The 61,333-nt window shown below is 44.9% G+C and overlaps 1 protein-coding gene across 2 annotated transcripts; it reads left to right on the top strand.

Annotated features, from left to right (window-relative positions):
- Positions 1-20,813: 20,813 nt before the first annotated feature.
- Positions 20,814-59,867, top strand: RBPMS2 (RNA binding protein, mRNA processing factor 2). 2 transcript variants are annotated; one of them, XR_015695419.1, is made up of 9 exons: positions 20,814-20,973; positions 40,203-40,280; positions 42,029-42,067; positions 43,818-43,880; positions 46,949-47,099; positions 49,160-49,308; positions 52,452-52,607; positions 57,552-57,619; positions 58,420-59,867. XR_015695419.1 is itself a non-coding variant. In XM_087704144.1 (8 exons), the coding sequence occupies exons 1-7, from the start codon at positions 20,920-20,922 to the stop codon at positions 57,612-57,614; spliced, it is 597 nt and encodes a 198-aa protein (XP_087560270.1). In that variant the 5' UTR covers positions 20,821-20,919; the 3' UTR covers positions 57,615-57,619; positions 58,420-59,867. The 2 variants fall into 2 exon arrangements, 1 of the variants encoding a protein (XP_087560270.1); XM_087704144.1 differs by lacking the exon at positions 52,452-52,607 and having other exon boundaries at positions 20,821-20,973.
- Positions 59,868-61,333: the final 1,466 nt, after the last annotated feature.

Below are 61,333 nucleotides of genomic sequence, written 5' to 3' on the forward strand. Positions count from 1 at the left end.
CTTTGTGGCTGCCAGATGTTGATCGAATGTGACGGCTGCAGCCAGGCGTGCAGGTGGAGACTCCACTCAGCTGCTGCCTTGGGGATGGGGTCGGGTGGGGGAGAGGTGACCCTCCCAAACTGCAGAAGACGGGGGTCTCCGGCACCATCTTCCAGGCACCTGCTCCGCTTTCTCTTCCTTTGAGGATGGATGCGGCAGCCACCAGGGGTCTTGGGCTGTTCCCTGGACCCGTTCTAGGGTGGGATTCACACCACACCCCGAAGGCAGCGATTGGCACGTGGTGTGAAGCCAGCTTGGCAAGGACTGGGGATTGGAAGCTTAGACCTGGGGAGGAACCCAACGATGGCGGCTGAGGGTACCAATCATGGTTGGAGGGTTGTGGCTTGGGGTACCGACCATGGTTTGAAGGTTGCAGCTGAGGGAACCAACCGTGGTTGGAGGGTTGAGGTTGAGGGTGCCAACCATGTTTTGAAGGTTGCAGTTGAGGGACACAACCATGGTTAGAGGATTGAGATTGAGGGTACCAACCATGTTTTGATTGTTGCGGTTGAGGGAACCAACCATGGTTGGAGGGTTGAGTCTGAGGGTGCCAACCATGGTTTGAAAGTTGCGGTTGAGGGACACAACATGGTTGGAGGGTTGAGTCTGAGGGTGCCAACCATGTTTTGATTGTTGCAGTTGAGGGAACCAAACATGGTTGGAGGGGTGAGGGTGAGGGTGCCAACCATGTTTTGATTGTTGCGGTTGAGGGAACCAACCATGGTTGGAGGGTTGAGTCTGAGGGTGCCAACCATGTTTTGATTGTTGCGGTTGAGGGAACCAACCATGGTTGGAGGGTTGAGTCTGAGGGTGCCAACCATGGTCTGAAAGTTGCGGTTGAGGGACACAACATGGTTGGATGGTTGAGGTTGAGGGTGCCAATCATGGTTTGAAGGTTACGGTTGAGGGAACCAACCATGGTTGGAGGGTTGAGTCTGAGGGTACCAACTGTGTTATGAAGGTTGCTGTTGAGGGAACTAACCATGTTTGGAGGGTTGCAGCTCAAGATACCAAGCATGGTCTGAAGGTTGTGGCTCAGGGTACCAACCATGGTTAGAGGTATAAATGCAACCAAGATTGTTTTGGAGGATAGACGTCTGGCAGAGGACTCTAGGGCACGGTTCCCTTGGCAACTTTAAAGACTTTGTGGACTTCAACTTCCAGAATTCCTCCTCAACCAGATCCACCGGTTAAGGAATTCTGGGAGTTGAAGTCCACAGGACTTCAAGTTGCCACGGTTGAGAAACACTGGATTAGGCGGAGCTGGCGCCAGCCACCTTCACCCTCAACCCCCTGGCCGGGCTTGTTCCCTCCCTCCTCCCTCCCCTCTCAGAAGCCTGTGGGGAGGAAGTGAGGAAGGGCAAGAGATCCAGAGCCACCAGCACTCTTGAGAGGAGGGGGAGTTCCTCCCTCCCGCCCCCCCCCCGCCCCCCATACATCAGGGCGCTGAGACAACCCAGGCCTGGATGATGTGACAGGCCAAGCCTTTTATGGAAGCAGAGGCCCTGCCAATGTCTTTATCTCTCTCCCCCACCTTCCTCTAGGGAACACACAACCACAGAAAGCTCGGCCTTTGGGCGCCCCAAGGGGAAGGCTGGGGAGCTCGGCCCTTTCCTGGCTCCCTCCTTAGGCCAGGAGGACAAGCCAAGCTGGGGACACGGCTTGAGCAGGTGCCCCAAGGATGGAGCCCCAGGTCTGAGGAGGCCACAGATGGCCTCTTTATTTGAAAACTCACTTGAGGTCCTCTCCGTTGAATAGATCAGTACATTTGTATATTGATCTATTTCCCCTCCTCCTCTTTTTCCTCCTCCTCCTCCACCTTCACCTCATCAACATCCTTCCTCCTCCTTCTCTTCCTCATCCCTCCTCCTCTTCTCCTCCACCTCATCATCATCTCTCCTCCTTCTTTTCCTCATCATCATCTCTCCTCATCCCTCCTCCTCTTTCTCCTCCTCTTTCTCCTCCTCTTTCTCCTCCTCCTCCTCCTCCTCCTCTCCCTCTCCCTCTTTCTTCTCCTCCATCTCTTCATCCCTCCTCCACCTCCTTCTCTTCCTCCTCCTCCTCCTCCATCTCCTCATCAACCGTCTTCCTCCTCCTCCATCTCCCCCTCATCCCTCCTTCTCCTCTTATTTCTCTTCCTCCTCCTCATCCCTCATCCATCTTCCTTTCCTTTCCTTCCTCCTCCCTCTTTCTCTTCCTTCTCCCGCCTCTTCTTCTCCATCTCATCATCATCTCTCCTCCCCCTTTTCCTCATCATCTCCTCTCCTCATCCCTCCTCTTCTTTCTTCTGATCCATCTCCTCCTCTCCCTCATCCTCTCCTGTCTCTTCCTCCATCATCATCATCTCTCCTCCTCTTCCTCCTCCTTTCCTCCTCCTCCTCATCCGTCCTCCTCTTTCTCCTCCTCTTTCTCCTCCTCCTCCTCCTCCTCCTCTCCCTCTCCCTCTTTCTTCTCCTCCATCTCTTCATCCCTCCTCCTCCTCCTCCATCTCCTCCTCATCCCTCCTTCTCCTCTTATTTCTCTTCCTCCCCTCATCCCTCATCCTTCCTCCTCTTCCTTCTCCTCATCCCTCCTTCCTCTTCCTCTTCCTTTTCTTCCTCCTCCTCATCACTCATCCCTCCTCCGTCTTCCTTTTCTTCCTCCTCCCTCTTTCTCTTCCTTATCCCTCCTCCTCCTCCTCCATTCAATAAACAGCCCAAAACCATTAGTTCCTCTGATACATCACACTGAGTCACCCTTGGAAGCCAAAAGCAAAAACCACTTTCAACGGTACTTACTTCCTAAAATAAACCCCGCTTCGTTCACTAACCCTACTTGTACATTACACTAAGTCGCATCGGCCACAATTAAGTCCGTGAATGCATCATCTAGGCCCCTGGCTGGATGGGGAGGCCCTCCCTGCACCGAAGCTGCAGCCCAATTTGTTGCCGATTTCGTACAATTGTTGCCAAGCCACTAAACCTGGCTGACTAACCACAGTTCAGGGCAACGTGTGAACCCAACCTCTGGCTTGCCTGGGAAAATCTACTCAATTTGGGAGGCTTGAGTTTTTGGCTTCTTTTCAGGGAAAACAGCCCTCCCGATTTGGGCCGGTGAGGCCCCTTGTTTATTTCATAGGAGGGAACATCGGGAGGAAAATCCCTGAGTTTCACCAGGTCCCTGCAATGGAAAACCGAGGTCCTATAAAAAAGGAAATTGCCCTCCGGGCAACCTCAAAGGTACAGAAGCTCTCTGGAAAATCACCGCCTGCAGCCCCTGACCCGTTTTGACAATGACAGCTTCCTTACCTGGTTTCTTTCGCTGGTTTGGCACGCAAATAGAGTCTCGGGAATATTTTTTCAGACGGCGAACCCTAGGAGGAAATGCTGTCCAGGTAGATCCTGTATAAGGCTGTAACCCATGAAATAAATGGCTGGATTGTCCACTGAATATTTTTTTTACCCTGTTTCCCCCCCAAAAAATTAGGTCTAACTGCAAAAATAAGTCTTAGCATGATTTTTCAGGATGCACGTAATATAAGCCCTACGCCCCCCCAAAAAATAAGTCCCAGTTAAGATTGTCAGCCAGATGGGTGCATTTAGTACCGTATTTCCCTAAAAATAAGACCTAACCAGAAACTAAGCCCTAATGCATCTTTTGGAGCAAAACTTAATATAAGACCCTGTCTTATTTTGGGGGGAAACACGGAAGATTTTTCTGTTGGTGGGGGCAGAGGTTCGGCCCGGATCGGCCGAACCGGTAGTAGCGGTGACAGGAGGTTCCGGCCACCCGCCCGGATGCATAGAAGCTTCTGTGCATATACGAAAGTGTTGCATAATGGGGGAGCGCACACAGGAGTGCACCTGAACCAGTAGTAAAAAAAAATTAGCAATCCACCTCTGGGTGGGGAGTAAGGAGCGGAGAGAAGGACCGATGCAATGGGACAGAGCAACTGTTTTGTATGGCAAGAAGGGCCCAGAGGCATCCTTTAGCATCCCAGGAAGGAAGGAAGGAAGGAAGGAAGGAAGGAAGGAAGGAGGGAGGGAGGGAGGGAGGGAGGGAGGGAGGGAGGGAGGAAAGGAAGGGAGGGAGGGAAGGAGGGAGGGAGGGAAGAAAGGAAGGAAGGAGGGAGGGAAGGAAGAAAGGAAGGAGGGAAGGAAGAAGGAAGAGAGGAAGGAGGGAGGGAGGGAGGAAGGAAGGAAGGAAGGAAGGAAGGAAGGAAGGAAGGCAAAACCCAGGAGAATTTCTGCAAGTCCTGTGGGGACAAGATTGAGTTAAATTGCTTTATCTCAACTTTATAGCAACTTTAAGATGTGTGGGCTTCAATTCCCAGAATTCCAACCAGTGAACTGGCTGGGGAATTCTGGGAGTTGAAGTCCACACGTCTTAAAGTTGTTGAGAACGAAAAACACTTGACTTAAAGCAATCTGACATAGACCTAAGGATTAATTAATCAATTGATCAATGGAATAGCTTGCCTCCTGTGATTGGGGGGGTGCCCCATCACTAGAGGTTTTAAAAAAGATCCTGGACAATCATTTCACTGGGATGATATGAGATTCCTGCCTTGAGTCAGGGGTTGGATTAGAAGACCTCCAAGGTCCCTTCCCAGCACTATGATTCTGTGGATTAGTAACTTCCTCTGTTCTTATTCAAATCAGATCTTTATCCATGAGGACTAGAATCCTGCTTGAATTTAACATTCGGCCTTTCCTCAGTGGTCGTTCACTTATAGGAAAGCCAAATTCTATCCTGTTGGCTATCCATGTTGCCAATAACCACGTGAGAGGGAATCTCAGTTTTAGCTTGGGAGAGGAGATCCGTTGCAAGTGTTTGCAGGATGGTGGTATCTCACCACAAACCAGACATGGTTGGCTTGTTAATTTTGTGCTTTGTGTGTGACTCCAGGCATTGGGCTCATTCAGTAAAAGATGGCTAACCTGGCAGGTTGTGTGAATCGAACTGCCGAGGTCCAGGACAGCGTCTGGAGCAGGAATCGGTAAGTCCCTAAATTTGATCAATAAAATGATAAAATTATTACATTTTATCTGCATTGTACATTATTGTATTTTATTCTATTTTAATCTTAGATTGTATTTTATTCTATTTTTATCTTAGATTGTATTTTATTCTATTTTAATCTTAGATTGTATTTTATTCTATTTTTATCTTAGATTGTATTTTATTCTATTTTTATCTTAGATTGTATTTTATTCCAATTCCATTTGAAATTGTATTTTATTCAATGCCATTTCAAATTGCTTTTATCCAATTTCAGTAATAATTTGTTTCTGAAACTCTGCACTTTGATATGCCCCAAGGGCTAATCAATAGTAATCATCCATCATCATCATCATCATCATCATCATCATCATCATCACAGCGGTTGAGAAAAATAAGGTTACAATCATAGACATCGCAATACCAGGTGATAGCAGGGTCGATGAGAAGGAACGTGAAAAAATCAAAAAATACCAGGACTTAAAAATCGAAATTCAACGACTATGGCACAAACCAGCAGTGGTAATTCCAGTGGTAATTGGCACACTGGGTGCTATTCCAAAAGCACTGGAATTACATTTTAAAACTGTTAAAAATTGACAAAATCACCATCAGTCAAATGCAAAAAGCCGCACTGCTTGGATCTGCATGCATATTACGAAAATACGTTATGACGTCCTAGGCCCCTGGGTGGGGCCCGAGTAGTAACCAATGCCAAATCCGGCGAAACAACTGGCCGCTGTGATACAATTGTGATATAATTATAATAATACAATAATAATAATAATAATAATAATAATAATAATAATAATAATAAGCGAAACGGCCTGCAACCCTCCCAACCCTAATCCTAAAGGGTTAAACTGGATTAACTCTCTTCCCAACCTAGTAGGAAGCCAGTGTGGTCTGTGAGCCCCCTCGGCAGGCAGACCCCCCTCCTTCTTCTTCTCGGGCTGCTCCCTCTTGCCTTGACTATTTAAGGCAAATCTTGCTCCAAACACCAACCCATCCCTGCCCTGCTTTTTAAAATAACTTGCTGGGAACAAACAGGCAAGGCAGAAGTCTATAAATCAGGTGGTAGCCTGCCAGGCTCTTCCAGAACGTTGTGTGAAAAAGAGAAGATGATGACACAAGGAGGAATATAGATAGATAGATAGATAGATAGATAGATAGATAGATAGATAGATAGATAGATAGAGAGAGATTAGAGAGAGAGAGAGAGAGATGGATGGATGGATGATAGGTAGGTAGGTAGGTAGGTAGGTAGGTAGGTAGGTAGGTAGGTAGGTAGATAGATAGATAGATAGATAGATAGATAGATAGATAGATAGATAGATAGATAGATAGATAGATAGATTAGAGAGAGAGAGAGAGATATGGATGGATGGATGATAGGTAGGTAGGTAGGTACGTAGGTAGGTAGGTAGGTAGGTAGGTAGGTAGATAGATAGATAGATAGATAGATAGATAGATAGATAGATAGATAGATAGATAGATAGATAGATAGATAGATAGATAGATAGATAGATGATGGATGGATGGATGGATGATAGGTAGGTAGATAGATAGAGAGAGAGAGAGAGAGATGATAGATAGATAGATAAATAGAGATAGATTAGATAGATAGATAGATAGATAGATAGATAGATTAGATAGATAGATAGATAGATAGATAGATAGATAGATAGATAGATAGATAGATAGATAGATAGATAGATAGATAGATAGATAGATAGATGGGGAAGATAGGGGGAGAGAAAGAGAGACAGAGGGGGAAGAGGGAGAGAAAGAGACGGAGAGAAGGAAGGGAGGAGGGAGTGGAAGGAAGGGAGGGGGAGAGGTAAAGAGAGAGAGAAAAGGAAGGAAGGAAGAAAGAGAAAGAAAGAGAAAGAAAAGAGAGAGAGAAAGAAAGAAAGAAAAAGAAAGAAAGAAAGAAAGAAAGAAAGAAAGAAAGAAAGAAAGAAAGAAAGAAAGAAACAAACCTCTCCCCTAAGGCAGTTCTATATCTCAATGCTGGGAAAAGCACCACCTGTTGGATTCTGCCTGTGACCTTCAAGGTCCCTTCCAACTCTTGTTATCCTGTTACAGGTAGTCCTCAACTTACAACCATTCATTTAGCGACCGTTCAAACTTACAACAGGACTGGGGGGGGGAAAGTGACTTACGGCCATTTTTCACACTTACAACCTTTGCGCAATCCCCATGGGTCACGTGATCGAAATTCAGACGCTTGGCCACTGGTTCATATTTATGACCGTTGCTGTGTTGTCACATGGCCTCCATTTGCCACCTTATGACAAGCCAAAGTCAACGGGGAAACCAGGTTCACTTCAACAACTAAATCAGTGTTTCTCAACCTTGGCAACTTGAAGATGTCCGGACTTCAACTCCCAGAATTCCCCAGCCAGCGAATTCTGGGAGTTGAAGTCCAGACATCTTCAAGTTGCCAAGGTTGAGAAACACTGAACTAAATGATCAACTGCCATGATTCACTTCACAACTGGGGCCAAAAAGGTAGCAAAATGGGACAAATGTCTCACTTAACAACAGACAGGTTGGGCTCCGTTGTGGTCCTACATCAAGGACTCAATACAATGCAATGCAACAGCAGAGTTGGAAGGGACCTTGGAGGTCTTCTAGTCCAACCCCCTGCCTAGGCAGGAAAACTTATACCGTTTCAGACAAATGGCTATCCAACATCTTCTTAAAGACTTCCAGTGTTGGAGCATTCACAACTTCTGGAGGCAAGTTGTTCCACTGATTAATTGTTCTAACTGTCAGGAAATTCCTCCTCAGTTCTAAGTTGCTTCTCTCCTTGATTAGTTTCCACCCATTGCTTCTTGTTCTGCCCTCAGGTGCCTTGGAGAATAGTTTGACTCCCTCTTCTTTGGGGCAACCCCTGTATTCTGTTTAGTGGCCGGGTTGGTGGCGGGAGGGAAACCGCAGCATTAAATCTTGGAGCAGAGCACCTCGGACTGATGGAGGCTTTTGGAGGAAGAAGCTGCAGCACGATGTGTTTTCCCTGAGATGCTTCAATGCGCACATCGTGCTCAGCGGTGGATGATTTCACCAGCTGCAGTTGGCTGGGCTTTGCGCAGAACATGGCTGATGTGCCTGGTGCACAATTGACTTTCCCCCAGCGCTGATTTGTGGAGCCACTTTGTCGTGGTCCCCAGAACAGAACAGAAAATTTCAGAAATTCTCTGAAAGCCTCCTAAAGGCTCTGCATGGCCATTTTGGTGAAGGGGGCGTGGTTTCGGGAGGCAAAAAAATGCTTCTATTCAGTGTTTAAGACGCACCCAGATTTCCAGCCTCTTTTTTAAGGGGAAAAAGGTGTGTCTTATACTCTGAAAAATACGGCAATTCCTTGCTTTCCTACATATCCATCACATGTGGTGATAGGTTCCTGGGATCTGGTTGCATTTCCAACATTTCGTGGAGGGATTTTTATGCATTTTTATAAAATCCCCAAAGAAGGGATTTATTTCTTTTAATAACTTCCCATCGTTTTGCCCAAAATAAACCCCGTCTTGGGTGGTTCTCTTAAAGCCCAAATTAATAAAGATGTCACCTTCATCGAAGGTTGCAAAGCAAAGAGATGGATAACAACCATTAGCTGGAAACGGCGGCCTGACAGGAGGAGTCTAAGAGAGGCTGGATCTGGAGTACGTCAGCTTCACGCTGTCACAACAAAGTGCTTTGTGATGAAGTGGGTTTGCGTTATCAGAGGGCTGCCACAAATAAACAGAGGAGTTTCTGGGCAGGAAGGAATGCAACATAACAGCACCGGGACCAAGCGCAGCCCTCTGCCATTTATAGAGACTGCGAGAGTTTCCGAGGTGAAAAGCTTCTTTCCGGGATGCTTCGTCTCTTCTGGGAGAAGTTTTTAAAGGGCCTGAGAAAGCATCCCAGTTTGTGGAGTGGGATAGGGAAAGACTGGACTCTTGCAACCTTCACAGATTAAACAGAGTTGGAAGGGACCTTGGAGGTCATCTAGTCCAACCCCAACTCAAGCAGGAGACCCTACGCCGTTTCAGACAGATGGCAGCCCAGTCTCTTCTTGAAAACTTCCAGGGATGAAGTTCCCACAGCTTCCGAAGGCAACTTGGGTTGATTGTTCTCACGGTCAGAAAATTTCTCCTTATTTCCAGCTTCGGACAAACGAAGTGAATGGGGGGGGGAGGGGGAGAGCCAGATTTGCTTAACGACCATGTGATTCGCTTAACAACTGCAGTGATTCTCTTAATGACTACGGCAAAAATGGTTGTAAAAAAAAATGACTGCGGACTCATTGAACCCCTGCCTTGCCTTACAGTGGAAATTACTGGTAAAAACTTTGGTCGTAAATCAAGGACTTCCTGCATCTTGTGAAAGGCTAACACTCCAGATGTTCAGCATCCTTGCTTGGAGAGCCAGCAACATTTAGAACAGGGGTCCTCAAACTTTTTGAACAGGGGGCCAATTCACAGACCATCACACTGTTGGGGGACCCGATCGGCTGGGTGGGTGTGGCTAGGTGATCATGTGACTGGGTGGGCGTGGTCAATTTAGCTTCCATTTTGCCTTTGTCCTTGCTGTACTTGCTCAACCCAAGGAATCTACTTACTTAAGACCCCCCCCCCCAAGAGAGAAAAACAGTGCAAACTTTATTGGCACTTGCCTAACTCCTTTACAACAGCAGCTTCAGGGTCCTTAAAATAGGCCATTAAAAATAAATAAAACAAACAGGATTCCCTTCAAAATAACTCCCGATCATATCTTTCAGATGACCACACAATAAACCAGACTGAGAACTGCACCAATTAAGACTGCAACTAAAACGCCCAAGGTGAGCATTGAGAGACATTGGAAGCAGGCGGAAGAAGGCAAGAATCAACACACACACACACACACAACCTCCAATGGTGAATTAAGGGGGGGATAATGGTCCCTCAGATTATTGGGGGCTAGACTATAGTTTGAAAATAAACATGAACAAATTTCTATGAACACTGCACATATTTTCATTTGGCTAGAATAGAATAGAATAGAATAGAATAGAATAGAGAATTAGAATATAATAGAATAGAGAATTAGAATAGAATAGAATATAATAGAATAGAGAATTAGAATAGAATAAAATAGAATAGGAATAGGATAGAAATAGAAATAGAAATAGAAATAGAAACAATAGAATAGAATAGAGAATTAGAATAGAATAGAGAATTAGAATAGAATAGAATAGAGAATTAGAATAGAATAGAATAGAGAATTAGAATAGAATAAAATAGAATAGGAATAGGATAGGAATAGAAATAGAAATAGAAACAATAGAATAGAATAGAGAATTAGAATAGAATAGAATAGAGAATTAGAATAGAATAGGAATAGAAATAGAAATAGAATAGAGAATTAGAATAGAATAGGAATAGTATAGGAATAGAATAGAAATAGAAAGAAATAGAATAAGGAATAGAATAGAAATAGAAATTTAATACAATAGAATAGAGAATTAGAATAGAATAGAATAGGAATAGAATAGGAATAGAATAGAAATAGAAAGAAATAGAATAAAGAATAGAATAGAAATAGAATAGGAATAGGAATAGAATAGGAATAGAATAAGGAATAGAATAGAAATAGAATAGAATAGAGAATTAGAATAGAATAGAATAGGAATAGAAAAAAATAGAATAAGGAATAGAATAAAAATAGAATAGAATAGAATAGAATAGAAGAACAGAGTTGGAATGGAGTCACTGAAGCAGTAGGCGTGAGCTTAAATGGACTCCAGAGGATTGTAGAAAGCCTGGGGGAGCATTGTTCACGGGGTTGCAATGGGTCAACTTTGCAACTAACAACAACAACAACAACAACATGAAAACAGAATCTTACAAGTCTGCTTGAGTTTCCTCTTCTCTCTCTCTTACATTCTTACACCCTGGGAACTTCCTTCTTACAAGAAGAAACAATCTTTGAGATAACGGTTAGCTGTTTGTTTGATGTTCGTATAAGGGCATTATCTACTCCAAGTTCAGTTTCCAATATCTACATGGGCCTTTTCCGGTTGAGAAAAGAGAAAAAGTTGAAAAGAGTGTGGAAAAAAAAGAGAAGGAATAAGTCTTCCATTTCCTCCTCCCCCTCCTTCCCAGACACTGTGGTTGTGAGATTTCCTGTGAGAAAAGCAAAGTTTCCTGATGGGAAAAATGTAAAGGGAATTTCACCGTCACTACTCCCACTCAGAAACTTTTGGTGAGAACTTCCTTCTCCTTCTCCCCCCCAGAGAAGATGCCTTTTCCTCTTTCAAAGCTGGAGAGAATTAAAGCAGAAATTTCCCAGTCTCTCATAAGGTGAGGAGCTACAAATTGCTTTCTAGCTAATCAGCAGTAGGGAGGAATGAGAAGAGGCTGAAACTCGGGGAATCCTTATGGGATCATTTAAAATATGAAATGCATTTTGCATTTATATTATATAAAATGTAAATTGTATAGATTATAAAAGTAAAAGTTCCCCTCGACTATGTGCTAATCATTTCCAACTCTAGGGGATGGTGCTCATCTCTGTTTCAAAGCCGAAGAGCCAGCGCTGTCCGAAGACGTCTCCGTGGTCATGTGGCCGGCATGACTAAACACTGAAGGCGCATGGAACGCTGTTCCCTTCCCACCAAAGGTGGCTCCTATTTTTCTACTTGCATTTTTTTACGTGCTTTCAAACTGCTAGGTTGGCAGAAGCTGGAACAAGTAACGGGAGCTCCCTCCGTTATGTAGCGCTAGGGATTTGAACCGCCGAACTGCTGACCTTTCTGCTCGACAAGCTCAGTGCCTTAGCCACTGAGCCACCGTGTCCCTTCTAGATAGATTATATATCATGCTTATTGCCAAAGGATTCTTATAACCAAAGATTGTGGTTCCATCACAAAACCGCGGACGACAAAATCGCGGTCGACGAAAGCGCGTATGTGACGTCATCACAGCGCGATGAAAAAGATCGAAAAATGTAAAAATAAAGCGAAAACCTTACCCTAACCCCCCCAAACCTAACCCTAAACCTAACCCTTAACCTAACGCTAAACGTAACGCTAACGCTCTAAACCTAACCCTAACTCTTAACCTAACCCTAACCCTAACCCTTAACCTAACCCTTACCTTTATGTGAATCGGCTTGCTGTAATTTAATTTTTATTTCAATTTTTCAATCTTTTTCGTCGCGTTGTGATGACGTCACATACGCGATTTCGTCGACCGCGCTTTTGTGGAACGCGCTTTTGACGGGTCACGAAGGTTGTTTGCCAGGAATCTACATCTAAAGATACTTTACAATTCGTTTCTTAGCAAATAATCTAGAGTGTGAAAGAGTTACTGGTTGTTTTTATTAAGAACAGTCCTGGGTTAAACAGTCATTAGCTAATCCCGTTTGATTTTAGCCAAAGTGACAGCTGCTACTTGAACTGCAAGGGAAGTACCTGACTTTTTTCCCCAAAATTAAATGGAATGAATTAAATAAATCAGGGGACGTGTAATAGGGCAGCCTACCCCAATCTGGGGCCTCCTACCCCCTGATCCCCTTTAGGGAAGAGTTTTCTTTATTTTAATTTATTAGATTTAAAAAAAAATCCTGCCTTTATTACTTGATGGGTAACTCAAGGCAGCAAACACGCATAAAATTTATTATTCCTACTTTTTTTTTTTGGTTCTACCACAAAACCGCGGACGACAAAATCGCGGTCGACGAAAGCGCGTATGTGACGTCATCACAGCGCGACGAAAAAGATCAAAAAATGTAAAAATAAAGCTAAAACCTTCCCCTAACCCCCCCAAAACTAACCCTAAACCTAACCCTAAACCTAACCCTAAACCTAACCCTTAACCTAACGCTAAATGTAACGCTAACGCTCTAACCCTAACCCTAACCCTTAACCTAACCCTTACCTTTATGTGAATCGGCTTGCTGTAATTTAATTTTTATTTCAATTTTTCTATCTTTTTCATCGCGTTGTGATGACGTCACATACGCGATTTCGTCGACCGCGCTTTTGTGGAACGCGCTTTTGACGGGTCACGTTTTTTTTTTGCCATAACAACAACTTTGGGAGGTGAGTTGGCTGAGAAGGAGACCCACCCAGCTGACTTTCCTGCCTAAGGCAGGACTAGAACTCACAGTCTCCTGGTTTCTAGGCCAGCGCCGTAACACCTACACCCAATGAATCCCTTGCTTTTTGCAAATGGATCTATGAAATAGCAGTAGCAATAGCAGTTAGACTTATATACCGCTTCATAGGGCTTTCAGCCCTCTCTAAGCGGTTTACAGAGTCAGCATATCGCCCCCAACAACAATCCGGGTCCTCATTTCACCCACCTCGGAAGGATGGAAGGCTGAGTCAACCCTGAGCCAGTGAGATTTGAACAGCCGAGCTGCAGAACTAGCAGTCCGCTGAAGTAGCCTGCAGTGCTGCATTTAACCACTGCGCCACCTCGGCTCTTAGTAGAAATCAGATTTCCCCCCTTGACCCCTAAGGAACAAAGGTGCCTTTTTTGCTGGATTGTGGTCTCTAGAATTCCCAGCACCCTGAGAGTTGTAACGCCACACCTGAAGGGTGGCAGGTTGGAGGAAGATGTGATCAGGCATTTTGTTTTCTCCACAAAATAATCTTTTGTATCTGGAGAAAATGAAATTTAGCAACCAAGGAAGGAGGAGGAGGAGGAGGAGGAGGAGGAGGAGGAGGAAAGTTAAGTAAGTGTGTTCCTTGTGCTTGTTGTGTGTAGGAACACGAGCTAATCCTAACGATAGAAGCCCTGGCGATGCCCATAACTGCTGCCAATTTGGCTTGGAGAAGAGCCTCCTCTGCTATGCCAGTGGCCTTCAAAGGAAGCTCCTTACATGGGTCCTTAGGAGAGAAGGAGAAGGGGAACCTTCAAAACACAGACAGATGCACTGAGATTGATTGATTGATTGATTCCTTCCTTCCTTCCTTCCTTCCACCCTGCCTCCTTTTTCTCATCTCTATTCCTTCTTTCCATCCATCCATTTTCTTTCTTTCTTCCTTCCTTCCTCCCTCCCTCCTTCCCTCCCCCATTCCTCCCTCCCTCCCTCCATTCCTTCCTTCCTCCCTCCATCCATCCTTTCCTTCCCTCCCTCCTTCTGTCAATTCCTTCCTTCCTTCCTTCCTCCCTGCCTCCTTTTTCTCATCTATTCCTTCTTTCCACTCATCCATTTTATTTCTTTCTTCCTTCCTTCCTTCCTCCCTCCTTCCCTCCCCCATTCCTCCCTCCCTCCGTCCATTCCTTCCTTCTTTCCTCCCTCCCTCTATCCATACCTTCCTTCCTCCCTCCCTCGTCCATACCTTCCTTCCTGCCTCCCTCTATCCATACCTTCCTTCCTCCCTCCCTCGTCCATACCTTCCTTCCTCCCTCCCTCCCTGTGTCCATTCCTTCCTTCCTCCCTCCATCCATCCCTTCCTTCCCTCCCTCCTTCTGTCCATTCCTTCCTTCCTCCCTCCATTCCTCCCTGTCAATTCCTTCCTTCTGTCCTTCCTCCCTGCCTCCTTTTTCTCATCTATTCCTTCTTTCCATCCATCCATTTTCTTCCTTCCTTCCTCCCTCCTTCCCTCCCTCCCCCATTCCTCCCTCCCTCCATTCCATCCTTCCTCCCACCTTCCATTCCTCCCTCCCTCTGTCCATTCCTTCCTCCCTCTATTCCTCCCTGTCAATTCCTTCCTTCCTTCCTTTCTTCCTTCCTCCTTATCTCCTTGCCTCCTTTTTCTCATCTCTATTCCTTCTTTCCGTCTATTTCTCTCCTTCCTTCCTTCCTTTCTCCCTCCCTCTCTTCCGACGGTGGAGATACAGAGGGATTCCCTCGCCGGCCTCCGTGTCTGAAAAGAGAAGCGCCCGAAAGAGATTTTTTTTTCTCTTGCCGTTTCCTCCGCTCCGAGGAGCGACGGGAGCTTTTAACACCCCTCGGTCCTCCGCTTCGCTTTCGCCTGGTTGCCCTTCCGAGACGAAACGGTTTCTGATGGACGGGAAATGCGGGGCTGAAGAATGGAGCGGATACATTTGGTTTTCTTTTTCCTTTTAAAACACGTAAATAAGGAAGCCAGAGGTCTCCCCTTCACACACACACAGACACACACGCAAACACACCCAACGAAGACCTGGGCTCCCAGCGAACGTGCGAATGGGGACCGGGCTCGTCGCCCCCAAATTCTTTGCAGCGGGACCCAAACAAAGAAACCCAGATATAAAATAACAGCCCCCCCCCTTTCCAAGAAAATCGGGGTTCTTCCCTACAACACCCCCCTCGCCCCAATCCTGGCGCAGGCTTTGCAAAGGCACCGCTTATCTTCAGATTAGGTTTCTCCCCGCCATCTGCCAAGGCGAGCGTGCTCCTGAACATGTGCAGAGAGCCTTTTTTTCCTTCCCACAAGGACGCCCCCCCCCCACTTCGGAATTAACTATAAAGAAGAGAGGTTTGCCCGGGATGGCGTAAAGGCAGCGGCCCCCCCACTCCCTCCCGCCCACGGGGGTGGGAGACAGGGTTACAGACGTGTGGGTGGGTGGGGGGCAATGCCTGCCTCCCAACTGGCCGAGCTTGTAGGGGCAGGAGAGCCCTTTGGGTTTTCCTGCAACGGACGAACCCCGCGCCATCTCTCTGAGAACCAAAGCGGGTCGGCTTTCGCGTGGAGAAGCGTTCCGACGTGCAGACCCGCTGCCCGCTCGCAGTTTCAAAGGCTACAGTCCAACGAGAGCCGCCCTCTCGGCTCGTGGGCGAGTCGCCTAAACGGATTTGGCCGTTTGGGGAAATGCCAATGGAGATTCTCAGTCCTCCAAGTCGTGGTTTCAAGAGGCAACTGGATTTTCTGGGGTTCCCCCCCCCCCTTTGAAGACGTTTCGCTTCTCCTCCAAGAAGCTTCTTCAGCTCTGACTGGATGGTGGAGGGGAATGGAAGGATCTTACATTTGCCAGGAATCTACCTACAAAGGTACAACTCGATTCTTAGGCAATAATCCAGACGGGGGAAAGAGCTATTGGTTATCCTTCCGTTGACTGGACGATGAAAACCCTTCCATTCGGTCAGAGTTGAGGAAGCCTCTTGGATAAGAAGCGAAACGTCTTCGAAGAAAAACCAGAAAGTCTTGAAAAAAACAAACAAAAGAAAAGCACCTTTGGGACATTTGGGGAAACGATCCCTTCGTTGCTACTCCAAAGGAAGGCCAGCCTTCGATGCTTATTCCTGGTGCTCGGAATTCCTCCTCCGTCGCCCCATCTTTCTGGCGCCCCCTTCTCCAGCGCCCTCCCGATAAACCGGGTTTCTCTACGCGCTTGACTCCAAGAATCGAAATGAATTGAGTTGCCTATTTTATTTGGCCAACTGGGATTCGACCCACAAAGGAAATAGTCGCGCTAAGCTACTACGGTTTCAACCACGTCTTAAACCCCAAACCTGCAATTTTCAAACTAACTACAATCGGGTTAGTCTCGCCCATAACCTACGGTGCAAACCAAACACGCCTGGGTTGTGTGAACTCAGCCCTCAAAATCAACCGCCTTGCTAGGAGACGGGGTGATGGTTTTTCCGCTCCAACGGTGGTATCCGTATAGAAAAAGGAAACAATGATTAGAATAGAATAGTCTATTCTTTGTGGGGAAGAACAAAGGGAATGGAATGGAATAGAATAGAATAGAATTCTTTATTGGCCAAGTGTGGTTGGATACACAAGGAATTTGTCGTTGGTGCAGAAGCTCTCAGTATACATAGAAAAGACGAGATGCATTCATCAAGAATCATTAGGTACAACACAATTATAGTCATAGGATACAAATAAGCAATCAAGAAACAATCAATATCAATAGAATGTAGAATAGAATAGAAATCTAGAATAAAGTAGAGTAGAGTGGAATAGAATAGAATAGAATTCTCTATTGGCCAAGTGTGATTGGACACACAAGGAATTTGTCTGGTGCAGATGCTCTCAGTGTACATGAAGAAGAATAGAATAGAATAGAATAGAATAGAATAGAATAGAATAGAATTATTTATTAGCCAAGTGTGATTGGACACACAAGGAATTTGTCTTTGGTGCAGATGTTCTCAGGGTACATGAAGAAGAATAGAATAGAATAGAATAGAATAGAATAGAATTCTCTATTGGCCAAGTGGGATTGGACACACAAGGAATTTGTCTTTGGTGCAGATGCTTTCAGGGTACATAAAAAGACAAGATACATTCGTCGTGAATCATAAGGTCCAGCACTGAATGATAGTCATAGGGTACAAATAAGCAATCAAGAAACTATCAATATAAATCGTAAGGATATCAGCAACTGTTACAGTCACGCAGTCATACGTGGGAGGAGATCAGGGTGTATAATAAATAATACGTATACTTAAAAAGGACTTGATACAGTTAGTGCACTGTCCTTGCAAAACTGGAAATGTGATGTATAAGAAAGGAAATTGTATAATACAAATATTATTAAAAGGGAAAAAAAGGAAAAGGAAACGGAATAAAATCGACGAAGGCTGCAATCCTACCAGCAGATACTAGGAATTGAAAATTGAATAATTGAATTATCTGAAAAAGCGAAACAAAGCCAGAGTGGTTTACAGCCTGGATGGGACACCACGAGGAAAGCCCAGGCCCGTAGGATTTCACTAGGAAATCGAGAGAGAGAGAGAAAAGATTCAGAAAGAAGTCTACGGCGGAGGATTTTATCGCTCCCAGGGGAAAAAAAAAAGATGCGGAGCTTTCGGGAATCCAATTAGATCAGAGGAAGATTCCCCGAGGTGGGACGGGAGAAAGGAGCAAAGCCGAGTCCCGGGTCTCAAAAGGCCGCGGAGGGAACGTGATTTCGTCGCTTCCCGTAATGGAAAAACGGGGGGGTGACTTGGGCACCTTCAAATGAGACGCAGCGCAGGGAGGAATTTCGGCTAAACGAGCGAAATTCACAACGAAATATATTTCACATCGTCTCCCGATCGCAAGCTCGTTTTTTTTTAAAAAAATCCTTTAATAAAAATCAAATAAAACAGGAATAGAGATGAGAAAAAGGAGGCAGGGAGATAGGAGGGAAGGAAGGAAGGAAGGAAGGAAGGAAGGAAGGAAGGAAGGAAGGAAGGAAGGAAGGAAGGAAGGAAGGAAGGAATTTTTTAAAAAATTCATAACGTGCCAATCCAAACAACTCCAAACGATGATAAAAAACGCAGCAACGGGGCATCTTCCATCTCTCCGATGGCCGCGTTCCCACGACGCCTCCTCACCCCCCCCCCGCGCATTGCGTTTCTTTCCCCCCCGTTTCTCCGGGTTTGCCCCGCTCATTTGACCCAAACCACCGCTTCCCCTCCATCCACCCGTCCGCATTCGCACGCGGCCAACCGGGCTAAAAAAAAACACCCCAAAACCGTGGCCGCTGGTTCGGCGTGGTCGTGGAAACGCAGCGCCCGCGTTTCAAAAGCCCCAGCCTTAAATTTGCACCTGGGAGGGAAAAGATCCCACGGTTTCCCCCCCGTCCCCACCCCACCCCACGCCAGCATCCAAGCCGGGACTTTTCGGTCCCTTGGCTACCTGGCCACAAATGACCGCGATAGATAGATAGATAGATAGATAGATAGATAGATAGATAGATAGATAGATAGATAGATAGATAGATAGATAGATAGATAGATAGATAGATAGATAGATAGATAGATAGATAGATAGATAGATGATAGATAGAGAGATAGAGAGATAGAGAGATAGAGAGATAGAGATAGAGAGATAGAGAGATAGATGATAGAGATATGGAGAGATAGAGATAGATAGATAGATAGATAGATAGATAGATAGATAGATAGATAGATAGATATAGATAGATAGATAGATAGATAGATGATAGAGATATGGAGAGATAGATAGATAGATAGATAGATAGATAGATAGAGAGAGAGAGATATGGAGAGATAGATAGATATAGATATATAGATAAATAGAGAGAGAGAGAGAGAGAGAGAGAGAGAGAGAGATAGATCTATCTATCTATCTATCTATCTATCTATCTATCTATCTATCTAGATAGATAGATAGATAGATAGATGATAGATAGAGAGATAGAGAGATAGAGAGATAGAGAGATAGAGAGATAGAGATAGAGAGATAGATGATAGAGATATGGAGAGATAGATAGAGATAGATAGATAGATAGATAGATAGATATAGATAGATAGATAGATAGATAGATGATAGAGATATGGAGAGATAGATAGATAGATAGATAGATAGATATATGGAGAGATAGATAGATATAGATATATAGATAAATAGAGAGAGAGAGAGAGATAGAGATAGAGATCTATCTATCTATCTATCTATCTATCTATCTATCTATCTAGATAGATAGATAGATAGATAGATAGATAGATAGATAGATAGATAGATAGATAGATAGATAGATATAGATATAGATATATACAGGGCGGGGCATAACCTTTTCCTAGGGGGTCACAGCAACACTTGTAATAACAACACAAATAATTCATACACCATTCGAAAGTCCATCAAAAACTGAGTTTATTGACACGATTTAATAGTCAGTATGACCACCATTAGCCCTTCGAACAGCATTCAAACGAGGTGGATAAGAACACAACAAATCTTCAAACAGTTCCGTTCGATTTTCCAGATTTTTCAACACAGTTTCCAAATTCATTCTCAAAGTTTCAACCGAAACAAATTTAACATTTAATAGCTCATTCAATTCAGTTTTTTATGGGCTTTAAAATGAGGTGTCGCGGAAGTTGTAAACTGCTGTCGATCTTGCTGTGACCCCCTAGGAAAAGGTTATGCCCCGCCCTCTGGAAAATCTGGAAAATCGAACGGAACTGTTTGAAGATTTGTTGTGTTCTTATCCACCTCGTTTGAATGCTGTTCGAAGGGCTAATGGTGGTCATACTGACTATTAAATCGTGTCAATAAACTCAGTTTTTGATGGGCTTTCGAATGGTGTATGAATTATTTGTGTTGTTATTACAAGTGTTGCTGTGACCCCCTAGGAAAAGGTTATGCCCCGCCCTGTAGATATATAGATATATAGATATATAGATATATAATAAAATGTTTCTTTTTTAATTTTATTTCCACGCACAAAAACATTTTTTTAAAAAATTTATTCTTTTCTTTCCACGGCCACCCCACCCCGCCCGTCTCCCGGGAGCGCGTGGCCGTGGGGCGAGCGCGAGAGAAAAAAAGCCGCGCGAGCCCTTTAAGGAAGTTCATGAAAGTTTTAAAAGTTCCGCGGAGGGAGGGAGGGAGGGGCGGGAGAGGAGGGAGGGCGCGCGACGGGGACACGGCGAAAAGTTTTGGCAGGCGGAGGCGGGGATTGGCCGGCTCGGGTTCCCCTGGAGACGGCCAGAAGGGGCCCGCCCCCCCGCCGCCTCGGCTCCACCTCGCCGGCCGCGCGCACTGCTGCGGTGCTGGGTGAGTGAGTGTGTGTGTGTGAGAGTGTGTTTGCTAGCGGGGCCCCGGCAGCAGCAGCAGCTGGAGCTCGTTGGCCCCTCGGCCGCTCATTGGCCGGCGGCGTGGTCCAGCTGGCCGCGAGCCCGGGGCGCGTCCAATAAGGCGCGCTCGTGCCCCGCCCCACCTGCACCGCACGCGCGCACCTCGGGGCCCCCGCAGCAGCAGCAGCCCGGCCACCCCCCGCCCCGCCCGCCACCTGCCTCACCTCGCCTCGCCCCGCGGCGCCGGCAGCAGCAGCAGCAGCAGCCCCGGCAAGAGCAGCCCCGTCCAGGCAGGAGCCCCGCCGCCCCTCCGCTCGCCTCAACAAGCCCGGAGGGGAAGCAGCAGCAGCAGCAGCAGCCGCCGCCGCCGCCGGCCAGGCGAAGCAGCCACCTCGGAGCGGCGCCCGCGAGCCTCACCCCCCCCCCACGGCCGCCCGGCCGCCCTCCGCACCCACCATGAGCAACTTGGCCAAGGAGAGCGAGCACAGCAGCAGCAGCCTCGAGGAGGAGGTAAGCGCCGCCGCCGGACGCCCCCTCGGGGAAGGCTTGGCTTGAGGGGCTTCGCTGCGGGGCTGCAGGGCCCCCGGGAGCTGGGGGGGGGCAGCCTGGGCGCTTCTCCTGTCGGACCAGGGTTCCAGGAAGCCCCCGCTGCCGTCTAGGGGTCCTCCGTGTTGTCCGAAGGGGATGGTGGGGGTCTTTTGGTGGATGGGGGGGTTTGGGGCTCATCCTGGATGGAGACCTCTGGATTTACCCCCCCCCCTTGCTTGCCCCCCCCAGTTGCCCGTTTGAGCTCTTTTCCTCTGGATCCTCCTCCCCTCCCAGCCCTCCTTCCGCCCCCCCAACTCCAGGAGCCCCTTTGGGGTACCTTTTGCCTCCTCCCAGCCCTGCCTGCCCCCTCCCACCAGATGCCCCTTTGGGGCTGTTTTCCCACCACCTGATGAGGGGGGATTTGGGGAGGTACAATTGGTCAATATGGGGATTGGGATGTTTCCCCTCCCAGCCTTCCCTGCCCCCCTCCAGGTGCCCTTTTGAGCTCTTTTCCTTCAGACCCCCCCTCTCCTCCCGGTCCTCATTCCCCCCACCCAGCCTCTTTTGGGTACCTTCCCTCCAGACTGCCCTCCTCCGCCTGCCCCCCCCCCCGCTCCCTTTGGGGCTGTTTTCCTCCCACCACCCAGTGGGGGGGGGGCTAGGCAAAGTAGATCCAATTAGCCAATATGGAGGATGGGCTTTGCCCTCCAGATGTGTCCCCCCCCCCGCAGCCTCTGCATGCCACCCGACTTTGAGCTCCCCAAAGGGGAGGTTGCTTTCTTCAGATGTGCACACACACACCCTCTTTGCAGCAGCTTGAGTCCCCCGTCTTCTGCCATCTCTAAACCAGCATTGCCAGGCGAAAGCTTAGATTTTGATGGAGGGATGTTTTGGGGACTTAAGAGCTCCGTTTCTGGGTTGTTGGAGGAGGGGTAGAGTTGTTACTTCGCAGCTAACAACAACAAGAAGAGTTGTTGGGGAAACATAAAAGAGTTCCCCCTTTCCTACTTTTGGAAAAGCCTGGGTGTGTTTTTCTTATAAAGCCACGAAACGAAGCCCTGAAAAATGGCACAATCTGGCCAGCAACGCAGGCATCTTAACTAGAGAAGTTGACTAACCCTTATAGCTCCTAGAACAGCTTCGGAGTGATGGTGGATTGCTGATTTCTCCCCCCCCCCCAATTTTCCCAGCATCTCTCCTGCATGAAATATGTAATTTCAATTGTATCGGGTCGATGTAATTTCAATTGTATCGGGTCGTCTTCTACAAAGAGGGCTGGAGTATTTTGCTTCTGCTCCATAGATGCTGTGATGTTGCTAAACCTGGTCAAAACCTAGCTTATTATTACTAATTAGTTCTTAGATGGAAAACAGCTCCTGTTCTGAAGACTGAGCTGACCTCTGTTTAGGAAAAGCACAACCTTCAGTTTCTTCCCAACGTCTGAAAATCACTGGATTTGTTGGTTCCGAATGGCAACCAATTCTGATCCAATTCCTTCACGAATGGTGAATCCCTACCAAGCATATTACCGTCATGGAATTAACCTCTGGGGATGCTAGGCGGGGGCCTCGCGGTCTTTAAAATACCCTTAAAATACCATTTTCTGATGTAGCCGTATAGGTGGGATGCTTAGGGTTCAGTAGTATATAATATCACGCCTGAAACTTGCTTTTAACCGCAGTGACGATGGGATATACTAGATAGAAGGGGATATTTATTTGGGCTACTGTTTATGAAGAGAGAGTTCCCTGGCTGATACTCTTGGGGTAGGCTGCTGTGTGTCTTTCCATCAGACTATTTCTGATGCCTTCCGTTCGTGGGTTTTGTGTGTTTATGCTAGGAGGAAGAAACAGTTCCTCTCTCTGTCTGTCTGTCCGTCAACAGGCCAAAATCAATCTGTCCGTCAATGCGGCTTATTTAAATCCATATTAAATATCTTGCAATCATTTCATGAATCTTCCGTTTGGATGTACAGATGTTCTAAATAAAGTTTGTGCTTGACGGTGTTTTGTTTTTTTAAAAATGCTGGTAGGATGCTACCTGAACCTTAGTTTCTGGTCCATGTAATGTCAATATCTCATTTAGATAACTCATTGGCATGTAAGGGCAGGGCCTGGCTTAAATATTGGCGTATTTCTTTGTCCTGGCAGTCAGAGAAAAGCATTTGTGACCTTCATCTTATTTGGCGTAGACTATCTGAAGGTACACCCAGCTCATTTAGGTATGCTTTAATTTCTGGGAGATTTTGGGAACTCATAATTTCTATGGGATTCCATTTCCACAATTTGCAAGTTGAAAATTATAGCATTTTGGTCAATCTGATGTTAAAGGAACCTACTTCCAAGAGAGGTTACCCTGCGTGGTGTTGTTGTTTTTTTTGAAGAGAGGGTGAACATAAAACAAGCTTTCTTTGGAAGGGGAGAAAAAAACCTTATCTTTAAACAAATCCCTCCCCAGGAGGCACATTCGCAAATTGGTTACACACTAAAATGTTTAGCAACAATATGTTTCCATTTGAAGTAATCAAAGCAGACCTGGATTTCCCTTTGACTGCTAATCAATAATCTTTCTGTGGGCAGTTCTAATCCTTTTGATAAGTCGCTGTGAATAGTTAAGACATTTCCCTTAAAGAAATACCGAAAGGACGAATGCAAAGGGAACATAACTGATGTTACCTTTGCTTCTAGAAATGGCAATGGTTCTTCAAAATTTCAAGCTAGATTTTTATATAGTCTTACCTGGAGATCGCCAGGATTGAATTTGCAAGATTAAAACTACCCTAGAAGTACGTAATCCATGACATTCTGGTTAAAATAACCATCAGGGGGAAAAAAGCATCATCAGCAGGACTCGCCTAACCTTCTGGCTAGCTCAAAGGACTGGGAGAGACAGCCAGATCTTCACAGAAAGGCCAGCAGGGCTGAAGGTCATCTGGGAGATTCTTGCTAGCTCCTAGGAGTTCAAATTGGCTTCTGCCCTTGGCAATTTTATGACTTGTGACTTCCAACTCCCAGAATTCCTTAGCCAGCCATGCTGCAACTCCATTCTACAGTCTATCCATGCTAGCTGAGAAATTCTGGGAGTTGAAGTCCACAAGTTGTAAAATTGCCAAGGGCAGAAGCCAATTTGAACTTCTTCCTCCCTCCATAGCAATTCTAAGTTGAGTTCTAATCTGGGACTCCTTGGTCCAGATGCAACACACTAACCACACACATCACACATGCTTTCTCCAAATCTTGGTAACGGATGAATCGAATAACAGAGTTGGAAGGGACCTTGGAGATCTTCTAGTCCAACCCCCCGTCTAGGCAGGAAACCCTACACCATTTCAGACAAATGGTTCTCCAACATCTCCTTAAAAACTTCCAATGTTGGAGCATTCACAACTTCTGGAGGCCAGTTGTTCCCCTGATTAATTGTTCCAACTTATCAGGAATGAGAATGAATACGGTTGAGATGCTGTGTACTTTGAGTTCTAAGAGACCTTCGGTTGAAAACCCAGGTCTTGAGTTCTGATCTTTGTGCTAGTTCAAGCATCACATAAGATCAGACACAAGGTTGGCTGGAGGAGTTCAGAATGCTGTTATGATTTCTCCAAGTGGTCCCCTCCAGGTGTGCTCCATTTGCGTTGACATTGTAGTATATTGTATTGGCTGAGGGCTATGGGAACCGGAGTTCAACCTATCTAGAATGGCTATACTAAAGACTGGTTAAATCAGGGGTAGTCAACCTTTTTATGCCTACCCACTTTTGTATCTCTGTTAGTAGTAAAATTTTCTAACCGCCCACCAGTTCCACAGTAATGGTGATTTATAAAGTAGGGAAGTAAAGTTACTTCATAAAATTTATAAAACAGAGTTACAGCAAACCCCTACCGCCCTCCATGAAAGCTGGAACGCCCACTAATGGGCGGTAGGGACCACCACTGGGTTAAATGGGTCCTTCCAATGTAGCTATGTACAGCGTGTGAACCCAGTTGCTACCTTTTTAATCATGGCTTATTGAGGTTTCAGCACCCAATTAAAATACCCTATTAGTTTTGGGCATTTCTCAAGGGTAGGTGGTTGAACGACCTTATAAGTCATAGCTTGTTTAGTTTGAGTGAATTCACACAGCATCACGCTAAGTCAAACGTTGAGTGACAAACCACAATAGCAGGTTTTTAAAAAGTGACACTGTATCCGAAACAACCACGTACAATGCTTTAGCACTATGTGTGACACCCAATTGCTTTGTGGTTTAGCAAAAACTGTGAATCCAGCCAAGGTAGGAAGTTTCTTGTCTAAATAGACCAGCTCGCTTCTCTCTATATATGGCTGCAGCAAATGTGTTTACATCTCCCAGAGACAAAAGGCAGAGCCCTGAGTTACAAGAGGGGATAAAGACACGTTCCGTAGTCTTCCAGGGGCCCGAGAACGCTTGGCCTGTGTGATTAACTTCAAATCAAGTTGGGGCTTATCTGCTTTGGCACAGCCCCTCCCCTCCCCCAACATCTAACCAGCCCTTTTTTTCCAAGGGGTGCAGAGTACCAAACTTGGCCGTAAAAAGTTTATTGACCAAAGAGCACATTCTTGGTGTCCTGTAGTTGCCCCCGTGTGTTATTTATAGCTTTCCAAGTAACTTGGCCGATTAAATGTTTTTTTCCATTATCCCAGGAAGTCACAGAAATGGATAGCAGAACAATCTGGGGGAGGGTGGGAAGGAAGTGACCTCAACTGTAAGAAAGCATCTTCTCAAATGACTGTTGGGTTGTATTGTATCTATTTTTTTTGCTGAACAGGGGTCTCCAAGCTTGGCCCCTTTTAAGACTTGTGGACTTCAATTCCCAGGATTCAGTGTTGCTGGCTGGGGAATTCTGGGAGTTGAAGTCCACAAGTCTTAAAGGGGCCAAGGTTGGAGAACCCATGCTGTAGAATAAGATTCGTGGCGTAAGCTTCTACATGGCTGGTTTGGAATAGGTGAAATGTAAGGTAGGCTGCGTTGTGAAGATGCTAGTTTATCTAAGAATAGGTTTAATTGGGTATCCCGAAGCTGTCCTGGGGAAAGAAATTGAGGACTTCCTGGACCCTCACTACCACTATAATCTCTGTTGCAGCCTTCAGACCTACCCTAGTAGATCGGATCAGAACATTTTCCATATTTGGGTGAGTCAAATGGATACTTTAAGGTACATCCTTTGAAAACCTTGAAACTTTAAAATAGGGCAGTATATCCCCTTTTGGAATTTAGCCCCAGATAGGTTGTTTTAAGCCTGATACAGCCTAGTGGCACCCCTTGTTCGATACTTAAATCATTAACAGCCGCAAATTTGCTTGGCTCAGATGATTCCCTTGTCTCCCGCTGGAGAGTAAATACTATAGCTGAGTTCAAGATTTTAATAATATATATTTTATTGGGTTTTGGCTTGGTGCATTGTATGAGGGTATTTGTTCAATGAACCAGGATCAAACTATTGTAGAAATCTTGCCTCTGGGTTTATGTAAACTTGGTTTATTTCACCGCAGGCAAATTTTCCCAGTAGGGAAAATTGGTTTGCAATGGTTTTAAGATCAGTGCAATAAGTATCTCTCCATTGCTTATCTTAAAGCTTCTTGTGCTACTGACGGATGCCTTTTTCGTTGCCTGCTTTTGCACAAACAAATTGCATTGGGCCAATGTCTACGGAGATCCTCAGTTCATCCAAGTCATGCTTGTCACAAAGATGCTTTCTGAAGAGGCAGCTGGACTTCCTTGTTGTTGTTTTTTAATGACGTTTCACTTCTCTTCCTTCAAATGGTGCAGGGAGTATGGATGGATTTCCAGAAAAATTGCACACTGCAGGAACCATTTGAACTTCAGTTTGAGATACTCAGGTGACCCTGAGGAAACAGATAAACCTCCAAGTGACCCTTCTAAAAGCATGCAAATGGCGAGTTCTCTGCCAGGCGTATAAATCCTTCCGTTCCCCCACCATCCAGTCAGAGCTGAAGAAGCTCCTTGGGTGAGAATCGAAATGTCTTCAAAGAAAAGCCATAAAGTCCAGTTGCCCCCCTGAAATTTAAGCGCCTTTGGGACGTTAGGCCAATGTTTTCCAACCTCAGCAATTTTAAGATATGTGGACTTCAACTGCACACTGGCTGGAAAATTCTGGGAGTTGAAGTCCACACTTCTTAAATTTGCTGAGGTTGGAAAACTTCTCCTTAAGACCAGGTTCACGCAGCCAATATTGGGTAACAACAAATGCTATTCATTCAACATTCGTTCAAAAATTCAACATTGCGAGTCCCAGACAGTGTAATGTTAAAGGGAGGGTTGTAGTTCCAACATCTGGAAAACCACAGATTGGCTAGGTCGGCCATGAAGATACATGTTCAACATCTGCAGCCTTAGTGCATATCAACAACAGTTAATAGATTCCCTTTTCTTTTATAGCTCTTGAGCAGGTTTGGCCAAAATTCTTTTTGAGTGACTTAGGTAGCAATGGCTGTCTTGGTTATTTTGCATCCGGAGCTCCAGCAAATCAGCTTTTTAAGCACTTTGTCATGGATTAACTCAGTAAAAGTTTGTTTCGGACATTCCCCTCCAACAATCATGAAAATGATGCTTGTTACCACAGCAGTTCAGATCAATTGTTGGCCCGAAGCAGAGGTGGTATTCAGCATGTTCTGACCATTTAGAACGGGTCCCAGCTCCCTCCCCCCCGCCCATCCGCACATCATCAAGATGAAGAGCGAGAGGAGGAATTCTGGGAGTTGAAGTCCACAAGTCTTAAAGCTGTCAAGTTTGAACACCCCTGGGTTTTTTTTTTCTAAAGGGTTAGGGGTCCAAAGGGCTTGTAACTTGACAGCTTTAAGACTTGCGTGCTTCAAATGCCAGAGTTTCTGAGCCAACATTTTGGTTGCTAAGCAAGAGCGTTGTTAAGTGAGTTTCACCACATTTTACAAGTTGGTCATGCCCACCCAGTCACATGACTGCCAAGACACTCCCACTCAGTCACATGGCCAGCAAGCCACAAAGCAGGCCACACCTACAGAAGAGGTTCTAAAAAAATTTCGAAACCCACCACTGTACTAAGCCTATGTTCACGCTAAACCATGATTTATTGAATCAGTATCAAATGGCTGCTGCCAAGACATGCCATGCTAGTTAGCTAATCAACTAGTTAATTGAATCATGCCAACTATAAACCAGTAGGGTACAGTTTCCCTCAGCTTGGTCATCCTTTGAAGTGGTCAAGAGTAGGATTAGTGGTGGGATTCAAACTTTTTACTACCGATTCTGTGGGCGTGGCTTGGTGGGTGTGGCAGGGGAAGGATACTGTCAAATCTCCATTCCCTCCCCCCTCCCGGGGAAAGATACTGCAAAACCCCCATTTCCTCCCGATCAGCTGGGACTCGGGAGGCAGAGAATAGATGGGGGCGGGGCCAGCCAGAGGTGGTATTTGCCGGTTCTCCGAACTACTCAAAATTTCCGCTACCAGTTCTCCAGAACTAGTCAGAACCTGCTGAATGCCACCTCTGAGTAGGATTCATTTGAAGAAGAACTTCAGGCATTTTAAGGGATGAAGCAGGGATCCCATCTGCAAGGCATGGCATCCAATTTGCTCTTCAACCTCTCCCATGTCCAAAATGGGGCCTGACTGAGTACTTGTTCCCGGCTTATTCAGAGACTTCTAGGTTTGCGAAGAGAAAGTTGCTGGACCTTAGACCCTACTTTTGGCATCCTCATAAACCCGTAGTATGCTAAATGAAAACCCAGCCAACTGTATTATGGCTTGGCACAGTTATATATTCCACTTTTCTAGTGTAGGAGATTCCTTGGGCCTTTTCACAGCCAGCATAGGAAGAGATTTTACCTTTGATTTAAATGCAAATATTTCTATCCTCCTTGAGAAGAATAGAGGCCTTTATGTTTATCATGCCAGCTTGTTTAAAAACCTTGTATTGTTCCACTATTATTTCGATAGCAACTGCATCTGTTAACGGCTCTCTTGTAATGAAAAAAACGAGGACAGTAATCTTTGCAAGACAGGGTTCACTCCAATGGTTGCTCTGCCTTAGTGACAGTAACGGACGGGCAAGACTTAAGGGTGAAACATTAACCAGATTAACTGTTGCTCCTTCAGGTTGGTGAAGGAAGTATAACAAGAGGTGCCCTTGGACCTACTAGGAACTGTCAACTTGGAAGGTCAAACTTTGCAGCAAAAGGAACATCCCTCCAAGGGTTGAAATTCAGCTTTATAATAGGGCCATCTGGGTTAAGAATGGTTGAAAAGACTGGAGGGAAAAATAGGAGGAATAGAACTGTCTTAAATTGAAAGTCTCAGCAGATGCACCATTGGGCTAATCTTAGCTAAACTTTGAAGCTAATTGTGGCTAATACTAGGATAAGAGTCGGGACCCTGGTCTCATTGGTTCAGATATTTGAACTTCAGGTCCCAATATGGCTATTTTTGAGAACTCAAGCTCACGTATTTGAATGATGCAGAGGTTGGAGAGATTTGCTTTAGTGACCTGGTGTAATGGGTACTCTCGGCTCCAGATGTGCTCACTTTGTATTTTCTCAAATACCCAAAGAATATGGCCACCAGATCACAGAAGTTAGCATTTGGCTAGGCTGTCGCATTATAAACCTGTCTGTTAGTATCTTATTGCTGATGCATATATTTTTTTTCTGTAAAAGTTTTGGTTCTCTGTATACAATTATAGGTATACATTCACATAGTTGTTATTCTTTTTTACATTTGTCATTCCATTTTCAGGGTTATAACATACCATTTGGGTTGCTTTGTTTATCATCCCTCGCTTGTTTTGACACCACCTTCTTTTCCCTTTCTTTTCTCCCTCCCTCCCTTCTCTACTTTCTTCCTTCCTCTCTCCTTTCCCTTCCTTCTTCCCTTACCTCTCCCCTCTTCCCCTTCCTGCCCTCTCTCCTTTTCCCTTCCATCTTCTTCTCCTCACCTCTATCTTCCTTCTCTCCTCTCCTTCCCTCCCTCCCTTCCTTCCTTCCTTCCTTCCTTCCTTCCTTCCTTCCTTCCTTCCTTCCTTCCTTCTATTGTTGTAGAATATTGTTGTCTCTTCCAGCTCTTGATTTTTATTTTCTTGGGGTGCATAAATTAAAGGGAGCTATATGCATATGTTATTCTCTAGCTTTTAATGTAAGCTTGCTTATATACTAAAGTTCATTGATAATATTCTTCCCCAAATTAGGTGGCTGCAAACTGCAAAGTTTGGGGTCCTTCTCTGTAGGGTTTAGCCTGGTGTCATGCTCTATAGGTGACAAAACAGCAATAAAAGTCACATTTGCTAGGTTGAGATATCCTTCTGAACAGAGGTGTAAGTTTAATCTGTGCTAAAAATGGCATCCGACAGTTGGAGTGGCAGCCAGATATCCCAAAGAACTGAGTACCGTACCTTGCCTAGCTGGAGCGTGATTTGGGGCGAAGGAAAAACAAGCAGATATTTAATCTTTGCTTTGGTTCCCTCTCGGCTGGTCTACTGAGGATGATGACCATGTATGGAGAAAGCAGCAGCTAAAACGGGCACCGTGCTCTCCCCACTGCCTCAATTGGCAAGCTGTCTGGTGCAATTCCAGCATTTCTGAAGTGGTCCTTTTAAGTTACTTGGTACATTAAGGGCATCCTGAGGACGGGTAGGCAGGGAACCTTCTGAATGCAGCTACTAGAAAGGAGGAGACGCCATTCTGCTCTTTGGCTCTTCTCTAACGGACTCCATTGTGTAATTAGCACCTTTACTGCTGTGATTGTCAACGTGGTGCCCATGAAGATCTGCGTCTCCCCCCAATACATCCTTTAGCGCTTGCAAATTTCCTAGCCTTACCTGACACCAAAAGAATCTCTAGCAAAGAAGACATTCAATAACAAATGTACTTAAATGATGATCCTGATGTAGAACAAGACTCTGTTAGTCACTGGCCATTTTTTAACGTATTCTTTCTAAGGACAAAGTTGCATGTAATCAGGATAGGAGGCCACACCTGAAATTGTGGAAAAGGAAGGTCGTATGTAGAATAAGGGACTTCTTACAGAGATACAGTAGCATACCAAAAGAGGAGATAAAGTGACACAATTGGACTGTGAAATAATGTGACCTTTTTTTTATCTCCGGTAAACTAATTTTTGAGAGTCAGTTTGCTGCAAGATTTAAAGGCAACAGATGAGAAATTGCAGACTGAGGGTTCTAGTCCCACCTTAGGCACAAAAACCAGCTGGGGGCAACTTGGACCACTTCCTTTCTCTACACTCTAGGAAGAAGATCAAACCACTTCCAAAAATATTGACCAGAAAATGGCAGAAACCTGTCCAGGCTGTTCCCAGGAGTCCACACTGACTTAAAAGGCACAAAAACACACAAAAGTCATTTTTTACAAAGAGGGTAATGTGACTTGTCAGCTTCCTGTGGCCCAATTTTTAGGAGTTAATTATTATTTTGCACAACCCAAAGAATATTGCACAGACATTTTACTCCTGTTTGTCTGAAATCACTCTAGGTTTCTCTGCATTAAAGCATGAAATACACATTATGTTGCAAGAACCAATCAGGATCGGTCCTTGGGACCAGAGGTTTAATCTTCCAAGCTTTCGGTCTCGTGCTGGAGCCCATCCTTAGGGAACTTCTCTCTAGAAGATTGTGTGTTGTTGTGTGTGTCGGACTCCAGCATAAGTCCGAAAGCTCAGAAGACAAAACCTCTGCTGACCGACCCAGATTGGATTCTAAGCATGAAACATTTTTGGGGGACGAAATTTAGACAAGCAATTGGGTGATGCAATTTGGCAACCCCTGTAAGGACCTGGGAAGTTGCTCTCCCCTTCAATGCAGGAATGAGATCTGAAGAGCTTATAGGCATTTAAGAACTGTGAGGGTCTCTCCTATATTGCATCATTCTTCTACAAGGTGCAGAAGAGAAGTAATAAAAAAAGGATTGTTTTCATATTTGGAGAGTGTGGTGGTGCAGTGGTTAGAGTGGAGTACTGCAGGCTACTTCTGCCGATCACCGGCTGCCAGCAGTTTGGCAGATCAAATCTCATCAGGATCAAGGTTGACTCAGTCTTCTGTCCTTCCGAGGTCAGTAAATTGAGGACCAAGATTGTTGGGGGCATTAGGCTCACTGTAAACTGCTTAGAGAGAGCTGTAAAACACTTTAAAGCAATATATGTCTGCTATTGATAGTGCCCTTCCTTCCTTCCTTCCTTCCTTCCTTCCTTCCTTCCTTCCTTCCTTCCTTCCTTCCTTCCGGTTAGAATGCAGTATTGCGGGCTAACTCTGCCCACAGTCCTTCCGAGGTCAGTAAAATGAGGACCAAGATTGTTGGGGGCAATAGGCTCACTGTAAACTGCTTAGAGAGAGCTGTAAAACACTTTAAAGCAATATATGTCTGCTATTGATAGTGCCCTTCCTTCCTTCCTTCCTTCCTTCCTTCCTTCCTTCCTTCCTTCCTTCCTTCCTTCCTTCCTTCCTTCCTTCCGGTTAGAATGCAGTATTGCGGGCTAACTCGGCCCACAGTCAGGAGTTCGAACCTCACCGGCTCAAGGTTGACTCAGCCTTCCATCCTTCCAAGGTTGGTAAAATGAGGACCCAGATTGTTGGGATGGTAGGCTGACTCTGTAACCCCTTCGAGAGGGCTGAAAAAGCACTGTGAAATGGTATATAAGTCTTAAGTGCTATTGCTATCATAAAGCCTCAACATTTCGAGGGAGGTCTTTAACAAAGTGATACCATAGTCAAAAGAGTGAATTCTTCCCAACTTTGGCTCACTTATTGCATATGTTCCATTGAAAGACTACAGAGTTAATGGAACAAGAAGCTTATTGGTGATCTGCTCTTAACAGCTAAGTCAATCACTACTCACCAGTGGGAAACATCTGGGTCATTTTTTTTTGCTTGAAAAATGATATGGCAAAATTTGTTTGCCCTGCTTGACAAGGTCTCTGATAAAATCCACATGCTTAAAAAAAAAAACAGTAGGAAACAGTTACACTAGTACTGGCAGGTTTCTATGAGTTTTATAGAGGAGCCGAGGTGGCGCAGTGGTTAGGGTGCAGTACTGCAGGCCACTTCAGCTGACTGTTATCTGCAGTTCAGCGGTTCTAATCTCACCGGCTCAAGGTTGACTCAGCCTTCCATCCTTCCGAGGTGGGTGAAATGAGGACCCAGACTGTGGGGGCGATATGCTGACTCTGTAAACTGCTTAGAGAGGGCTGAAAGCCCTATGAAGCGGTATATAAGTCTTAACTGCTATTGCTATTGCTATTATAAAGGACAACACGAATATATGCTTGGACATATGGGGATTTTCAACTGATACAGGGTTGTTTAACATAGCAGTGACTGAAATGTATTATCATATAAAGAAATAAGCAAAGAAAGTTGGTGTTAACCTGTAGCTCGTTCCATTTTGATTTTGGAGTATTTCAATAATGCTGCAGGTATGCTATATTAAGATCTCCTTTTAGTTGAACTCACAGCCTAGTTACCAGTTGTTTCAGAGGAAGGGGGCTACTTCAAGACAATTCCCTAATGTTGGGTGGGCTCCTGACATATCTTCTACTTGTCCAGGTTGAGCAGGTAGAAATTCTCAAGGATGAGAGATCCCTAAGACACCCAAAGCCGCATATGGCTGTAGGAGCAAGCCTGCCTCTTGAATTGTGCTCATAAATCTGGCATTAAGAGGGGCAAAGGGAAAGGTCCCCCTTGCACATATGTGCTAGTCATTCCTGACTCTAGGAGGGGGTGCTCATCTCTGTTTCAAAGCCGAAGAGCCAGCGCTGTGTGAAGACGTTCTCCGTGGTCATGTGGCCAGCATGACTTAGACCCCGAAGGCGCATGGAATGCTGTTACCTTCCCACCAAAGGTGGTTCCTATTTTTTTCCACTTGCATTTTTTACATACTTTCGAACTGCTAGGTTGGCAGAAGCTGGGACAAGTCACGGGAGCTCACTCCGTTACGCGGCGCTAGGGTTTCGAACCGCCGAACTGCCGACCTTTCTGATCGACAAGTTCAGCTTCTTGGCCACTGAGCTACTGCATTCCCCATTCAGGGGGGTAACATGGCCTTATTGTAATTGAGCACTTATCATAGATGCTGATATTTCCTTATTAAGCAGAAAGTTGCAGGTAGTCTTCAAGGAAAGCACCATATAGAACAAGTAGATGATTACGACCATCAAGTCAGTGTAAACTTTGCTTTATAGTTTATAATATGACCTGAATTCAGAGTTAATTTTCGAAATGCCTGAGGTATAAGGAGAAATAAGGAGGGATTTTCTGATAGTGAGAACAATCCACCAATGAAACAGAAGTTGCCTTCGGAAGTTGTGGAATCTTCATCACTGGAAGCTTTCAAGAAGAGACTGGGCTGCCATCTGTCAGAAACGGTGTAGGGTCCCCTGCTTGAGCAGGGGGTTGGACTAGATGACCTACAAGGTCCCTTCCAACTCTGTTAATCTATCTATCTATCTATCTATCTATCTATCTATCTATCTATCTATCTATCTATCTATCTATCTATCTATCTATCTATAATATGCTAAATGTTGATGTTAAAATTGTCCTGTTTCTTGTAGGAGAAGGAAGTTTTAGCAGGTTGAAAAATTTGAAGCCATTACTCTTGTCTTTAGCTATCATGCCTGTCAAGGATGGTGAGTGATGGTTCTACTCTCACAACTGCAATCCTTCCAGGCTTGGGGTTCTAAGATGGAAAATATACCCATTTTGTGAAAGGTTCTCAGCTCTGCTAGAGGTGTGGCTCTATTCACAATGGCTTTCTGAATGTTCCCAGTTCAACCTCTGTTGCTTTGCTGAAACGAGTATAATTTGTGCTTGGCTGCTCAGAAAGGTTGAGGTGTTGTAAGCCAGAAAGCAGAGCTTGCTTGTTTTCCCCACCCTGAAAATAGGAGAGGAAATAATCCAGCACAAAAGCACTGAATTGCATCAACCCTTATCAATATTATTAATAACTGTTATCAGTTATTGGGAATTTAAGAGCCACGGTGGCGCAGTGGTTAGAGGGAAGTACTGCAGGCTACTTCTGCTGGCTGCCTGCAATTTAGCAGTTCAGATCCCACCAGGCTCAAGGTTGAGTAAATGAGGTGGGTCAAATGAGGACCCAGATTGTTGGGGGCAAGAGGCTGACTCTGTAAACCGCTTAGAGAGGGGCTGCAAAGCACTGTAAAGTGGTATATAAGTCTTAAGCGCTTTTGCTATTGCTAACTGCTCAGTTTCGAGAGAAAGCAAGTCTCAGTATTGAAACCTACCAGGATAAACCCAACTTTCTTCTGGATTGAAATCTGCAAGAAACAGATCAGGATTCCTTAATTATAATTCAACTTGTTTGTTCAGGTTTAAGCGTCTCCCTTATCTCTGTTCTTCAACCTTCAGAGAAGACAGTTAGGGGTTCATCACATGTAATGCCTCTCATGTCATATTCGATGGGCTACATTGAAACCTTGTTTAGATAACACTAGAAAACCATGGCAAGCCTTTGGCTGCTTAAGAGAGTAACAGAGTTGGAAGGGACCTTGGAGGTCTTCTAGTCCAGCCCCTTGCTCGGGCAAGGATCCCTATACCATTTTAGACAAATGGTTGTCCAATCTCTTCTTTAAAACCTTCAGTGTTGGAGCACCCACAACCTCTGGGGAGGCAGTTCGCTCCACAGAACCTCAACCAGTTCTGAAACAAGATCTTTAGTATGTGAAATAGGTGCTTTATTATTCAGCTATGGCCCTTTTAAAACCGGTTCACACGCTTTTGGGAAAGACACAGCAGCCACCAACTCTCTGCTAAATGGCATAGAAACGGTTTAGCTTGTTAGCAGACAACTCTAATAGAATCAGAAAGTTGGGAAGCTTAAGTGTCTTCAGTGTGCAGGAAAACCAGTTAAATTATCTTCGGGAGTTGGCAGTCCAGCGCTTCCTAAAAGTTTAGAAGTTATCTAATCAACACATTCCGAATCTTTCAACCTTTCTCAAATTACAAGACAACTTATGTTGATTTCCCCCACCCCCCCAAATCCCCCAGCTTAGATGAACCCTCCGTAAAGATGGGGCTTCATTAAGCTGTCGGTCTCTAGGGAGAATTGTTTTAAAACATGGCGTTAAACAGCTAACCTCTTTTTTAAGGTCCCAAGTGTTTTCCTTCCCACAACTTTTGTTTTGCAAGCCCTGGGTATGTTTTGATACTGCGCAGGGCCTTATAAGTCTAGATATTTAAAGTTGACGGGTGCAGTTCAGCATTCCATCTGGCTCGCGTCAAGTGCCTCCAGCTGCATTGTGTCTCAAAGACATGAGACAAAGCTTGGGAGAACATCAACAGCAGGTTCTTATCTGCATCCAGAGCAGGCATTTTTCAGGAACACTCGTGTTCTACCCCAATCAAGGCCCAAAAGGAGGGCTAAATTTACTTCTTTCCCAGTTCTGAGGATGCCCTTGTTAAGCAGCTGCAAATCCTAAACTATCCGTAACTGAGACATCCCGTTGTGTGAATTGAGGCCAGGAGTAAACCGAGCAAGCCACGTTTTAGAGAACTGTGGCTTGTGTGTTAGGTGAATGCATAGTAATTGTAATTTGTAATTTTAATAGATTTGTATGCCGCCCAATCCCGGAGGACTCCGGGCGGCTTACATAAAAGCAATTTAAAAAAGATTTAAAAAGATTAAAACAGAGAACAGTACAACTTAAAAACAGAAAAACACAACATGCACTCAGTTATATCGGGGCTGTAGTTCAGTCAAGCTCAACAGCCCCAGGCCTGCCGGAACAGCCAGGTCTTAACGGACTTACAGAAGGCCAGGAGAGTGGGGAGGGTCCGGATCTCAGGGGGTAGATCGTTCCAAAGGACTGGGGCAGCAACAGAAAAGGCTCTCCCCCGAGGAGCCGCCAGACGGCATTGTGTGGCCGACGGTACCCGGAGAAGGCCCGCCCTGTGCGATCTTATTGGACGCTGGGAGGTATGTTGCAGGAGGCAGTCACGGAGATATCCAGGTCCTAAGCCATGTAGGGGTTTATAGGTGATAACCAGCACCTTGAAGCATGTCCGGAGACCGATGGGAAGCCAGTGCAGCTCACGGAGGATAGGTGTAACGCTCGCGTGGCTGCATTCTGGACCAGTTGTAGTCTCCAAACACTCTTCAGGGGCAGCCCCATGTAGAGCGCCATAGTCAAAATGGTCACCCTATGAAGAGCATGTCATTAGATGTTTCTTGCAATTTGTTTTTGCCCCCCCCCCTCCCGGCTCCAAATATTCTGCTTCAATCTTCTTCTTTCTTCTTATCCTGAAATAATCGCATTGGCTCTCCCATCCTCAAACCAAACTCCCTGTGTTTTAAAACTGAGACCTTTTTTTAAGGTCCACCTCCTTGCTTTCTTTTGTCCCTTCCATCTAATTTCCACTGGATTCTGGTCCGGTTCTGATCAATTATTATTTCCTCAACATCCGAATTTAATTCTGTTGTCATCCAGGCCATATCAATTCTAGACCGCGATTGGTGTCTACCCAAGAAGTATGTGTACTGATTCCTTCCCCTATTCCTTTCTCCCCAACTATCCTTAACACCCAACTCTTCTGCCATTTTGAAAAAGGTGGTAGGTAGTGCTCTTCTAGTCCCTTTCCTTGTTTTGACGCTTCTATAATCTAAATTCTTATCCACTATTGCATTTAAAAACCCCACAATGCAAATACTCTCACTTTCTATCTCCCTGATGATATTGCTTCAATGTTCTTTTGGAGTCCACATCTGTGTGTATGGGCTTACTTAGTCCAGAAAAAACGCTATCCCTAGACTGTAGCTGAATTGGCAAGTTGTTTGGAGGGTTAAAAGATGGTGACTCTTTTCTCAATGCAGCAAAAGCGATCAACTGATTGCATTCCTAGAAGCAAAGATTTCGTCAGATTGTCCAGCAGGCCAAGAGATTGTCATCTCCCCTGAGTAAAGCCATGTGAACAATGTGTGGTCCAAGTGTTGCTGTTTAGATTTCAAGGGCTGGGTAGAAACAAAGCTTGTCCTTAGCCCAACGCACAACAGGGGATGGCGTCAAAAACCTTGGCCTGTGAGAGAGAAGAGAGAATATTGCTATGAGGATTAGGCTCACGCTTGTCAGAAATTGCAGTTGGGCATCAAATAATGCTCCTAAAAACAGTCTTTTTTTAAAAAAATTGTGCAGCAGTTAAAAAGGATGATGCATGTAGAAGCATGGCCAGAACCTACACTGGTATTTGTGGAGTTACTAGATTCTCGGAAGCATTTCAAAAAGCGTCAGCATTTGCGAAACCTTGCATAAAATCTAAACAAGAAGTCTTCGCAATTTCCAAACAAGTTTGACGTATAATATAATCTTAATCAAGAAATAGATGCTGTGGTCTTCAACAAATGTTCTTCAACAAAGAATAACATTAGCAGTGTATGGGGTTTTTTTTTTAAAGGGCTCAGGTTTAATTTCAAGATAACTGTTGGTTGCGTTCAGCTGAAGGTAGGTGAGGAGAAGCAAAATAGCCGAGGTGGCCATTAGGAATATCTCTGGCTAAACATCCTTACTGTGAAGAATCTGATGAGAGGGCATTTCATCTGGAAAACGAGGTGTAGCAGCAAGAAATGTCCCTTTGTGCTGAATTGTTCATTCTTAAAACTGGAAATATGGGACCAGAACATCTCTTTTTACAGAAGCAAATGCAATGTCTAGATCAATGGTTCCAGTGGTGGGTTTCAAAAATTGTTCGAACCTACTCTGTGGGTGTGGCCTCCTTTGTGGGAGTGGCTTGCCACCCATGTGACCGGATATGAAGATGCCGACGACACTTGTCAGGACCACCTTAAATTACCTCATACACAGCACTGGCATGCATAAGAATATGGTGTAAACTTGTTTTTTAAAAGGCATCTTTGGTTTGCGTTAAAACAACTTCAACACACGCAATGTTCTGATTGCACCACAAACGCAGTAGTCATCCTTACCTTGCACAGAGGCACTGAGTTTTATAAATAGGAGCATGATAGTGTAGAATAATCATATCCAAGGACCAGTGGTGGGTTTCAAAAAAATTTGGAACCTCTTCTGTAGGTGTGGCCTGCTTTTGCGGGTCCACTGGTGGAACCTCTTCTAACCGGTTCGGTAGATTTGATGAACCGGTTCTACCGAATAGGTGTGAACTGGTAGGAACCCACCTCTGAATGGTTCCCAACCTTTTTTTTGGCCATGCCCCACCTAAACATCTTTAAAATCCTGATCCCCCCCCCCTGGTGACATATAATTCATACTTTAATCAAAAAGTGTACTCTACTCACTCACAGGAAGCCTAAAAAAGCCGTTAACTTGGTTTAAACAAGGTTCAAATTGCCCCCATTCGAAATCAACCCCCCCCCCCCCATGAGGCGTAGGCAACTCCTGGTCTAGATTCTGCAGCAAATGTTGAGTCTGTGCTATGTTTTCCAAGCTAAAATTTCAGAATCCCTCCATCCATAATTTGGTGTAAGACTGTCATGGTGTTTCTCAACCTTGGCAACTCGAAAATATATGGACCTCAACTCCCAGAATTCCCCAAGGAGTAACGAACGAGTCCCATCTACTTCTTGCAAACTTTACATTCCCAGTAGGCAAGGAGACCAAATTTCTCTGCCTCCGTTCAGTGGACTCCTTGATTCTGCAGATCCTTTTAAACACGGGAGGATGTTGGTTTTTAAAATCCCCCACTTGGGCACAGGAGAAAAACTTTTTGCCCAGATTGCAGTGGGATTCTTTCTGCAGGTGTGGTTTTTTTTTATTAAGAAGCTATCCACGTTGCAAGTAAGAAAAGCTTTTATTGGTACGGGTGGGAGACTTTAGACCTCTTAAAAGTTACCCGTGGGAGTTGGGAGATCATTTTTGGTTAGTGGGTGGTGGGTTGGTGGGCTCGGATGAAAATGGCCTCCTCAGCTTGCTCTTGTCTAGATGAAAATGAGTCATTTTGGTGCGTAATTTTTTTTTAAAGACATTGGTTACCTATCTAACATTGTGTAAGGTTGGCCCTGAGTCAGAGGGGATTCAATTTCATGTGACTCAGACGAGAACGTTCGTTTCCACGTGGATGGAGAATACCCTTCCCTGAATTCGTCCTCTTCCTGGGATTCATCACATCATGTGATCTCACACCTGAAGGACCTCAATCTCGTAAATCCCCTACGGTAACTATGAGGTCCAATTGTCTCGAACTGTGTTGAGATACGTGGTTTTCTGTCTCCCTTAGGTACGGACACTTTTCGTGAGTGGCCTTCCGGTGGACATCAAGCCCCGAGAACTCTACCTCCTTTTCCGACCATTTAAGGTGAGCAGGAAGGGTATAATGGGAAGAAGGAAGGGGAAGGAGAGGAGGAAGGAAGGAAGTAGAGAAGGGAGGGAGGGAGAAAAGAAAGGGAAAATAAGGTGGTGTTACAACAGGCGGAAAGGATGATAAATAAAGCAACCCAAACTGTATATTATAACCTATTAATTGGAATAACAAATGTATAAGAATGACAAATGTAAAGAAGAATAACGATTATGTGAATGCATACTAAAAATGGTATGTAAGAGAATAAAAAATAAAACAAATTTGATGGAAAAATGTGAGCAGGAACAAAGAAACGGATGCCTCTTGTTCAATGATAGAGCACCTTCTTCAACATACAGGAAGTCTGTGATTTAGGAATATAATCGAGCTCAAATTTACTGCTGCAAAGCAAGATAGTTGTTAAGTGAGGTTTGCCCCATTTTAGGACCTATTCTTGTCACCATTGTTAAGTGAACTACTGCAGTTGTTAAGTTAGTAACGTAGTCCTTAAGTGAATTTGGCTTCCCCATTGACTTTGCTTGTTGGAAGGCCACGAAAGGAGATCATCTAACCCCAAGACCCTGCGACGGTCATAACTATGAGTCGGTTGCCAACCATCTGAATTTTGGTCACTTGACCATGGGGATGCTTCAACAGTTGTGTGTAAAATAGTCCCGACTCATTTTTTTTCAATCCTGTTGTAGCTTCAGTCACAAAATATTCCTCGTTTGTCCAATCACACTTGGCCAATAAAGTAATCTATTCTAGTCTATTCTGTTTTCTATTCTATTCTATTCCATTCCTTATTCTATGTTATTTTTTATTCTATGCTTTATTCTATTTCTTATTCTATTCTTTATTCTATTTCTTATTCTATTCTTTATTCTATTTCTTATTCTATTCTTTATTCTATTCTATTCTTTATTCTATTCTATTCTTTATTCTATTCTATTCCTTATTCTATTCTATTCCTTATTCTATTCTGTTCTATTCTATTCTATTCTATTCCTTATTCTATTCTATTCCTTCTCTGTGGCTGCTCCGACCCTCTGGAACAAACTCCCCGTGGAGATTCGCACCCTCACCACCCTCCAGGCCTTCCGCATAGCCCTTAAAACCTGGCTGTTCCGACAGGCCTGGGGCTAAAGAATCGTTGCCCCTATCTCGAATGGTATGATTGTTGCGTTTTTAAAAAAAAATTACGTATTGTTTTTGTGTTGTTGTTAACTGTCTGTATCTCCCTTCCCTTGTTTGAGTTGTGAGCCGCCCTGAGTCCCTTCAGAGAAAAGGGCGGCATACAAATGAAATAAAACTCTAAACTCTAAACTCTAAACTCTATTCTATTCCTTGTTCTATTCTATTCCTTATTCTATTCTATTATTCTATTCCTTATTCTATTCTTTATTCTATTCCTTATTCTATTCTTTATTCTATTCTATTCCTTATTCTGTTCTATTCTATTCCTTATTCTATTCTATTCCTTATTCTATTCCTTATTCTATTTCTTATTCTATTTCTTATTCTATTCTTAATTCTATTCCTTATTCTATTCTTTATTCTATTCTATTCCTTATTCTATTTTATTCTATTCAAACTACTCAACATTTCTGCTACCGGTTCTCCAGAACCTGTCAGAACCGGTTGAATACCACCTCTGGTGCCTGGGGGAAATATGGTCAGAGTAGTAACTGCATCTTAGTTTAACTTTTGTTTTTCCTTTTCCCAGCAATGGATATTACAAATGTACTGTTTTCTTTCTCTAGGGTTATGAAGGATCACTGATCAAGCTAACATCCAAACAGGTAATGCCTCTCCTTAACCCCTATCCTGGCATCCACTCAGTGCAGCTTAAATCAAGGACCGGTTCACCTCCTAAGACCTAAGGGAAAGGGACCTTGCAGGAGGATAGCTGATGCTTCAATTAAGCAACCTGTCCAAATGCCTTGGGAACCTCCAGGTGTGAAGACTTCAACTCCCAGAATTCTCATCAATGGTTCTGCTGGCTGTGGAATTTGGGGAGTTGAAGTCTCCACTTCTGGAGACTGCTGAGTTTGGGAAACAGGGTCCTAGAACATCCCCTCGGCAGTGAGAGATCCAGCTGTGTTTGGGTCCTAGAAGAAACGTTCTACTTGCTAGCAAAGTAGCCCATCTTACCTGGGCTTCTGTTTTGGCATGCGGTCTGGTGAAGGTTACTTTGTGTTGTTCTAGAACAGGCCTGGCCAACAGTGGCTAGAGTGCAGTCTTGCAGGCTAACTCTGCCCATTGCCAGGAGTTCGATCCTCACCAGTTCAGGGTTGACTCAGCCTTCCATCCTTCTGAGGTTGGTAAAATGAGGATCCAGATTGTTGGGAGCAATAGGCTGACCCTGGAAACCATAGAGAAGGCTGTAAAACACTATAGAGTGGTATATAAGTCTAAGTGCTATTGCTATTAGTGCTGCCCAGATGTATAGTTGCATTTCAGTAATGCTCCTCCTCCTCCTCCTCCTCCTCCTCCTCCTCCTCCTCCATACCTCTACTTCTTCCTCTCCTTCCTCTTCCTCCATTCCTCCTCCTCTTCTTCCTCCATACCTCTACTTCTTCCTCTCCTTCCCCCTCCTCTATTCTTCCTCCTCCATACTTCTACTTCTTCCTCTACTACTACTTCTTCCTCTTCTATTCCTCCGCCTCCTCCATATCTCTACTTCTTCCCCCCTCCTCCTCCTCCATACCTCTACTACTTCCTCTCCTCCTCCTCCTCCTTCTTCTTCTTTTCTTCTTCTTCTTCTTCTTCCTCCTCCTCCTCCTCCTCCATACCTCTACTTCTTCCTCTATTTCTTCTTCTTCCTCTCCTTCCTTCCTTCCTTGCTCCTCCTTCATACCTCTACTTCTTCCTCTATTTCTTCTTCTTCCTTCCTTCCTCCTTCTCCTCCTCCCCCTCCATACCTCTACTTCTTCCTCTATTTCTTCTCCTTCCTTCCTTCTTTCCTACCTTCCTTCCTTCCTTCCTACCTTCCTTCCTACCTTCCTCCCTCCTCCTCCTCCATACCTCTACTTCTTCCTCTATTTCTTCTTCTTCCTCTCCTTCCTTCCTTCCTTCCTTCCTTCCTTCCTTCCTCCTCCTCCTCTTCCATACCTCTACTTCTTCCTCTATTTCTTCTTCCTTCCTTCCTCCCTTCCTTCCTCCCTCCCTCCCTCCCTTCCTTCCTTCCTTCCTTCCTCCCTCCTCCTCCTCCTCCTGAGGAAGGCCACCTATACAAATGAGGCTGCCACAGCTTAAAGGTCTGTTTCTCCTGCCTGGAGAGAGATAACAATGCACGGGGTGGTTGCTGTAAGAAACAGCACTTGGCTGAAAGGGAAACAAGGTGGAAATGGGCAATTGTCTCTGGGGCTCCAGAGCTTTTGGGGGGCTGCTTGCTTGATGGCTTCTCCACAGGTGAGTGAAGTCCCTGCAGACAGAGCTACTCTTGGTGGGCTTCCTAGGAGACCTTCCTTCACGACCCTTTGAGTTCTGTTTTTGCAATCTGGTCAGGATTATGTACATGCATGTAGCTCAAAGTATTTGTCTTTCCAGCCAGTAGGCTTTGTTACCTTCGACAGCCGCTCTGGTGCAGAAGCTGCAAAGAATGCTTTGAATGTGAGTATTAACACTCTTGTGGCATCGGTTCTCACTAAACTTCAGAGCTTTATTTATTTATTTATAAAATTTGTATGCCGCCCAATCCCGAAGGACTCCAAGCGGCTTACAAAAAAGAGAGAGAAAAAAGACATGTAACGAACACATAACGGGGGGAAAAAACAGTTTAAAACAGCAACACCCTCATACATTCATTCTAATCGGGGCTGGACCTCAACAGTGAGGTCAACAGCCCCAGGACTGCCGGAACAGCCAGGTTTTTACAGCTTTCCTGAAGGCCATGAGAGTGGGTATGGTCCGGATCTCTGGGGGTAGCTGATTCCAAAGAGTCAGAGCAGCCACAGAGAAGGCTCTCCTCCGGGGAGCCGCCAGCCGACACTGTCTGGCTGACGGCATCTGAAGGAGGCCCAATCTGTGGGATCTTACTGGCCGCTGGGAGGTATGTGGCAGTAGGCGGTCTCGAAGGTACACTGGCCCTAAGCCATGTAGGGCTTTAAAGGTAATTACCAACACCTTGAATTGCGTCCTGAGACCAATTGGTAGCCAGTGCAGCTCGCGGAGGACAGGTGTAACGTGGGTGTACCTCGGTGCACCCAATATCGCTCGCGCGGCCGCATTCTGGACTAACTGCAGTCTCCGAACGCTTTTCAAGGGTAGCCCCATGTAGAGCGTGTTGCAATAATCCAGCCTTGAGGTGACAAGGGCGTGAGTGACCATTTGAAGCGCCTCCCAATCCAAATAGGGCCGCAATTGGTGCACCAGACGAACCTGGGCAAAGGCCCCCCTGGTCTCAGCCGACAGATGATGTTCCAGTTTCAGCTGCGAATTCAGCTTTGTTAATTGCTTGGCCCCCAGTTCAACACAGAGGGCAAATTCTGCTCATATCTTGGTTACCCTGACTGATAAGAAGATTCCTCTTTCCTGCTACTTAATGGATTCATGTCATAAACACAAGACAATAGAACTGATAAAGACTAGCCACACGCATTGACCACCAGTGTCAGATAGGAGTAAATGGGAAGTGAGTACTACTTAGTATGGGACTTACAATATAATTGGCTAGAGGAAAGAGGGGAAAAAAACAGGATAGTAACAAAGAAGAAGAAGAAAGATCAAGAAACTAAAAAACAAATAGAAAACCGCAGAATCAATAAGGGGGGGAAATACAAGATAGATTGTAGATGAAATAAGAAATATGAGAGGTTCAAATGTACAGGGCGGGGCATAACCTTTTCCTAGGGGGTCACAGCAACACTTGTAATAACAACACAAATAATTCATACACCATTCGAAAGCCCATCAAAAACTGAGTTTATGGACACGATTTAATAGTCAGTATGACCACCATTAGCCCTTCGAACAGCATTCAAACGAGGTGGATAAGAACACAACAAATCTTCAAACAGTTCCGTTTGATTTTCCAGATTTTTCAACACAGTTTCCAAATTCATTCTCAAAGTTTCAACCGAAACAAATTTAACATTTAATAGCTCATTCAATTCAGTTTTTTATGGGCTTTAAAATGAGGTATCGCGGAAGTTGTAAACTGCTGTCGATCTTGCTGTGACCCCCTAGGAAAAGGTTATGCCCCACCCTGAAAATCGAACGGAACTGTTTGAAGATTTGTTGTGTTCTTATCCACCTCGTTTGAATGCTGTTCGAAGGGCTAATGGTGGTCATACTGACTATTAAATCGTGTCAATAAACTCAGTTTTTGATGGGCTTTCGAATGGTGTATGAATTATTTGTGTTGTTATTACAAGTGTTGCTGTGACCCCCTAGGAAAAGGTTATGCCCCGCCCTGTATATAGTATGTACGAAATAAGATGTATAAAATATGTATGTAGATATGGATATAGTCATATAAGATATATATGTGTTGATAAAGGAAACATGATATATAAAAGATATAAAATGTGCTGCAAAGACGATATGATTGTATAAATAAAATAAAAAACTTAATTTTAAAAAAAAGAGTAAATGGGAAGATTATATACTAAATATTTTCATTTACTCCTAAACTGAAAAGATGGAAAAGCAGCGTTCTAAAGCTTTCAGCCTGGCAGACTTCAAATCCCAGAATTCAAAGCTGGCTGGGGAATTCTGGGAGTTGAAGTCCGCCAGGCTTAAAGTTGCCAAAGTTGGAGACCCCTGTCCTAAATGATTTCAAGAAATCGGCATCGGTTACAGAAGGATTTCTCATCCTTGGTGTCAATTTTAATTGGGTTTGGGATATCCTGTTTAATTTCTTCTTAACTTTTGTATTATATGTTTCTTTTAATGTTGTACGCCGCCCTGAGTCCTTGGGAGAAGGGCGGCATATAAATCGAATAAACCTAAACCTAAGATCTATGGACCAGCTCCCGTAATTCTCTTAACACAGCCCTGTCATGCCATGCTCCAGGCTGCTGAAATCAACGCATCTTAAAGCCAACCAAGGTTGAGAAACCCAGGAAAATTAAGAGTAGCTTAAGATAAGAAGGGATTCCTTGCAGCAGTGATAATAAATAATCCCGGAGATTGTATATCCAGTCAACGTGAATATTATTAATTAAACAGATGATACAAGGGGAGGGGGGTGTAATGAGACGGGTGGCAGACAAATTTAATAAATAATCAATGCATCTTAATTGCGCTTTACCTGGAAGGCAAGGTTGCTTCTCCATAAGCATATTTATATCCCTAAATTGAAATTGGCAGACAATGTGGAAGGTGGAGGGTTAGCCCACCATATAATTTAAATATTTTAACCACAGCAGGCACATTCAAGTGATGTCCCTGAGTGGTTGGGTCTGGATTTGTGCTTTTTTTTGTGTGTGTGTGTGTAGAGAATAGGTGTATGTACACACACATGTGTACACACACACACACTTTTTAAGAGTTATATTAGGTGGAATTTGTTTCGAGGAAATATAACTTTAGCTTAGATCAAGTTTGGGTCTTCAATAAGTAGGGTATATGGTGCACATTTAGATGCGTCCTGATCTTCAGCCAATCAGTTTTCTGGATGAGCAAATGCTGTTTCTTCCTACTCTCGTAACCCTTCCCCTTCTCTCCTTTCCCTGCAGGGGATCCGCTTCGACCCAGAGAACCCCCAGACGCTGCGATTAGAGTTTGCCAAGGCCAACACCAAGATGGCAAAGAGCAAGCTAATGGCCACACCAAACCCCACCAACCTCCACCCTGCCCTCGGCGCACATTTCATTGCACGAGATCCTTGTGAGGAGCAAAGGGGGGAGAGAGTCAATAAGCAAGAAGGGGGGAGACGTTGGGGTTGGGGGGGGGTCTCTGGGAAGGCATGTGAAGGTGTCCGCGAGCACATTCCTAGTGTGTCTCCCACAATGGAGAGTCTCAAGTCATCCAGTTCATGGTTGTCCCCAAAGAGCCGAGGTGGCGCAGTGGTTAGGGTGCAGTACTGCAGGCCACTTCAGCTGACTGTTATCTGCAGTTCAGCGGTTCTAATCTCACCGGCTCAAGGTTGACTCAGCCTTCCATCCTTCCGAGGTGGGTGAAATGAGGACCCAGACTGTGGGGGTGATATGCTGACTCTGTAAACTGCTTAGAGAGGGCTAAAAGCCCTATGAAGCGGTAAATAAGTCTAACTGCTATTGCTATTGCTAGATGCTTTTTCAAAAGGCAACTAGAGTTTCTTGGGGTTTCACACACACACACCCGCTTTGAAAATATTTCGCTTCTCCTCCAAGAAGCTTCTACATTTCTGACTGCATTCTGACCATTCAGTAAGAACTGGAGAAGCTTCTCGGATGAGAAACGAAATGTTTGCAAGGGAAAAAAAAACCCCAAGGAAGTCCAGTGGCCTTTTAAAAAGCACCTTTGGATCCCTCTGTGATGTTTTTGCATTATTATTATTTTTTTGATGCATGAGACACTCCTAAATTAGAGTTTCTGTAGTTGGTGCAAGTGGGAGGAATCTAAAGTCCTTGGGTGGCGCGCATTCTCCCCTATCCCAGAGGTCGGCAACCACATGTGGCTCTTTCATCCCACTGCTGTGGCTCCCTGTTGCCGGTTGGTGCCACAATTTTGAGAGGTGCTTCCAGTTACGGGGGGAAGACAGCACGGTGCGCTAGGAGGAGACTCTATGGTAAGGGGTGGGTTTTCCAGTTGGCTCTGCGATTGACAGGGCTTTCAGTTAGGACAGGTAGAGGAAAAAGCATGCTGCACTAGGAGGAGGCTCTATGGTGGGGGAATCGGAATTCCGGTTGGCAGAGGAAAAAAGATGCCACTCTAGGAGGAGACTCTATGGTGGTGGGGGGGGGAACCAGACTTCCGGTTGGCAGAGGAAAAAAGATGCCATGCTAGGAGGAGGCTCTATGGTGTTGGGGGAACCAGACTTCCGGTTGGCAGAGGAAAAAAGACGCCATGCTAGGAGAAAACTCTATGGTGGGGGGACTGGAGTTCTGGTCAGCTCCAGAAATGAATGGGGAGGCTTCCGGTTTGGACCTTTGGGGCTCTTTTGAGTGCTTAAGGATGCCGACCTCTTTCCTATCCCTAGGATGTGGTTACGGGTTATTCTCCAATCCTTTGTATGTGGCTACTGGGCTACTAGAGTTTTCCTAGAACACAATTGCTGGAAATCAGTGACCGAGTAGTGTTAATTCAAGCACAAATTAAGCCCTGGAAACCTGACCCTTGGTCTATCCTCACGCTGTTCAGGAGGACAACCCCTTAAAGAAACATTAAGAGTGGCCTCCAGACAACAAAGAAATGGGCTGTTTCCTGATATTGTGAGATCTCAAAAGTCTACATTGGGGGAGGTTTATGAACAGGTTAGGATAGCTCTTAGGTGAGCCCCTCCCCGAACAGCATCTTCTTGACCTGGGCTAGTCTTACAGGGTGGTGCTGAGCAGAACGTGGCGGGGAGACCCTTCCTGCAGAATTGGGGGTGAGGACGTTTGTGTCCGGGATGGACCTTTCGAAGAGGTTTGCGTGAATCGCTTGACCTTTCGTTTCTTCCCCACCCAAGCACAGACCATATGTAGCACTCCACCGCATTTCCAGATGTCGCCATATGCAGACGTTCTGCCCATTAGAAAAGAGTTAATGCTTTTGGGTTCACCATCCGTCTCGTGACATCACAAGCTAAACTCTTCCTGTAGCTCTCCAAAGACCCAGGTGGCCTGTCCAAAAAACGGGGCTCAAAAACTTTCTCGCCCAAGTATTCAGGTTGTCTTTCCTGTGTGCCGTAAGATACTCCATGCCTTCCTTCTTCCCGATGGGCGAATTTTGTTGACCTGCTGCTGCTCCTTCTCCTCTTCTAGATGATCTGACTGGAGCTGCCCTGATTCCGGCATCTCCAGAGGCATGGGCTCCCTACCCCCTGTACACCACGGAGCTTACCCCTGCCATCCCACATGCAGCTTTCACCTATCCAGCTGCTGCAGCTGCTGCCGCTGCTCTTCACGCTCAGGTGAGTTCACAATGGAACGTTGTTGTTGTTTCCCCCCCCCCCTTTGGGTGTGACGCCCCCTCTTGCAAGGGACAACAGAACATCTCTGCTTCAAAACATTTATTTCGTGCTGAGGGTTCTTCCCAGGACGGAGAACTTCAGCGAGTGGGTGGAGAGTTGATGTCCCGAGAGATTTTTCCCCTCTTAACCAAAATAGCCAGCATCCTCAGGGAGAAAGCTTCTATCCTCCCCAAATCTGCCTTAAATTTAGAGAAAAACAGTGGGCTGCCATTCCCTTCTACTTCTCAAGCAGGTTTGTTAGAGGAAATAAATTAAGCAGACCTCCAAAGGCAGGAATGTCCAACCTTGGCAACTTTTAAGACTTGCGGACTTCAACTCCCAGAATTCACCAGCCAGCTGTGCTAACCTGGCTAGGGAATTCTGGGAGTCGAAGTCCCAATAGGTTTTACAAAGTTACCGAGGTTGGACATCCCTGCTCCAAGGGATCCAAGCACTCAAAGAACACTAGCTCAAAAATGAACTGCGCTATTCCAGCAAGCACTTGGAGGACTTGGGTCAACCGCTCGAGAAACAAAAGAGAACTTCTTTCCAACTTCTCAGATTGTCCCAGGATGGGTATTTTGATCCCGTTTCAAAAAGCCGTTGTTGGGAAGGCCCACGCCTATTTTACCTCTTGTGGGGGCAGCCAAAGGAATTGGCCATCTCAAGTTCAAAGGATGAGTAAAGTCAGGAAGGGTGACCCCCACAGTTGGAGAGATGGATAAGAAGGAGATGGTCATGTTCCATTTCTGGACAGTGTCCGAGCTGAGAAGCTTCCCTGTTGAGAACAAGGCCTCTTTCAATCTGGCAAAGAACGGTATGAAGTCAGCTTGAACTTCTTCCCTTCAAAAGCCATTACACGACTGTTAATTTTGGTCCATACAAGTCTGTTCTTGTATGGTCTTGACCCTTTTCCCCTCCGTCAAAGGGACTAAGGATAGCTTGCTCTGCAGATGTTTGAAGGAAGGAAGAACATAGTTTAGCATGGTGACCAAGCCATAAGAATGTATACAAACAGAGGTAAAATAGATAAAATGCACAAGATCCAGAGTGGGGGAATAAATAACTGTTTTTACAGATTATAATCCGTCTCTCTCTCTCTCTCTCTGATTCCATGGAGTCAAGAGTTATCCCTTAAGGGGAATTTTAGTAAATCCACATTCATTTCCTGATTGCAAAAACATTTTTTATTAGAAGCTTCACCTCAAAGAGACTCCCTAAGCTACGTGTGGGTGTACGTACAAGCATTTGGATGCCATTACCAACAACCCTTGTTTTAGGATTAGAATCTAAAAAAAACAAAGATAAAAAGATGGGAAAGGAGCTTTTTTTTTAAAAAAACAAAACCCAACCACGTTCCGCTTTTTCAAAAGAGTTTGGAGAATGATCTCGCCTCCATTCCCTTAATAAAGGAACGCTGGACAGAAACGTCATTTCTGACCAGTCTCTCTCTCTGTGCTCACTTTTATGTGCTTACGTGTCCCTGGCCCACTGTTTAGAGAATGCAGAACAGAAATGGTGCAGAGTTTATAGTAACTCTTGGCTAAACAATATGGGTTGCAAAGGACGAGCTTTGCAGACCAAGGGTGCAAAACTTAAAAGATTTTGGCCTCAGGAAAGTGCCTTCAGACCATCAAAGACCATCAGCTTGTGTTCTTATAATTTTGAAAATTTGGGAACGGGGGCCTGCTGTTACGTCTCCTCTTTCCTTAGAAAGACAGTTTCCCCGGGCTGATGTCTGCAGGTTTGTCCTTTAAAAGCAAAACGAATGTGTTACTCATAAAAGCCCTTTGAGTTAAACATTACTTCACTCTCCTTACTAAGCAACGGGAAGCTCAGAGTTCCACCCACCACTCGGGACGAAATCCTGGTGCTGAATTTTGAAATTCTTCATGAAATAATGGGAGAATTGTTTCCTCAATTTTTTCGACAGGAGTAGAATGGGGATGTTTGCCTAACCCCTTGGCCTACGTGTTTAATCAATTGAAGTGTCCTATTTCATTACTGCTTGATGATGGGGAGGTTATTTATGGGTCAAAATCCAAGGAAATGAAATGGACAATTCTGGGTGCAAATTCTTGGTCATCCATTTCCTTGAAGACTCTAGATCAGGGGTGTCCAAACCTGGGAACTTTTAAGACTTGTCGACTTCAACTCCCAAAATTCTGGAAGTTGAAGTCCACAAGTCTTAAAAGTTCCCAAGTTTTAGGTGATGCTTTATGGAGATCAAACTCCTAATGATTTGGAGAATTCCCCAAATTCCCAGCATGGCTGGCTGGGGAATTCTGGGAATTGAAGTCCACAAGTCTTAAAGTTCCCAAGTTTGGACCTCCTGCTCTAGGTAATGCTTTATGGGGATCAAACTCCTAATGATATGACTCAGCCGTCATATCTATAGACGCGTTGACACCCTGATCTTCCAGTTGTTGTGTATTTTTTAAAAATTGCTCCATAGTCAACTTTAACCAACCCGTGGCTAACCTCACTAAGCCATGATTTGTTTTACCTAGCCTGAAAAAGCTTGGTGATTATGTTCACAAATACTATCGGCTCAGAACAAGCCATGCTACGACTCAGTATAATGTATGAATCGCCCGGTGGGTGGGTTGTGCACACACAATCTATCATCTTCCTTAGTCCCTGGTGGCCTCCAGATGTTTAGACTGGGGAGAGACTGGCTAAGGATGGTGAGACTTTTGAAGGGTGAATAACAGGTTGGTGAAGAACAAGCACCTTCAAAGGAAGTTCAGCTAGTTAGACCATCTACAGTACTTGATGCTTTTCCTCTTATGGGAAATAAATGCCCCAGTTTCAATGACCCGAGAAGTCCTTTGGGCAAGGAAGGTCCATGGGTCCCTAAGGAAGAGAAGCTCCAGTGGATGGAGAGATTCCATGAACCTTCTTCTAATGAACTTGATGGACACTGAAAACTCATAACCTCTGTTGCCTCTCAGGGCCAGTTCCCCCACCCCTGACCTCACCCAAGAAATGTCCTCTACCCATTGGCCTCTGCTACCCATCAAACAAGCCTCTTGCCCCCACCCAAGGGGCTCCCACAATGGCCCAGCTCTTGGTTGAAATGACCCCTCCTTTGATGTCTTCAGTGAACCTGCAGCCCAGGATGCCTACACAGGCTTAGCTCTGAAGCTCAGAACTGGCCTTGGACAGGTGGGACCTCACAGTCCTGACTAAACCCTGCTAGAGTTGGAGTAGTTCATTCCCAGAGGCCTTTCAGGATGGGGCCCGTCTGGAACAGGCTGGTAAGACGACAACATTTGCCATTTGGGGCACAGTGGGTTGTTTTGTTCTTTTCTTTTTCTATTTTTTTCCCCCCCAAAACTTTTCCGCAAGCTTTTATTTTGTTTTTGCCCCTTCTGTTCCTTAGCAACCCAATGCATGGGCCTCCACGCTATTCACCCACCGAAAGCCCAAGCGACATGAAAAACAAAAACAAAACAACAACAGGCATTTCTCTAACCCACCTCTGGCCAACTTGGCGCATATGATACGGGCACCACAGCATGGCACTTCTTGGGCTCCCCTTGGAGCACCGATGGGTTTATCCCACCCGGGAGGGGTGGGGTGGGGAGGAAAGGAACCCCTCGTGAAGGTTTCCTGTCGCCTGGTGGTCTCAGGGGTGGGAGAGGGTGGGAGTGCCTCTCGGCCACCTTGTTTCACTCACCACACTCACCTGCTGGGGAGGGAGGGTGTAGTAGTAGTAGTAATAGCAGCAACAGCAACAACACTACGGATTTAATTTTTCCTCCCCCACACACTCAACTGGCACATATCAATCACGCTATGGACTCCGCCGGGGAAGGGGAAAAACACTCCTCCCGTGGCTGGAATCTGGGCGGGGGGAAACCTCCTTTCACACTCCTCCCCTTCCTCTCTTTCTCCCCTCCTTCCAAAAACGAGTAAAATTCTGACTTTGACGCGATGATGTAAAATGTAAGCACTCTGGGACGATGTGCGTGTTAAGGGAAGAAGCCGTTGATTGGAAGGGGCTAAGCGGTGGCAATATTTAAATCTGAGAGTGGCCTGATTTGAGCGGCAGAATTTTACCCCTTAAGGGGAGGCATCCTCTCTCACCTGGAGGGGAATGCCTCTTCTAAGGCAGGGATGATGTGCAGAACAAGATGCTTTTTGTTTTAGAACTGGTTACTGGTGTGCAGAGGTAAGGAATTTACGCAAAAGAGCATTGCACGGTGGGTTGAATTATTCAATTATTGTGTGTATGTAAAACGGAGGTCTTTAAACTTGGCAACTTTTAAGACGCATAGCTGGCTGGAGAATTCTGGGAATTGGAAGTCCACCCGTCTTAAAGTTGCCAAGGTTGGAGACCCCTAATTTAAAAGCTGTTGGGGAGAAACTTCATTGGAGGAAGAGTGAGATTAGCGTCAAGCAGGCATTTGAGCTCCCAAAGGTGCTTTTTCAAGAGTCAACTGAGCTTCTTCTGTTTTTTCCTGGAAGACGTTTCGCTTCTCATCCAAGAAGCTTCTTCAGTTCTGGCTGAAGGGAAGGATTTTATCATTCAGTCAGAACTGAGGAAGCTGGGAGAAGTGAAACGCCTTCAAGGAAAAAAAAAACCAAAGGAAGTACAGCTGCCTATTGAAAAAAAGAACCCTTTGGGACAACCATGACCTGGATGACTGATTGGCTTCCATGGAAAGCCACCAGAGCACTCGAGAGTAGCACGCTGGTTGGCCAGAGGAGATCCTTCCCTCCTTCAGCTGCCGAAGCCGAATGGCCAAAACTGATTCCAGATGTGCGGGGGAGATGGGTTTAGGAATCCGGGAAGTGCTCTTGAGCTACGGCTGGGAGGAGCCGATGTGAAACCATAATATGTTGATGGCTATCAAATGAGATGGGCAAATAGGTGAAAAACGATACCAGCAGATTGTCGTGAAGATTCCTGGACCTCTGAACCAGAAGGTGGCTTCTTGGGATCCAAAAAGGATCCCTGGAAACGGTCTGAAAAGTACCAAGGGTTGATCACAAACTTGATGAGTGGCATCTCCCCCTCCCCTTTAGAGCATGGGTGGCTACGATCTTCCTGGCAGTTTAGAATAGGAGATTACAAAAGTTCCTATATGTGTTAACGGTTCACCGACAAAACCGTGCTCGACTAAACCGTGCTCGACTAAAAGGCGCCCGACTAAACCGTGTCGCTGACGTCATCAAGAGGGCGACAACAGCGCGGAGACAGAAGCACGCTGTAAACCCTAAACCTAAAATTAACCCCTAAACCTAAACCTAACCCCCCTAAACCTAATCCTAAACCTAACCCTTAACCTAACCTTAAACCTAACCCTTAACCTAACCCTAAACCTAATCCTAACAACCTAACCTTAAACCTAATCCTAACCCTTAACCTAACCCTAAACCTAATCCTTACCTTAAGTTGAATCGGCTTGCTTTCAAAGCGCTATTTAAAGCGCCCTTCTTTCTCCGCGCTGACTGTTGTCGCCCTGTTGATGACGTCAGTGACGCGGTTTAGTCGGCCGCGGTTTAGTCGAGCGCGGTTTTGACGGGTCACGTGTGTTAACATGCTCAAACTAAAGTTCATTTAGGGTTTTAAGAACTATGAAGAGCTATTAAAAACAAGTTGAGGACATGCCATCTCCTCAAACCCCAGCCTACACTAGGAGCAGTGTTCCCTTCTTAATTCAGTAAGAACTGAATTAAAAATGGAAGCAAATGTAATGTAATTCACAAGGGCTTAGAATTCCCAGGGGAGGGAAGCGGCTCAGTAGCTAAGACACTAAGTTTGTCGATCAGAAAGGTCGGCAGTTCGGCGGTTCGAATCCCTAGCGCCTTGTAATGGAGTGAGCTCCCGTTGCTTGTCCCAGCTTCTGCCAACCTAGTGGTTCGAAAGAACGTAAAAAATGCAAGTGGAAAAATAGGAACCACCTTTGGTGGGAAGGGAACAGTGCTCCACACGCCTTTGGCGTTTAGGAGACGTCGTCGGACAGCGCTGGCTCTTCGGCTTTGAAGTGGAGATGAGCACTGCTCCTTAGAGTCGGGAACGACTAGCACATCTGTGCAAGGGGAACCTTTACCTTGAGTTCCCAAATTCTGCAAGATGTTGGAATGATGCTTTTGTCCTCGTGAATGATATGAGTGCTGAGTTCTTTTCTTGGAGCGGATTGGATGCAATCCAGTTCCTCCTTTAACCTCTGTTTCTGGATAATCCTGGTCACAGAAAGGCACCTTTTTAATTGGGGTAGGGAATCAAAGCTTCTAATCGGCACTTTCTACCCAAAGGTAGAATAAGGACAGCAGCCGCCTTAGCAAGCCACACGAACTCCAAAACTCTGAAGATCTTCCACAAAGAGCCATTCGATTGGAATGATGTTATGTTCCAGCAAGATAGACTTTGGTTGAACTTTTAGGAGAAACTTTTATACAGTGGAACAAGTTCAAGGATGGGGCCAGTTGCTTGGAAACTGAGGGGCTTGAAGCTCTTTGAACATAGTCCAGAAGGCTTGTGGGGGATGCTTTGATCTTCCTATAGGAAGCAAAGCGTTCAGATAGGCAGCCTGCAAAGTCCTTGCAGCTGTGAGCCTGAGATTGTGTTGTTGAGCAAACCACGTTGGCTGGGCTGAAGCAGAGAGCAGAAGAGGACAAAGGAAGTGTTGTCATTGTAGCCGTCCTGTTATACCTGTTAAGTTTTTTTTCTCCTCCCCAAATGCCCATAAATCTCAGGAAAACGCATGTGATTGTGAACTGATAATTGTGGGAAAATAGAGGAAAAATAAAGAACATCCGCGCACAAGGACCAGAGAAGCACAGATGCAGATGCTTGTAGGGGAAAAAAGAAAAGAAAAGAAATAATAGCAAAGTAGTGCGAAGAATTGGGAGAGAAAGGAGATTCAGGGATATGATAACAAAGAACTTCTCTTTTAAAAAAAATCACCTTTTCTTTGTGCCTGGAATAGAATGAGAGAAGACTTTTGAGAGGCCCAAGGAACGGTCTGATAAGAGTCAGCTTAGCCCTCAAATGGATAATGGGTGGAGAAAGAGATTGAGAAGAAACTCCCCCTAGTTTCTCAGTTTGTAAAGGAGACGGTGGGAGATTTGTACTTCCAGAAATGCGAGATGCTTTTATTGTAGCCTTACAATGAAATGGGATTAGCTCATTTGGTTGTGTTTCCTGTCTGGCTACTACCTAGGAAAGCTGAATTTACCTTTTACTTAGGCAAAAGTGGCCAGCCTAGTCACATTCGCTGGTTCCTTCTTAAGGACCACTTAAAACTCTTAAATTCTTGCTTGCTACACTGGTGATCCTGCTGCATTAGTTCTCTTCCTTTCACAATATGCAGGATTCAATGTGTTTTCCTGCAGATGGGCTTATGAGGAAGGGGCGGGGATTTAGACCTAGCGTGGTTAAAACTAGGAGGAGGCGGTGCAGAAAAAGAGAGCTGATAAACGGTGACGCATGGCTCGGTGGCTAAGACACTGAGCTTGTCAATCAGAAGGTCAGCAACTCAGCGGTTCGAATCCCTAACACCGCGTAACGGAGTGAGCTCCCGTTCCTTCTCCCAGCTTCTGCCAACCTAGCAGTTCGAAAGCACGTAACAAATGCAAGTAGAAAAATAGGAACCACCTTTGGTGGGAAGGTAACAGCGTCCCGTGCACCTTTGGCATTGAGTTATGCCGGCCACATGACCACAGAGATGTCTTCGGATAGCGCTGGTTCTTTGGCTTTGAAACGGAGATGAGCATCGCCCCCCCTAGAGTCGAGAACGACTAGCACATATGTGCGAGGGGAACCTTGACTAGCCTACATGTGGAATAATGGGGGTGATGAAGAGTATGAATAGGATGTAATAAGGGGGAGCTGGGAGTAGAAGACTAGATGACCTGGAGCCACCCTGGATGACCCAGTATGATACAGCTGCCCTGTTTTCAACTTCGGAATCACCTCAAAGGTGATTTCGAGGCCTTAGGAATGTTCTCCTTACAGCTAGTCTACCCTTGGAGGTGTGAAGAAATTCATTACGAGGTTAGGGACAAGAAGACCTTCTGGAGTCTGAAAAAACTCTTGGTCATGTGAAAGCAACAAGTGGATAGTTCGTCTTTTGGAGAACCTTGAGCCCCATTGAGCCTTGGGGACAAATGTATCCTAGGCAGAGTGTTTCTGCCTGACCTTGGTTGACCACCTTACTCCTCCCACATCACATCTTATCATTCTCTTCTAGATGCGCTGGTACCCTCCTTCTGACGCAACCCAACAAGGATGGAAGTCCCGGCAGTTCTGTTAGTTTTAGTGAGTATCGGGGTGCAATGCCTATAGGGGTGCTGGGTGTGGGTGGAGAAGACAGGGCCTTCTCTGGTTGGAATTCTTTTCAGTCAGTGAAAGGTGAGTGTCCTCTTCCTAGACAAACGGCCAGGGTGTTGTGACCCGCCAGCAGAGCTGAAAGCAGAGTCAGACAGTGAGGAAGTTGGGGAGGAACATGGGCCAGTCCTGGAATCTGGGGAAGGCTCTGATGAGGGCTCCGTGTCGGAGGCAGAGAGGGGGCCAGAGACGTATGCCAGTTATCAGCTGCCTTCAGAGTCAGACATCAGTGAGGCAGAAGAACACCTGGAGCCTGTTCCCAGTGTGCGCATGCGCAGAATTGCCAGATGAAGGGAACAGCTAAAGAACAGGGATCGACTTAGGAGTAAGGCCATAAGTGGACAATGAATGCCCCCCCCCAGAGGAAATAAAAGAGGAGTGAAAGGGGAGGGGAGTTTGCAGGAGACAATTAGTTCGCTTAATTGGTTTGTGACTCTCCGAGACTCCTTGCCAAGTTTTGCAGATATCGGCCTGGCAGCTCTCCAAGCCAGATAAGGTCTGTGACTATAAATCCTCCCTTGAAAGACTTTGCTGGATGTGAATGAGCAGAATTCACAGTCAATTAATAAAAGGGACAAGGAGTTTGCTTCATGCTCTCGGGAAACCTTGGTCAGAAGAAGACTGGGGAAGTGGGGGTAGATGCTGTCCTCCATGCATGCCAGTGGGGCTATGATGAAAGACGTCCGGAGTTAGCCTTCATAATATGTTCTCTTGCTTTTTTTCCCCTCAAGAGCTGCTTTTGGCCCACATTTCCCCCTCTTGTCTCTCTCCATGGACTGATGCACGAAGGATGAAGGAATCTTTGGGAACCTCCTCTCTCTCGGCCTTTCCCCTGGACACCATCGAAGTGCCCAACGTCACTTGGCCGTGTTATGAATGAAGCGATGGATTTCCCCCTTCCAAAACTGTGAACGTCCTCTCCTCCTCCGTCTCTTCCCCAGGGTCATGGCTGCCCTTCTCCCAGCTCTCTTCCCCCTTCCCCTCAATCTGCTAAGCCCCGCCACCTTAACTCTTGCTGAGTTTCTCCTTCTGCTTACCTTTTGAGTCCCTTTTAGGAGAAACTCAACCGTGTTGATACACCCCCCCCCATTTCGTGTGGGCGTGCGCGTACGTATGTTCCCAGCTGGGATGCTGGCACGCAGTCTAGCCTAGCTGCGTACAGTGCAATATCTAAGATTTTTTCCTCATCCAGAACCTTGTGTTTGCAGTTTTGCTGAAGGAAGCAAAAAAAGAAAAAAAGAAAAGACAATTCAGTTTTGCATGTTTTCTGGCATGACTATAAAACACTTTAACATGGTGGGTGTGTGAGTGTGCAGAATTCGTTTTTTGGTCTAGCATTTGTGTAACCATAGCAGTAGATCTTGGGACTTAACTATTGATCACTAAACTTTTGTTTTCATCTCGCTTCTGTCAAGGCTTGGCTTTTGAAAACAAAACCACTTCCTGTCTTCTTTCTTTCTTTCTTTCTTTCTCTCTCTCTCTCTCCCCACCCCCTTTCTCCTCTTCTTCCTCCTCTGGGGTATCTTTCCCTGTTCAGCCTTGACTAGAATTTGAAATAAGAAAATTTTCTTCTTCAAAGTACAGAGCACTGGGTTTCCGGTCCAATTTTGCCCTTCCCCAATTTAAGTCAAGAGTTGTTGGGTTTTTGTTTATTTTTTTTTGTTGTTGTTGTTCTTCTGTCAAACTTCTATCTATAGAACAGCTGTAAAATATTTCACTTTTTTTCTTTCACATCCTTGGGATTGGAAAGAATTCAGTCTTGCCAAATCAGCAATCCTTATGGGAATACCGAACAAAGATGTACGAGTATTTTTGTACCATGTCTAATAAGGAAATATTTATGCATCATGCAAAGATTTTGTGTGGTTTTTGTGCAATTAATTATTACAGAGTATAATAATAATAATAATAATAACTGTAATCTGTAAGATGAGTTTAATGTTTAGTTAAAAGCTTGAAGAGAAAAGACTTTTTTTCTGTAACTGATTCAGTCAGGCATAGTAACGAGAAATTGCACAGTTATTATTTTTTTTGTTTTGTTGATATTTTATTGCTTGGTATTTGGAAGTCCTTTAAGTATTACATTGAACTATGGCTGTCTCGCTTTGTATCAAGATCGTTGAATAAGTTGCTATATCCTTTGAGAATGTGAAACTGGATAATATATGAATTGTACTCAGTGGTGTCTTGGTAGATCCTTTGATGTGTGGAAGTTTTTTTTCCCATTCTTTGCTCACAGAGGACATTGGTTAACCTGGAAAAATCAGGTGCGTTGGTCTATGGCTTAACATGCATCTTCAACCAATCCTTAAAATTGGCCCTCTTGGAGATTATAAATCTGTACGTGAGCCAATACCACCAAAATGTAAAATGCAAAGTCTCAGAACATTTGGGAAAACGTTGGTGTGAGAAAGAGAGAGAATGTTGTTTATTTATTGATTTAAATCCCCTCTTTCTGAGAGTCTTGACTTGCTTGAGAAGTAGATTAGGCTGAGACACAATGAATGGCCCAAAATCACCCATCTTTTTTTTAAAAAATAATATTTATTACATTTTTCAACATTAAAAACAAGCACAAAACACACATTTACACCTGTAACAGCTTTTCTATTTCGGTATACATGTTTTTTCTAATAATCCTGTTTACAAAAAAAAATTCTATCTCTATATCATTATCCTAAGGTATATCCATATTTAAATACTCTCTCTATATTATACTTTTACTATTTATACCTTAAGTTTTACGTATACTCTCAAGCCAGGAATACCATCTATTCCAGATTTGATAGTGCTCTGTTTCTTCCCTCTCCTTCATTTCCATAGACAGTCTATCCATTTCTGCATATTCATAGATTTTCCTTCTTATAATTGGGTCTGGGAAGACAAAGTCACCCATCTAAAGATGGATCTCAAAGTGGGTTTCCTTACTCCTAGCCTTAGCTACTACACCACACTGGTTTTAAAGACCTACCAAAAGTCTAATGGAAAGTAGCTCTCTCATGAAATAAATTTACTAGTAAAATTAGGAAAGGAATTTCAAGAGTGGCCGTTGTCCCTCAAAAAGCATATAATCAAAATTTCAACTCGGTGGTGTCCACAAAATCCTAACTGGAGGTATCACATTCCATGGTGCTCTTCATATCAGATAAGCCACGAGGTTGTTACTTGAACATCTGTTCCTACCAAATTAAAAAAAAAATCAGGTAAAAATCAAACATAAAGAAAAATCTACTTTCATTGGGAAAAATTAAGTCCTATCTTTAGCACTTTGCAGTCCTACGAAGGCTGAACATTCCAATGGGGGTGAGTTAATCAGCCTAGTCCAAGAGGATTGTAAATTGTGACTTACAATCACAATTGAGCCCAAAATTTATGTTGTTAAGTGAGATGCTTGCTAAGTGAATTTTGCCCTGTTTTACAAACGTTCTTGCCACGGTTGTTAAAAATGAATCGCTGCCATTGATAAGTTAGTGACTTGGTTGTTAAGTGAATCTGACTTCCTCGTTGACTTGGCTTGTCACAAAAGGTGATCACACAACCCCCCGGGACATCACAAGCATCATAAATATGAACCAGTTGCCAAGCATCAGAATTTACGTCACATGATAATGGGGATTCTGCAAAGGTCCATAACTGTGAGAAACA

This window comes from Thamnophis sirtalis, unplaced genomic scaffold, assembly GCF_051295495.1.
Source record: "Thamnophis sirtalis isolate CommonGarterSnake01/CBP01778 unplaced genomic scaffold, rThaSir2_p1.2 scaffold_2, whole genome shotgun sequence".
Lineage (NCBI taxonomy): Eukaryota > Metazoa > Chordata > Lepidosauria > Squamata > Natricidae > Thamnophis > Thamnophis sirtalis.

What these genes read in the sequence shown, in the direction of transcription:
- RBPMS2 (XM_087704144.1), top strand. Translation starts at nt 20,920, where the DNA reads ATGAGCAACTTGGCCAAGGAGAGCGAGCACAGCAGCAGCAGCCTCGAG. An exon ending in GCAGCAGCCTCGAGGAGGAG is followed by an intron (nt 20,974 to 40,202) that starts GTAAGCGCCGCC and finishes TGTCTCCCTTAG; the next exon opens with GTACGGACACTTTTCGTGAG. An exon ending in TTTCATTGCACGAGATCCTT is followed by an intron (nt 47,100 to 49,159) that starts GTGAGGAGCAAA and finishes CTCCTCTTCTAG; the next exon opens with ATGATCTGACTGGAGCTGCC.